The sequence below is a fragment of the Cupressus sempervirens genome, chromosome 5, assembly GCF_028749045.1.
Source record: "Cupressus sempervirens isolate cs-2001-9-10 chromosome 5, ASM2874904v1, whole genome shotgun sequence".
Taxonomy (NCBI): domain Eukaryota; kingdom Viridiplantae; phylum Streptophyta; class Pinopsida; order Cupressales; family Cupressaceae; genus Cupressus; species Cupressus sempervirens.
The window spans coordinates 796,327,950-796,400,038 of NC_143122.1; positions in this window are offsets into that span (position 1 = coordinate 796,327,950).

Here is a 72,089-nt window from a genome sequence, read left to right on the forward strand (position 1 = left end):
TCCTTAAGGTAGCCCCTTCTTTTCACTACCCTTGCTATTCTTATTAGTCTTGAAATTACTTTTAAAATACTTGATACCATTTCCTATTGGTTTTGGCTTATTAAATTTATAATCCTTGAACTATTTCTTGTGGGATCTTGTATCTATACCTTCGATATTCTAGTTTTTTTTGCTTTTGTTATGTTGGATGGAATCATCTCTCTTGATTTTATATTCCTGACAGAAAACCTTTTCTAAAGATTCTTCCATGTTTTAGGGAGTGAGAACATCAACTACCCCTCCAATCCCATCATTCAATCCCATGATAAATTTCCTCTTTTTTAGGTTCCTATCCTATTGGTATGGTGGTAAATATTTCAATAGTCGGCTGAATTTCTCCCAATACTTATGTATGGTCATATCTTCTTGTTTGAGATTTTTGAAATCCAATAGCTTTTGGTCATAGAATGTTTGAGGTAACCAACAATTCCTAAAGATGTTTACAAAATTTTCCCAGGTAATCTCAGTTGTTTCAATGTTTAACTTAACCTTGGTGTTTCCCCACCATATAGAAGCTTCCCCGATAAAGTGGTATATTCTCCAAACCACTTTTTAGGTCTCTAAGAAATTCATAATTTTGAAGTATTGTTCCATTTCCATTAACCAAGCCTCTACATCGTCTATGGATTCAAAACCAAAAAACTTGAGTGGTTTGATCTTCTTAATGTTTGTAGATAGGTTGCTTACTATTTCAAGTTTCTTCTTTTTTTTGGTTTGGGTAGGTGGAGCTTGAGGGATCTTCTCACTATGTTCAAAGATTTCTATTCTAGAAGGGGGTGAGGATTGTATTTCTTCTTGGTTCTGCCCCATCTGGGCTGCCATTTTTTTCATTCTTTTTTCCATATTATCTAACTTTAGTTGTGTTTCTTGTAAAATCTAAAGTAACAAATTAGTGGAAGATTGTTGGTTATTTTCATTGATCATGCCATGGTCTGCAAAATTCTCATCACTGCTCATATTTCTTATTGGTTTGATGTAAAAATTTATAAGATTCTTATGTTAATTTTGTTGTTATTTTTTTAAACCATTTTTTCAGCAATATAAAGAGATTGTGAGTAGATAAAACACATGAATGAACCAATATACTTAATCAATTTTTAATACTTCTATGATGCATTTACAATGGCCTTTATTTACAAAAAAATCCTCCTCAAAGGATGTTTACATTATGGATCTAGTTATTCTAAATTTTTCTTATGTTTAGTATTGAGTTCAGTTTTAGACTCGTACATGTCCCACGCCATCCAAGATCTATGGAAGTGCATGAGAGAATTGGCCTAGAGGACATTCCAAATTTGTTTCTATAGGCCACTTTACTGGCAAGAATCCACCCATCTCTTTCCTTCCTCATTCATTGCAAATCTTTTTTTTGGGTTTCATTGTCCTAAGGCATGGAACAAAAAGTATAATTTTAGTTTGGCATGTTTGTAATCAAGTATGAAAAAGATGGGATTTCTCTCTTTCTTGTGAGGTGTTTTATGTACTTGCATCTTGTACATTTATTCTAAGAAAAATCTCAAGTTTTTAATCCTTACTTAAGTAGTGTGCCCAAGGTTTAGTGTTGAACCTAGTGCTCTTATACCATATTTAACAAATGAATTTTCTTATCTAAAAGAAAAATAACTAATATCTGATTCCAAATAGATATGAAAGTAATTATACAACTAATTTCTAAAACATGAGATTAATTTCATGAGATATTAATTGAAATAATGAATAACTAAAATAATGATTAACAAACATTCTTTACATACAATTAAAGTAATTTACTATAATTATTTACTATATTGCAAGAGGGGACAAATGCATAACAAGAATATAGAAAGAACATACAAAAAAGTAACTGGAGAGTCTTTAACTAGTTATGCAAGCCTCGTCTTTCAAATAAGAGGAAATGCATTGACTTAGGCTTAATCTTCCCACCATGGACCATATCCATCACCACACAATATTTTGAAAAGAAAGGCCCTCCCTACCATGTGGCTATGGTCAGGATACTACTAGTCCATCCATTTGAGCAATCCCAATGTTTAGAATGTCTCCACAGTTATGGATGGACATATCTGAATAACTGGCACTACCAACATCATGTGATTTTTAGAAGGAAAGCTCAACTGTAATGACCTTGTCCAAGGTTTTGGATGGGTTTTAATACCTGATCACCACTACTAGAATTGACAACAGGAAATAATATAAATGGACATGCATGAGCTATTAAGTGTTTTCTTGAAATTAATATATTTATTGTATCACATCTGATCCTATTTCATGTTCGTGCAGATTGTTCTCTCATCTCTTCACCCTCTTCCTTAGCCTTAGAATCAGGTGAGTCCCAGGTAATTAAATCTTAGAGTAATCCAACTCCTATTGTTGAACCTCAACTGGTGTAAAGAATATTACAAATTTTAGTATGTCAGATCACAGTCTTATGACTTGAAAAATGTTCTTAATGAACTTGCAAGGAATGTAATTTGATTCTGAAAATTCTTCAATAAAACAAAGAAGTATGATTTTATCATATTAACTTGGTCTTGACCCAACATGGATAGTGTGGACTCATTCAATATCTATTTGATATTTCAATACAAAGGTAAAGTACAAGAATTCATTGACACATTCCCTTCTGTTATAAATTAGAAAGCAATTTTTTAAAAATATAGCAACCTAAAATCAAAAGGCTGACTACTTAACCTAGTCTAAAATAAAAATAGATATGAGCCTTGGTTGGATGTTATGCAACTAGTTCCTTTGATATGAACGATCTGAATGCAAAACTCAGAGCAGATATGAACCATGCCTTTTCTGAATCACTCACAACAAAAGGTAGAATAGGGGAATAACGTAGAAGAGAAAAGGTAAATTTTATGGTAGAATAAATAATATAGTAAATTTGGGTTCTCTCAGCTCACATAAATAAAGAAACATTTGAAAACATAAAGGATTCCAAGAAGTAGTAACTCTTCAGTAGTTAAAGAAAAGAGGAACAATTGTTTTTTTGAATCACCGATAACATATGCCAAGTGTACATTTCTGCTTCTTACAATGAAATAAATAAATATGGAAGAGAACTCAAAGGATATAAATCAAATGGATAATTTATAAACATATATATTTACTTTCACACACACACACATATAAAATTAAGATGGAAACATATTTAATGTTTATCCAAGGTTGTGCCTATTAAGTATGTACATCTAAATACATATGTCACTTGGAATATTATTTTATCTTCTTGTACATGCATTTAAATATACATATTAAATAGATAACATCTTGTATAAAAATAATACTATGGTGTCACCTTATATTTTATATTCATGTGTGTGTACATAAATATGTATTATGATGAACTGGTGAGAATGTCAACCATAATCCATTAAAGGTATGTACTTTGATATTAAATAGATAACATCTTGTATAAAAATAATACTATGGTGTCACCTTATATTTTATATTTATGTGTACGTACATAAATATGTATTATAATGAAGTGGTGAGAATGTCAACCATAATCCATTAAAGGTATGTACTTTGATTAAGTTAAGATGGTTAATGTTTTTAATGTTTATCTAATAGCTCATCTGTGTCCAGTGGTTATTTCCTATTATACAAGTCGCTAGGTCCTTACCAAGATAGTTAGAGGTTATACCTATCAATCAGATAAATGGACCAAGGTAGTACCCCATTCTGTAGATCCTATTAAGCAATGCTTCTCCCCTTTGTCTACTCCTACAATCACCCTTGCAACATTTTCCACAACAATAACAAGTTCCTTGATAAATCCATTTTAACATAGTTATTAGCAAGGAATTTAATTAATAACCATAATTCTGAAACCAAGCAACTACTAACTACTATCATCATCATATGATAAATAATGGATAAAGACCATTATCATTTGATAGTTAGACAAGATAATTAATGACAAAAAATTTCATAGGATACAATGGTTATATTTAACTACCCTTTTTCACATGAATAGGAAAGCAAATCCATTTAATTCAATGGCTATCATAATTTTTAAATTAGGTAAAAAATTGGGATGCAACAAAAATGAAATCCAAAACTAATGGGATGTAACAGAAATGAAAACCAAAACTAAGTGAGGAAATATGGATCACCATGCAATAATGCAAAATTATTCACAAGTCACTATACATGATACACCAATGAAAAGTAGAGCAAATTTGACATTATATTAGCCATAATTCTCCAACAGGTTCATTTCTTGCATATCAAAGGGGTGGGGATTATATAGGAGCCCTCTATTATATAATGAACAACCAAAATTGATTTGAAATTAAGGGACAAGATTAATCCACATTAGCCCTAATCAAGGCTTCATAAACATATCTACAAGTATTAAAAGTCAATTCAATTACAATGAAGCACCACCTTGTAGACCAATGAAAAAATTACATTGCTTTCATGGGTCAGTGAGAAAATTTCAATCCATAATAGTTGTATAAGGATGAATGACACATGGACCAATGGGAAGAGAGCCTATTGTAGACAATGACACCTCATCTCTTTGGGAAATGTGTTCCTTATCCAACAAGGCTAACAACTACTTGTAAATAATTGTAGAATTTTAATTGTTAATTGCAATAAGAATTGGAAAACCATCATAAAATTTCCATTTTAATTTTCAATAAAATAATTTAATTGAGTAATATGAATTTTATTGCAAAATATTAATTTATTACTATTTATGATTTATTTTCTATTAATTTAATTCCCCATTTGTTAAAATTAATGTCATTCAGATAATTTCAATGCAACAATTGATGAATAGATTAATTAATTTTTAAAATCAACCCATATTTTTCAAAATTGAGGTAACTTTAAATCTCATCTCAATTTAAAACCCACATTCATTTTATTTCTTTAATAATTTTCATCATTTTCTCTTTTTCTTTTATTAAATGCCAAATTGGTCTTAACTTAATTAGCTCCTGGGTAAAAGCATAGATCTGTGTCACCGTTTGTGATACAAAAACCTATTTTGGTCAAATCTCATTTCTCTATCAAAATTCAATTTTTTTCAAAAACTGAAAATACCCTTTTATAGATCTTAGATTCAATATCATCATTATATAAATTTTTGAGTGTTTTGATTAGTTTTAATATGTTATAATCTCACAATATTATACGTTGATATTTTAACATTTTAGAAGATGCTCCCTCAAAAAAGGAAAAAAAATAGTAAATCATAACAAATAAATTTAAAAATTATATTTATCTCTAGAGGAGGGAATCCACTTCATGAATATATAAATTTTTTTCAAGAAGGTATAGATTTGATAGAGAAGTTTTGATGGGAGGAAAAAACTGTTGGATTTTGATAAGGTCAAACTTGAGTACTTATAACAAAAATATATACATCAAAAATAATTATTTCTTTTTTTGTTCACTAGCTATACATGTTATCTATAAGATATTTTCAAACCAGACCAAAAAAAATGATTTGCACATACTTGTTTGACGGGAACTACACCCTATATTTTTTACAGTTAAAAAAGGGACTTCAAAATAAAATAAAATGAATAAATTCTTACTCAAAAAATTTATAAAAATAATTGGCATAAAATTCATCCAATTCTACACATTTCATCAGTTTACATCATCTTCATATTTTAAACATAAATACCATTTTGTTTGTCATTAATGTTGAACTGTCACATTCTGATATCACATTTCTATCTTGGTTAATGCGATTAGAAATATTTAATTGAAATCAGATTTCATGGTTTAATTACATTAAATCTATATCTTCTAATGGTAAATTCAAAATTTAAACCTGTTATGCTCATATATCATTTTCCAATATTGTTTTGCCTCAAATTTTGGTGCAATGCCATTAAAAAAAATGCCACAGATTTACCAAAAACTTCTAGGCTCAATTTAGCATTTCAAGGTTCAAAAATAATTTCTCTAAGATTGGATCATAACTCCCAAGCTTGAGATGATTCGATGCTTCCTATATTTGTCGTGAGATGAGACACAAATTTCATAGGTAACAAAAGAAAGCTCAACTTAATACGAGACACAAAATTAAAGGGAAGGCTAGGACGAGACAAAATTAACATAGGTCAAAACTCAAGTCCAACTCAAGATGAGACAACATTTACATGTGTAGCAAAATATGTCTTAGTCCAAGATGAGACAAAATTTACATGGGTAGCGAATGTGTCTCAACTCTAGAGAAGATTGAATATACATGGATAGCAAAATATGTCACAACTCAAGATGCCTTTTTATACTTAACTGAATTTAGCTCTTCTTTTAGCATCACTCCCAATTTTTTTCCATCTCCTAGACTTGTCAAATCCCAATTTCAAACTAAATGCAAACTCATCCCTTCACACTTATGCCCAATACTGAATCTCTAGAACCGAACTACAACAATAGTCCAAGTACTTCTTGCAAGCCAAAAAAGAGAGGAGGTTCCTATCTATAATGGGGCATTGGCGTGAAAACCTCACAAAAGGTACCAATACACAAAAGATCCTCTCAAACAAAAAAGGAGAAAACCTAGTGGGAAAAGACCCCCCCCAATTAGAGAATGAAACAAGAAGGGCTAAGACAACCCAAAAGAGATGTCCCATATCCCCAATAGAAATTGAAGATGAACACCCTCATAAGATATGCCACATACCATCAAGAGAGATTGAAAATGAACACCCACATAAGAGATTTCACATACCCTCAAGAGAGATTGAAGATGAGCATAAAATGCATGAAACTTATGTTGTTGTAGGAAAATAATATTAAATTGATAATCTGCTCCTAAATCAAACCGAGATGAAGCATATGGATCTCAATGTGTTTCGTTTGTTAATGATGAACTATGTTCTTTGAGATCCGGATGATGCTTTGGCTATCATTGTAGATGATTGATGGCTTTTGAAAAGTGATACTGAGTTGAGTAAGGATATTTTGAAGTGAAATAGCCTTAGTGGTAGCATTATTAGAATAATGATCTCTTCCAGTTAGTTTCTATTTTAATGGTCACCCCAGATTTTGTTGATATCTTGTAAAAATGCATTTTCTATTTCTCAGATATTTCTTTTTTGAAACATCTTGTTTGTACATTCTATAAGAGCATTTCCTTAATGCTAGCACTTGACCTACATACATTATATCAAATGTATATTTTTATTTTTGAAAAAAAATAAATTTCAAAACTATTTGACCAATGAATTTTTAAGAAAAAAATTTATTGTAAAATCTTCAAATTTCTGTTTGAGAAATACATTTGGCTATTTCTTTTTTTAGTTTTTTCATCTCCAAATTAGTATTTATGAATTCATTTAGGTTTTTTTTTTATCATGCAAATGTAGATAACTCTAGAGAAGTTTGATGCATATCTTTTATGATCCCCAACAATCCACAAATAAGGGAGAGTATTGAAAAAAATGGTAATCATTCATAGGTAGGATATTTTGTCTTCTTTGATAACCACTTATTTAATACATAGTTCACCAAAAGAAAGTTTGGTTTTCTTTTAATCAAATCTTCATGTCTTCTTTTTTGCCATGTATTGCAAGTCTGTTACATCCCAAATTTTGACCTATTTAAAATAAGCTTATAGTCATTGTTTGGATAGTTAAAACTATCAAATTTTATGATCTTTTGAAGTGGAAATCATGGTTAATCATTTATTTCATATAAAAAGGACTTGTTAGTTGATTTGTTTTAATCTTGTGAAATGGAAATTATGGTTTACTATTATCTCATGTGAAAAATATTTATCATATATACTTATTTATTGTTAATGATGGTTAGTCATATTTATAGTTATCAATTGCTATTTTCTTGATATTTTGATTTAAATCGAGGAACATGTTATTATTATTTTAAAATGTTGTAATTTTGGTTGCAGGAGTAGATGAAGGGGACAAAGCATTGATAAACATGATTTAAGGAATGGAGCACTATTTTAGTCCATCATTAGACCATCATGCATGGACTATAACTACCTTGATAAAGGATATAATAGCTAGGCAAAAAAGTACACCTTGGACGGTCATGAGCTACTTGGTCAATCTTTTAATAATCATGATAAGAAAAATTACCTCTCTCTTGCTTTGAGACCTCAAAAGTGATTAACATTTTGAATTTTCTCATATTGGCATCAACTTTTAAATATTTGAATTTCAAAGCCTGCTTGGGAACCAATACTCTTTGAAATTGAAGTCTTTCAAACTGATATTCCTTATAAACTCTCATGTCTGCAGGTAGCCAAAACACAAGCAAATCGTGTTATTATCATGTTACATCTTAGAATAGATTTAGACTCTTCATTTCTATCTTACTTCCTATCTTCTTTCCCCTTTCTATCGACATCTTGGTTTTATCTACTTTTTCATATAGAGGAAAAGCTTTGTAACTAGATTGATTTCCATCAACCGAACTAGTACATTACAGGTTATGGATACTCACAATCAACCTTTCTTTCCATTCTATGTTCTCATTAAGGCCATTATGAATATCTTCCATCAATATGAAGATAACCATATTAAAAGTTGCAGATAGCATGAAACACAACTATGAAATAAATTCAAATATGTCTCAAGCTTTGTTATTTTATTTACTTCTGAATCACAAATATTTATATGTTGATCACATAAACATAGGGACAACTTGTAGTTCCCTTGTCACATATTCTTAATTATATTTTGCAAGAATATTCTTATATGGAATCAGAAATCAAAGTTATGACATTATGTCTTGCACATTGGTATTTATTGTGGCATGAATCATAAAAGTGTTCAAAGAAAAATATATTATAAAGATCATAATATTAATAGTAGTCTCTTGGGATGCACCCAAGACTAGTGAAGTCAATGTGAATGGGTGAAGAGGAAAGGATTCCTGCAAGGGAAAAACTATTATGATCAGTAGTCTAATGCATTAAAACATCTTAAAGGAAGTTGTTAAACCCAGGTCAGCTCTTGATTGTCCAATTTGAACTTTGTTGTCAAGTCAAGCAGTGATGATTAGGTTATTCATTTGCCCATCTAGATCCTTGGCCAAGGTAGTTTGGAGGCATGCTTGCTTGATTGGATCACAAAGGATGTAGAGAGAAGGTTAGTGGAGGTATATCCTCAACCTTATCTACTATTCAGTGGACACTCTAACACCGATATGCTTGGAATGGCTAGACTATAGTGTCCCAAGCCTAACTCAAGGTAGGGAGAGCCTTTCTCATAAGAGATTGTGTCAAGATATGATAAGGTCTACGGTTGGGAGGTTAATCCTATGTTGATGCTTCTCCTCTTATTTGGATGTTGACACTTGCACAACACATTGATAGTTAGTTCAAAAACTTGTACAAATTCTAAAATTCTTATTTACTTTTATGTATACTTGTCAATTTTGATGAAGGGTGCTCCCCTTAATACCATAAACACATAACAGAAACAAAAAAAAATCTATGAGAACAAAACATGGGATTTCTATTATCACCAAAAATGTGGAATTATAGAATTTAGGATTACAATATACCAATCCACATGGACACCTTCATTACAGAAGTCTACAAGATAAAACTTCAAAATAACACCCAGAGCAATCTAGCATTGTCCTAAAAAAATCTATGGGCCTTTCTTAAATAGGCAATTTATGCTACATGAGAAGGTTCTAGAAATTAACCATTAAGGCCAAAAAACCCCCAAATTATATCAATTACATTTATTACATAAGATTTGGCTCAAAAAATTACATACTTAATTTTTATGACCATGAGTGAGGTAACCAAACTTCAAGAGACCATAACTCATAAACTGTAGCTCTAATTGATTTTTATAACCACTTTTTAGAAAGGGTAGATCTTGAACTACAATGCCTAAGATGCAAAGCACCACTCAACTGACATTTGACCCCATTCTGGAGCATCTAAAGTCTTCAAAACTAAGTTCAAATATATTTCTACAAATTTTTCCACCAAAAATCTACAATAACTTCTCTAATATGGAAGTTGGAGCCATGAGCTTTTTATGGTAGGCTTATAATTTTGAAACACACCTTCTTGAAAAAAAATAGAACATTCTGAGCTTGTATGAAAAACTTACTAAAAATAGAAAGTTCCAAGAAATAGTAACCCCCATTTCTACTAGACTAGATTAAAATAGAAATCCCTAAAACTAAAAAGGTACAAGCTAAAATTAAAATAATTTTGGGTGATGCAAGATTTCCCTCACAATAAGGATGCTCTTGTATTAGACAGCCGTGGTACTTTAAGAAGTGACTTTGTCACATCTCAGATGTTTAGAGGAAAGCCAAGGTAATCAACCTCCTCCCTTACTAGGCATGATGAATCTTTGACTAATGTACCTTTCAATTTGACTAGGTAATCATCATAGGTTTTTTTCCTTGTGCTTCTACCAGTATGACTATATAATATCTCCTCAATCTCCTTTATATCTTAAGTAGCTACTGGAATACTCCACTATTCTTTTACAGCTACATCTCTGTCACCTCCTTCATAAAACTTTGTCAAATCTAAAATGTTTAATACTAGTGAAATATTTAGTTCAGCAGGCAACTCTACTTCAAAGGCCTTTCCAAAATCATGCCTTTTCACTATCTTCCATGGTCCAAACTTCTTCATTTTTATCTTATTATATATACCCACTAGAAAATGATCCTTCCTCAAATGAACCATGACTTCATCCCTAATCTGAAACTTCTTATACATCCTTTTCACATTAGCCTTAGCTTTGTACTATGTATTCATCTTTATGATGTGTTTTCTCACTTCTATGTGGATGTTCTTCAAATGTTCAGCAAATTCTTCTACTTTAGCACTACTTATCTCTCCTTTATCCAACTACCTCAATTCAGAAGCATTTCTAGGACTACTCCCATATGCAATAAAATTTGGTGATTTTCCAATACTCCTATTGATAGAACTATTATATGAAAATTCTGCCTATGGTAAAATTAGATCCCAGCACTTTGGCTTATCTCCAACCAAAATCTCAGTAAGTTTCCCAAACTCTGACTCACAAATTTTTTTTATCCATCTGTCTATGGAAGACATGATAAACTAAACTTCAACTCTATCTTCAACTTCTTCCACAATGTATGCTCAAAATACACAACAAATTTCGTATCTCGATTGAAAACTATACTCATTGGTAGACCATCTAGTCACACCACTTCTCTAAAAATAGACTTTGCTACATGAACAACGTCACTAGTATTCTTGCAAGGAATGAAATGTGCAATCTTTGAAAACTTGTCAAGCAGCACAAAAATATAATCATGCCCATGTTGTGTCCTTGGTAATCTAAGAACAAAATCCATGCTAACATCCTCCCATGGCTTCTCTGGTAAAATTAATGGCTGATACAATCATGTATTCTGCTTTACTCCTTTTTCCATCTCCCATACTTAACAACTCTGTACAAACTTCTTTACATCTTTCTGCAACTATGGCTAGTAGTAATTCTCAGCAACCAAAGCAATGCTTCTATCTCAACCAAAATGACCAGCCAATCCTCCACCGTTCTTCTCTTTGATGAGATTCTCCCTCATAGAACTGTTGGGAATGCACAACTAACTCCCTTTGAACAACATACCATCCTAGATTATGAAATCCAACCACTTCATCCAATCAAGTATAATAGGTATTGTACAAGACTTCCAAGCTTCACTAAAATTAGGATCATCTGGATACAAATTCTTGAGTTCCTTGAACCCAACACCTCAATCTACATTTCTGTTAGAAAGAGGTGTCTCCTACCAAGAGCATACACAACTCTGTTAAACTTCCCACTCTTGTATTTCAGAACAAATGTATAACTCTTCAAAAACTCAACCCACTTCAAATAACTTTGGTTTAATTTTTACTAGTAAATTTAGCCCTAAATTTTGATGACAAATGGTCAAAATTGTGACCAGAGTTGGTCGAATAGATGACTAAACCTATCGTCGATCTTTTTTAGTCTTGTTTTCATCATAGTAATTATGAGTTGAAGTTTTAACTCAAAAAAGGTCAACTTATCGACACGACTTTCGTCGATTTCCTTAGTCTAGCCTAAATTCTTATTTCCTCATTTGTGTGCATCGCTCGTCAAAATTTTGACGTACACCACTGACTTTTTTGATATTAAAGCTGAATGTTCGACGACAAAAATGACCAGTCATTGTCAAAATTGCGACCAAGCTCCCTTTCAACTGTCATCAAAATTGTGACCAAGACCTCTTAATTTTCTATGGTAGTACCATACTTGCGATGGCAAAGAGAAGACATTTTGGTCAAAATTGAGACCAACGGTTTGTAGAAATTTAGACGAGCTATGCCAATTATTGGAAAGGCTTTCCTCTCATAGGAGCCTTCTAAACTACAAAAAATTGGATTATAAATCATAATTGCTTAGTGTGAGACTCAAGGTATCGTGCACATTTCTACCTCCACACCATTGTTTTGTTCATATCACATGATTTATTTCATACAAAACAATGGGAAGGAGGAAGAAATGTGCATGATATCTTGAGTCTCTACCGAACAATTGTTCTTTAGAATCAAATTTTATGCAGTTTAAAAGGCTCCTATGAGAGCAAAGCCTTTGCAATAATTGGCATAGCCTATCTAAATTTTGGTTCTTGAGACACCATTTCTTGTGAATACTACAGGGAAAAATGAAATTAGGAAAGAATTATTTATCAGGAATGAAAGCCAATAACAGTAACTAATCTCTATTTTTCAAATAGATAAACATGACAAAAAAACTTATAGTCCCAATCACATCATCATAAGAGCACATATATAACTATAAACCCTTATTTGGATACTTCTAGATTAATTCCTTGGAAAGAGCATCTAGGACATAATATTAAAACACAATCAATCACTGAGCCTATTTCTAGCAATTGAACTATACTATAGAAACAAAAATTGCCTTAAAATTGACACCTCACCAGTTGTAGTTCATTTGCATTTGTAATGGCTTCACAAAAGTTGAAAGCTTACCATTTGTCAAGAACACAAAAGGCACCCATAGTTCAGCTACATCAGTAAAAGTAAAGTTATTTGAATGTTCAAAAAATGTGAAACTTCCATTTAATAGCTAGAAAAGCCATAACTCCTCAGTATACATCATCTTTGATGGAGTGTTCATAAGTGAATGATTTTCTCTAAAAGCTCAAACTTATGCACAAAGAAGCACCATTCTCTTGAGGATATATATATATATATATATATATATATATGTGTGTGTGTGTGTGTGTGTGTATGTATATATATACATATATATGTATATATATACATATGTATATATATATATACATATATATATACACATATATGTATACATATATATATATATATACATATATATATATACATATATGTATACATATATATATATATATATGTATATATATACATATATATGTATATATATATATATATATGTATATATATACATATATATATATATGTATACATATATGTGTATATATATATGTATATATATATATATATGTATATATATATATATATATATGTATATATATATATATATATATATATATAGGTTACAAGACTAATATATCGAAAGGAGAATGGTGAGGGCAGGAGACTATCATCAATATCGATTGTGGAGTTACAGATAGGTAATTGATAAACATAAAAAGGTTGTACAAGGCACCATTTTCCGTGTTCTAATATGATGAACTACCTTGGAGCTGGTTCTAAATCTTGATTGCTTAATGTTGGATTTGATCCAATGCTACCATTATTTGGAGGAGGTCCCACACCCCACTTTCTTACTGATTCTGAAGGCTCAATGACATAAACTCCTCCGTCAATCATTCCAAGAGAAAATTGATTTGAGTCAAATGGATGTGATGCAATTACTAGAGGATAGACACTTCATGAATAATCAAAGGATACATTTTGAGTTAAATCATAAAATATGATAGGGTTGTCGCATGAATATACCGTACTTGAAATGGGAGTAGATAGAGAATCATGAGGTGTCCACTATAGTACAAACAAATGTGATATTAGTTTACACTCATATAGAGAAGGTAGCTTATATCATTATCACTTACTAAATTTGAATTCTAAATTACTAACAAAGACTTACATAATGCAAATGATCAAACTTAGAAGCATCATAAATAGCAAGCTAGCTCTCATGAACAACCAACAAGTGAACTTGATCATTATGGACCTGCACTCTTATATCCCCAACCGGTGGTGATGATCTTCTTGTCTGCACTTGTAAAAATTTTGACTTTCGCTTCTCCCATCTATCAATGCTCCAGAAACAGAGCTGGCAGAACATTGCCAAACATTTAGTAATTTGAATCTATAAACATGTGAATGTAAAAAATGAGATGGCAATGAATATACAAAATGAAGACAAACCTGGGCATTGGCCCCAAAAGATACCAATACATTCAAAGTGTGTGAAAATGCCAAGCCTGTAATTTTCTTTTGGTGGCCTTTAAGCTTCATTTTTACCTAGTTAGTTTAAACAAGTTTTGAAAAGACAAAGTTAGAATTTCATCATATTGAATGACCCCAAATACTCTTCCTATGAAATAAACACCAAAACAAAATGAATATAATGAGGACAGTTCACTTTGATTATGTATAACATTTTTGCGTCGACTTTGCAATTCATATTTTAGAATCTATAATCTAGATAGTGAATTAGTGAAAAAGTGAACTACCAAGATGTATCATTTAGTATAGTGACCTTGAAAAGAAACAAAAAGTCATGCTGGATCATAAATATAATTTCAGAGATACTTGCAATCAAGTCTACAAGCTTTCCAATTTAAGATACAAATTAAGACTTTTCATATGAGTGTGGTCAGGTTTATAATGGATCGGACAAGATAATGAGCTAGAAAAGAGAAAAGTTATGATGATAGATAAAGTTATGATTTCTAATTCTGAGTTTACAAAAATACACAATCAACTCAAAAAATGAAAATTCAAAGCGAATAAAGATTATGTTTATAAGTAGTTTACTTAGTGTACACTATTTTTCTTAGAATTTAATGAATTTCAAAGATTTTGATATGACTTCATAAATCTCTTTTGCATCAATATTTATGAGTTATTAACAAGACATTATGGCAATGGTGCATACTCCATTATCTATCATGATCAAGATAGGAAGTTAGAGAACATGAAAGTTGGGATGGTAGATCATAGAACATGATCTAAAATATTGATAGGAAAAAATGATAAAAATAATTGAATCTGAAAACAAATTAGGCAGTCTTACTTTCTTGGTCTATAATAAAGATTTTCAAAGAGCTCAAACACCCATCAATATAATGAATTTAAAAAGTAATAATAATCTTGATGATGGATTGTAAGAACATGGATCATACTCTATAATGCATTATTGAAACAATGATCTAGAAAAGACAAGGTGATAATGGATCATAGAAAACGTTGACACAGATAAAATATATGCAAACAATTTCAAGAGCATTCAAATTCAAAATAAATTTGGCAATCATACTATATAGATCTACATTGAAGACCTTAAATATTTTAATTATTATCTATATTGAAGATACTGAGCTAGATAAGAAAGGTTTGATACATAGATCACAGAATTTTGACAGCATACTATGTGATGCATCAAAATAATAAATCACAAAGGAAGAAAGCTATACTGATAGATTGCAAGAACAAAATATAGAAACTTCCCAAAAAGAAATCAATAATATACAACTTCATTCATCAAAAATTTGAATCAAATCACTATTCTGCAGAGGTGCAAATTGACTAGTTGTGAAATAGAGAAACTATTCTACTAGCTTTGCCAAACTAATTTTTTCAACTTTTTTCAAGTTCTCCCAAAAAACTCTCCAAACACATTAGGGTTTTAGATACCCTTAAAAAATTTATACAACATATATCAAATTTGACAACATTTATTTTGAACCAATACCTCAGACCAAACCCTACTACCCCTTTCAAGAGTTCCAATTAGGCTACTTTTACAAAGAAAATGTCCTTTCATCTTGCAACCAAGTTCTTAAATTTTGCACAATGTCTCAATTTATTTCCAAACCACATAGTCTTGCACTGGTTTACTTAGCCATATTCATTTTATGCATTAACTCCCAAACCCTCACTATTAAGCCTCAAACTAGGGCATCATCAAACTAAGCCTCCACTGACCTTCAAAGCCACCTAAAGGACCCCTCACCATGTCCTTAACATTAAAAATATATATCATAAAACAATACCTCTATGTGGACAACTTGACCAATCCAATAGTTGCTCACACATTCCATTTACCTTTCTTGAAGATTTCAAGGGAAAATATATTCATAATAGTACTAGAGATGACCACAAAGTTCTGAAAGGTGACTGGCTACCTCAGTGTTTGTAAATCCCAATCATATATGAATATGTTTAATTCACTCATCCATTCGATATACATTAAACACTATACATTCCACATGGACAAGATGGTTCACCATGCTCAATTTTAGATTTGATGTCCTATTTGTAACTTAAATGGGCAGATTAGAGGATGTTACTCTAATATTTCACCATAACTTAAAATCTAAATGCTCAATTATGAAAGAGGTCATTATCTCTTATCACTAATTTTTTAGCACCTAATTTCAATCATTCAACTCATAGCACCTCTTTATTGCCTGAGTGTCTTTAGATTCTCTCCCTTTCTACCATGTTACTAGGTCTTCTATTCTCTTTCTTGGTAGAATGTTTTCAACACCTATTTCCTTCTACTAGTTATGGTTCTGCATAAAAAAATCACTTCAATCTATAATATACACTAATCCGAGTCTCTAAGGTCCAACTCTAAACTGTCACTCAAACATTCTTGTTAAATAGCAAGAGTGATGGGAATTGAGATCACCATCTACTGCAACAAGGCAATTACTTGAATCTCCTATCTAGAAAAATGTTGTTATGACTTCAGACCAATTTATTCAAAGCCTTGTTGGCAAAAATTTCAAAATACAACTTGTAGAATACCATTCATTTACAACTTATAAGAAACAACAATTTCAATAGTTGGAAAAGATACATGTTCCATTTGATTAAGGTAACACCTCTAGAACTAATTAGAATGTTGTTGTGCTATATACAACACACTTGCAACATGTTGTGATTCATTCCAACAATGCTATCACTAATCTGCATTGCATGACTATTTTTTATGGCCAATTAAGCTGCTCGATGATCATTCACAAAGGACATGGTCATTTCCATTCTAGGTACATACATTATGAAATTAGAAGTGATTCTCAGAAGTGCCCTATTTGAAAAGACAATAGTTTACTTCAAATGCATCTTTGCAAATTCAGGTTAGAAAGAATTTGGCTGAATTTTTATTCTCCAACATTACACCACCTTATTCTAATCATTTACATCACCTTCCAACTACTGCTCTCAGAATTTATCATAGAATTCACTGCACTTCATCCACCAATAGAAGTGGTCCTTTATTGAAACATCCAACCCAAAATTAAACTTAGGTTGAAAATTAATCCAAGATATCAACACAAAGTCATACAGCATCTTTCACTTCAATCAATATTTCACCAATTCAATACAATCCACAGAAAAAGAAAACATAATAGAAAACTAACCTCAGCAAACTACATAAAAAGCAAACTCAATGCAATTTTCTAATGAGAACTTACCTCAAACATAATAACCCATGGAATCCTACCAACCCCTAATGAAAATGTTGCAATATAGGCCTGTACAACATAAATACAAGAAGACGTTATAAACAATAATTTTTATCAGAAATGGATACTAAATTATTGAGATCTGAATAAAATATTGCCTGGTTAATGATGTAATACTCACCAATAGACCAATCAAAGCTAGCCTCCTCCCAATCAACTATAAAAAAATTATGTAGAGTGTTATTGTAGAACAAGGTAGACCGAAATAATTCAAAATAAACATCATAATTTTGATGTTCTATCTAATTGTCATTTTCTATAATTTATGTACTTGCTAATTATCTTGAAAAATTGTCTGCCAACTTGTGGACTAAAGTAACATTAGAACTCAATTATCAAATAGAAAATATATGCTTGTCAATCATAGTTCCATTAATGCATCCAAGTATCAACTTAAGATTGCATCCATACATAAAACCACCATTGCAAAATCAAGTATCACAATATCAAATTAGAGGAAAAATCTCAAAAGTTCACCAAAAGCTAGATAACTCCCTAATCAAGAATTCTAGGGTTAGGGCACCTATATGGATCATGGCTCTATCTCCCTTTTAACAACAATTGGTTCAAGGATTTTCAGGCATGCTTAGACATGTGTATCCAAGTGGAGTCTATGCCTAGTACTTGCACACACCTACATCACTAGACAACAAAATACAACACACACACACACAAATATATATATATATATATATATATATATATATATATATAGAGAGAGAGAGAGAGAGAGAGAGAGAGAGAGAGAGAGAGAGAGAGAGAGAGAGAGAGAGAGAGAGAGAGAGAGAGAGAGATGCAAGGAAGGAGGAGTGTAATATCATGTATATCTCCTGAAGAAGTGACTATGACTGTCTCCCCTCATCCAAAAGTCACGCCAAATAAAATAAGCATACATATATGTACATAAGCATAATCTTTTAGTTGGGTTGGCTTAACACCAAATCATACTTATTCATAAGCAATGTCTTTGTGTGTGATATTGAATTAGAACTCTAACCAACATATAAAGCATGATCCAAGGTATTGAAAACATGATATTGAATAAATGTGAATCAAGGTACACTTTTAATAATGCATTTAAACAACATACTACAATCAATGTATGATGCAAAATAAGTTCTAAGAATCATAAGAAATCCCAACTAGTACATTAAGGACAGAGATACTTCTAAATATTAATAATTCAATTGATGCATTAATTAAATCAAGACCCTATAGAACCTTTTAGGAACTTGTCAAGTAGATAGATGTCATATAGATTGAAATTCTTAAAGCTAAACATATAATTAAATACACCCTTACAATTCCTTTATTGATTCAATCTCATGTGTTATTTGTTAAGATAAATCTTATATTCCAAAATGTCCCAAATTACTTATAGTAATAGATGGGTATTACAGGTCATTCTACATTTCCTCACATTCTAGTTGACATTGGCATCTCCAATCCTCTCCTTTGGGAGCAAGTTCTCATGGTAGGGGATAGGTCATGGGCTCAACTGCTAGATTATGAGGACCTCCCCTTTTGGATTCATCAATGCTTCTCCATAGGATATTTGGTTATAGATTATCTTTTTGCATGTCAAAGAGGCATTGTCACTTTTTGGAGGGACAAAAATGATAATTATTTGACTATTTGTGCATCTAACTCTTCCTCTAATGACTCTCCATAAGGTAATGATGACTCCTCCCAATGTTATGGTTCTATTAAACTAGCCTTTTGTGGCCTAATGGATCTGACCCCACCTCTTGTTGTTGATGTGGTCCACTCTAGCCACGTGCAACCTTCTCTAAATGTTGTTGCTCCTCAAGGCTTGACTATTTAGATAAAACATTGTCAATATCTAGAAATTATTGTTGTTGATTCTCTCTCAAAATGGGCTCTTCCACATTCCTCTTATAGTTGGGACCCTACTAAACTTAAGGCTTGAAATTGTCCAAAGGTGGAAAAAAATAGTATGTAGACTCTCACTCACCTCCCCAAATGGTGGGTGAGTTGTCTACCTATTATTGATATGGACTAGAAGTTGTGTACTAGTTTGTTTCTAACGATCTTTCTTGATTTTGTTGTACATGTTGGAATATTTAGGAAATGAAAGATGTTGAGGCAGGGAGTAAATTTGTATCCAATCAGAATGTAGAGAGCCAATCATATAGGTGGGGTTGTTCATGCATTCCCTAGCAGCAGCCCACTTAGCACAATCATCATTTTCATAAATGCATTCATCAGAAGTGCCCATTTTAATGAAGTCATATGCCTTCACATGTATCCATTTTGTAGCAAACCACTTCTCTCCTTTTATAACAAGACAACTTCCATGTAGGAGTCTATTTTCATCAGCTATCCCATTTGGCAGAAGACTAAAGAACATAATAGAATCACCTTTTATTAGCTTCACTGTATTAAAAAAACAACATGAATTGCATTTTTCACTTGTACTACAATCATCTCACAAATCATTTTAGTTTTGACTATGAATTAGAAAATAAATTATATTGATAAAAATAAAGAATATAAGCTTCACTTCATCTTTCACCCTTAAGATTATTAAATGTAAACATGAATTCTTAGTCAGTGTTAATTTGGAGAAAAAAAAATTTCCAAAGTATTTATACTTGAATATCCACCTTTGGCACATTCTGACCAAGAACTGTCTTTTAATTAGCCATCACTTTCCTGACTACCCAACAAAGATAATTGAATAATATTTGTAAGAGCTCACTTACATTTTATGATATGGATTAATCACATAAAGTGGGTGTTTGATGCAAAGAAACTAACCTCTGAATGGGGAAAAATAGTCTCACCCCCCTTGATCACATATGATAAATACATGAGCACTGTGGCAGTTCTATGACCACCCACCTCTTTGTTAAACTTATCATGGAAAAAATCAACATGAGGTTCATATTTCTGGCCATTTTCATTCCTAAGGAAATTCATGTACAGAAAAGTCCTGTCTCAACCACAAAAAAATTATAACACCCAAATATCATGCAAACAGAAAATTAATAATTAACCTAATTAAAAGATACATTTTCTAACAAATATGATGCACATTTAGAACCATTTTATGTATTCAATTCAGTCTCAAACCTAGGTCTCCAAGATAGGAAAGTTACATGAGTTGGATTGAAGGTATTAGATTCATCAATGGGATATTTGAATGCATCACTTTGAGCTCTTACTGACATTTTCTTCCTAACAAAGAATATCAAACTCAATAAATTATAAATAAGATTGTATACATTTGAAGCCAAATTGCTCATGTGTAGTAGATACATCATAAATCCAATTATCAAACAAAGAATAGAATTCAAGAAAAGCCTAAAAAGTGGATGCCAATCTAAACTTTGACAAATTAAAAAACTAATATAAATTTTTGAGTATATTTCTTACAATGATAGCAGGAGCATAATTTCTATGAAACAAATCAAGTATTTTGGTCTTGGGCAGATTTTCCAACTCCTCTATATATTCCTATATAATATATTCAATAGATTGATAACCTAATATTAGCAACAATCAACTATTTTTTTTTAACATCTTCATTGGAACTGATTAGCTCCAAAGTTTTACTCAAATTTCAACTGGAAGCTGACCTAGTTGATACCAGTGAATGAAAAAAAAAAAATCTAGAACAAACAAAGATATGCACCAGGATTTTAGTTGCTTCAAATGACACATCACATTGGCTTCCCCTAAGAGCTTGTAATGCTTCTTTAAAATCTTCATCATGACCAACCTTTTCCTGGAATGCATTGACAAAAAATGTATTAGAAAGAGCACCACATTTTGAACATGTAGGGTTTTTTAAATCAGATATTGTACAGTCCTTAGATGGTCATTTTAAAACATCTCACATTACTATGAAAATTGAGCATGGAAAATAAAACAATTTTGACTATTTAATACTTTTAGTTTAGAAAAAAAGTCATAAATTATGTTCTTATAGTAAAAGAATACTATGACTTAAGAAAAAAACTACACAATATTAAAACATGATATCGTGCTTTAAAAACTAAAAAGGTACCTGTAACGAAGAACTTCATTTGGACTTGCTAATTGGTTGTCACTATTAACTATAAGCTTATCTTTAAAGTTTGAGCTTCACTTGGTTTTGAGAATAGTTTAATATTCTCTACTAAACAAGGCCAACCACATGAAGGTGGAAGCTCATTCCCCCCCCCCAACATCACTGTAAATTCCCCATCAACATTTAATAACATTCATTCATTCATCAATTTTTGAAATATAACATTCAATCATTATAATCACATGATAACATTCATTAACACATAAAATTCATTAACACACAACATTCATGAATAATTCATTAACACAAAATTCATTAACACACAACATTCAAGAGTAAGTCATTCATGAATAATTCATTAACACAATATTCATTAACACCTAGCATTCATGAATAAGTCATTAAAATATAAAATTCATTAACACACAACAATCATTTCTTTTTGGCTTTCTTGCTATTTTTTTTTTCATCAAATTTCTAAGAGGACTATCAATGTCCTCGTCATCCCCCTCCTCCATTGGTTCTAATGCATGTCTCCTCCTCATTCATTGAGGAACATCATGAGGTCGTTGCACCAAAGGGGGGTCCACTACAATAACAAGTAATTCATGAGTTAAATTCACACCATTTTATATTAGTGAATTGTGAGTTTTTATTTAAGTAAAGAACTATAGATCAAAAAATTAATTTAAAAGAACAAAACATAGATTTTCTTTAACTGAATGTGTGACATGAGCTACCTGTTGATCAGTCTAAACATCCTTTGGCACTCATTCATTAGGACGACATGATTGATCTATATCCTCTAAATTATACACAAAAAAGGTTACACCAAGTTCAATTGAAGATGTTAAATTGTATTATTAATTACATAATTAGTTTTAAATAGCAAATGAGCACATCCATGGATAGTATGAGGCACATTAGGGGCTTCATGATGTGGTGTATGATCTGTGTCACGATTAACAGGCTGCATTGCAATGTCATGCACATTATTATCAAATAGATTGTTGCTCAAATATTCAATTTCTAATATATTTTTTGACATATTTACCTGTGCACATGATGCAGGAGACTGTTCGGTTGGGGAAATGGAAGCTTGTCGTAGACATTCGACCATGGCTACATAGCGTTGCTTGAAGGCAATTCTTTTGTATTCTTTCGTGGCCTGCAGATTAAAATCAATGCCCTACATTTTATTTGCATTTTTTATTAATTAACAAAATTATTTGCATTTTATAAATATTTTTTCTCTGCAATTCATTTATTGCTACTTACAACTCGTGATTTGATTTTAGAATATCCCCTAGAGCCAAGTTTGTGCTACCCAACCTTTTCCAGCCTAGCCTTTGTTGCCTTTGATGTGTCCTACAACCTATGAAAATTTTGAAATATGTTAGATGATATAGATATAAAAATCAATACTAATTAGTGCATTATTACATTAATGTACTAGTAGTTAATACTATTGCATACCTTCTCACGCTTGTTGGTGTAGTTTCTCTTTGATCATTCACCCTTTTCTCCTTTGCATCCAAAATGAACTCATTCCATTCCCTCACTATAATAAAGGGAGGATGCTTGTACTTCGAGTTTAGGAAAAGACTCTTCCTATATGAGTCCCTCACAACCTTAAGATTTTTACAAGATTTTTGTAACATTTTCTTATGATCAAAAATATTATTACCAAATTCATGCTGTAAATCTTTGTTCAATTGATCTTTTAATTTTTTATCTTGAAAGTTCCACCTTTTAAGAAAATACACAAAATTGTTAGATATAGCTAGTAAAAGAAAACACTTGAATGAAAGGAAAAATGTTGCACCAATTAATGATATGAAAAAAAAATAGTGGGATAAAATTAGTTCACTTATGATGTTCGACCTTGTATGTATGGTGGGCCCAAATATTTGCAGTGTGAGGTCATAAAGCTTCCTATAAAATGTATCATTTCCTACAAAAAATGTCATGGGATAATCAATCCAAAGCTTCTTATGAATAGGTAAATGCATATTACAATATAAAAAATATATATTTAAAGTACCTAGAATCTTAGGACATTTTAAAAGCATCGATTCATCATTGTCAATCAACAACGACATCTGCATAGCTCTCGTGCTAGAAACACGGGTAGCTCTAGGAAATGATGGTGAATTATCACCAATACTTGCACTACGATCTATCTCTCACATAGTAGATGGTGCATCTCCTACCACAAAAAAAAATCCACTATGTGATGCACCCAAGATAAAAGTACAAATTATCAACTCATAATTAACACAAAACCAAATATAGAAAAACAAGGATTTTACCAACTAGATGTCCCCTTATTGTCGACATTGCAGTAGACAATCTTGTATGGACATCCATCAACCTCCTAGGAGTCTCCTGCACTTGATGATCTGAACAATATATTGTTAGCAAAGACATTCTGAAATAATAAAAGTAAGAGTTAAGAAGTTTTTGAATGTTCAAAATAAAACATTCCTTGTAACTTGTCAACTAAAAGATTATTTTACCAGTGGCAGTCGAAGCTCCGCTACTACCGCCATCATCATGTTGTCCTTGACCAAGTTTTGGATCAGTTGCCAAAAAATCCTATAAGAAGAACACATATTACATATTTTGCTTCACAACATAAAAGATTATAAAATATAAATCTTTATTGAACTTTTGTTATAACTAAAGATTCATTATTGCTTATTTCATAATGACGAGCTTGCACTCTCAAATCCGATAGCCTCTTCATCATCTTCTCAGATGATATATTTGCTTCATCCAAAGTTCTCATTATTTCTAAATTTATTTTTTTATTTTTTTCTTCAACATTATTTTTACATTGGGAATTTCTGCAATATCATCATCAGAAGGGGTAGCTAGTGGCTCTATAGTTACTGTAGGTGTTTTTCCCTTATCCTAAACATTAGATTGTGAGAGGAATATTAGTAAAACTATCATAAAAACTTAAAAACCATAAATAAAATAACATAATAATATAACTTTTTTCAACTATCTAATTTGTACAATTGCAATAAGGTTTACCCTTGCTGAAGAATGGGTGGGAGTAGCATCCTCATGGCCTCTATCATCTGTCAAATCCATATCATCCTATCACAAAGATTAAACATAAAAACTTCAGCTAACTGAAAGCAATAGACATAAAAAAAAACTTATTAACAAAATGGTACATAGTACTTACAACACTCATGATAGTAACTTTGTTCATATCTATGTGATTTAAATGGTAATCTATTAGTAGTTCTTCCCCTGCACTTATTGATTTTATTGCACAAACAAAAACTTCATTCCCCTCATGCACCTCAAATATGCAATTGGGTTGCTTACTAGTTGAGGAAGGTCACGTACTATTTATAAAACCTACAATATTACCTATTTCTTTTGGTCTTCCATCAATGTACATAGAAAATCTTTTACTTTGCTCATTTTCTTTCCGTTGTATATAATTAGTTGATAGTGCATACCTAAGCATACTTTTTTTATATCAAACAATCCACATCCAAGCACTATAATTGTAACATGGACCGACATACTTGAACAATTCGACAACTTTGTTGTAACATACCTTTATCCCATCCATGGAAAATAGGCCCAAACCATGTAATGAAGATGGAGCAATGCGATATATCATCTCATTAACACAAAAATCTATGTTAATTGGAGATAGCTCATTGGGTACCATTCTTTCTCAATGTGTGTGTACCTAAAGGGCACCTTGACGTCACCTTTGGTCTCATCATCATAAGAACATGACCCCCCATTAGTAAGGAAAAATTAAATGCATTTATCAATTTTTTCCTAATCTTTTGACCTCTAGTTGATCTCCCTATTTTAGTCGTACTACATGTAGAGCTTTCATCTACCATTTCCTTATTTCCCTCATTCAATGTAGATAGATCTGACAAGTACCTATTTGGTGGCACTTGCAATCCATCAAATAAAAATTTGATAATATTTAAATAATATATATAGAATAATCAAGTCGTGACTTATACGTGCAGTTCTTCCTTGTCTATACATGAGAGATATAAAATGTAATAAGTTGAAAGTGATTATACAATTATATTTCTATACGAACCTTCTTTGTCTATATATACATTATATGATTATATAATATGTCTATTTATAACATACATGGTCAATGATAAACAAGAAGAATATAAGAAAATTATGTCTATTTATTGACTTATACATGCTGATCCATGTCACTATGCACAATCCAGGCCAAAGGGGTGACGATGTCTGTAGTCAATTGACTGTTTGCAAAAAGGGTGATAATAAAACACAATATAAACAATGGTAATTATAAATAACATATGTTGTAATCATTAGAATTGAACACAATAAATATGTAATCATATTTCCTACATATGCTAATCATTTATCTTAAGTTAGCTAAAAATTACATGATATGTGTATGCTACAAATAACTTAGAAGACAACATGAACAATATGCAACATCGTAAACATGAACAAATTTACCTTATATATGGAATGTAAGATCGTCAACAGAAGGGGTGATGATGTTTGTAGTCAATTGACTATTTGCAAAAAGGGTGATAATCAAACACAATATAGATAATATTAATTATAAATAACATATGTTGTAATCATTAGAATTGAACACAATAAATGTGTGATCATATTTCCTGCATATGTTAATCATTTATCTTAAGTTAGCTAAAAATTACATGATATGTGTATGCTACAAATAACTTATAAGACAACATGAAAAATATGCAACATCGTAAACATAAACAAATTTATCTTATATATGGAATGCAAGATCGTCAACAGAAGGGGTGACAATGTCTGTAATCAATTGACTGTTTATAAAAAGGATGATAATCAGACACAATATAAATAATGGTAATTATAAATAACATATGTTGTAATCATTAGAATTGAACACAATAAATATGTAATCATATTTCCTACATATGTTAATCATTTATCTTAAGTTAGCTAAAAATTACATGATACACATATGGTACAAATAAGTTAGAAGACAACATGAACAATATGCAACATCATAAACATGAACAAATTTACCTTACATATGGAATGCAAGATCATCAATAGAAGGGGTGACATTTTCTATAGTCATTGATTATCTTCATCATCATCATCATCATCATCATCATCATTTCCATCATCATCATCATCATTGACATCATCACCATCACCATCATCATCATCATCACCATCATCATCATCATCATCACCATTGTTGTCATCACCATCATCTGCTTCTTCATCATCTTCAATATCTTCTTCTTCCATAACATTATACTTTATCGGCTTTCCTCTTGGATCATGTCTAACAAAAAATGACCAACCCTATTTATGTGGAACCTCTAAGTAAAACACTTGCTCACATTGGCTTGGAAGAACATATGGCTCATCTCCAACTGGCTTAAATGACCTTGTATTAATCATTGTAAATCGATTATCATGTTGAATAACCATTGTATCTGAATCATTTTGATTTACTCATAACCTATACCATTTCATGATGAATAGAACTACTTTGAAAGAGTTAAAGTCGCACTCAATTATATCATCCGAGATGCCATAGTATTGATTTTGAGATTATTGAGGATGTATGTCATTTCTAGATGATATATTGGTGACCTCAAAAATTGCAGATATCCCAGAATTACAAGTTTTCTTTGTGTCATCCAACTTTTTTATGAAAATTTTGTGGCCATGACAGTACATAGCTTTGTGGTGCTTGACCTACAATTTTTCAAGTGTGTGTAAATTATTTGCATTCTAAGTTGATACAAAACATATGTTGAGTTATGATCATTAATAAATTTCTACATACCTCTCCACCTCTTAAACCCTTTATTAGATCAACTACCATCGGTGTAACATTGGAATATCCATTATGATGAGCTTCTATAACCAATGAAGCAACACCTTCCCATGTTAATGAGCAACCATTTTTTTGACATCGTTCAATCCATACTGTCATCCAATCAAGATTGTTCACAATATACAAATGTATTGCATCCAACTCTCAACCACATGTATCAAAAAACATACAGCAATTATAAATAACTTATATTGAAGATTTATAAGAATTAATTAACCACAATAAAATCTTATATTTACCTCTCACTTTCCTCGATCTACCTTTTCCCATCAATTACTCCCCTTCAAATTTGTTAATTGAGTTGGGATCCTAAATATGATCTACATGGATCTTTTTTGCAAACTTAGGAAGATATTCACTAATGTACACCATGGTCTAGTATAACATATATCCGTCCACCATAGAACCCTCAGGATGTGCTCTCTATTGAACCAAGCCTTTCAAAAATTTCAAGTGCCTCTCAAACATCCACATTGACCTGGTTGGTATAGGTCCACACAATTCAATCTCCTCAACTTGATGTATGAGGTAGTGTTCTTGTGCATTGAAAAAACTTGGAGGTAGACACGTTTGCATTTCACAAATAAGAAGAGGAATTTTTCTCTTCCAATATTTTATATCTTCTTTATTTATTTCTTTAGATGACAACCACCTCATGTATTTTCCAAGATCATATATAACCTATTCGACATTGTTGGCGAAGTGGTGTGGGAGAGATAGAGGTAGAATGTACTACAATATTTGTAAAATGATCTTGTCAATATTTTATAAAAGAAGGCAATTAAAATTACATGCAGTATACAAATATATAGTGAATATAAAATAACATGAATTACCTTAATAATTGTATGTCAATCGCATGTTTTCAACCCTAGCCCAAATTCACTTTTCTTTGATATGAGATTATTTATGTTCATAGAAAATCATGTGGGGAATCGTATCTCTTTTATGACTTCTTTTATAGAATTTCTCTACTGCTTTGACAATAACCAACTAAGGGAACTTATATCAATCTAGTCTCCATTTTTATTTGATTGAATCCCATTTTTCATTTCATGGTTGGATTCTTCAATGTCACTACAAGTTTAGACAATTTGGTCTTTGTCGTGCCTTCCATCCAAGATTTTCCATAATGTCTCTGTTACATTCTTTCTGATATGCATAGGATCAAAAAAATGCACAATTGGGAGTTGCTCATAGTACAGTAACCTAGTAAATTGCGTAGGATATATTTTTAGTCCTTTTGGAAGTTAGTCATTGATGCCTTGACAACCTTCACAAGAATCAATTACATCATCGGTAAACAAAACACAATATCGAAATATAAATTTGAAACAAAAACCATTAGATGGAATGACATTACCTCGACGATTTATTTTATTATATGCCAAATTCCATAGTCGAGGTGTCATTCTCTGTGGCTTTGATGGAGTCTCTTCTTTCCCATTGAAAATATTTTTTTTGGTAATTCAGTACTTATGATTTCTGTGTAGAAAGTGTCTATTCTCATCGACCACCTTCTTTCTTAAACTTTTTGAATGGTGAGATTTCATCTTTGGACCACAAACTAGACATGCAATTTTTCCCTTTTTCTGAAGACCTACAAGATCATGTATAATTGGATTAAATGTGTTAACTTTGTGTTGTCACTATAACATACCAAAAAAGAGGTGTTAAGAAGAGAACATACCACAAAAATGTGTTGGCCCAGGGGCATCATCTATTGTCCATACAAGCATTGCATGAAATTGAAATTGTCTTTGTCCTATTGGTCTACAGATGTCATACATAGTAACCTCATCAACTCGTCGATAAGGGGTTCAATATATACATTGATATCTTTAACTTGGTACTTACCTAGTTGAATGAACAAAAACATTACATAATTATTATGACCATTAAATCAAAAAATACATGGAACAATCAGTGTCAACATTATGTGCTCTCTCTTTATGGAAAACCAAGGAGGTATGTTATTGTTGATAATAAAAATAGGCCACACCAAGTAAGTAGATCCCATCTCTACAAAAGGATTGACACCGTCTACTGCCAATGAAAGCTGGAGATTACAAGGTTCTTCTTTAAAGTGTGGCCATTTTTTCTCTATTTCCTTAAATTCCAAACCATCTATAGGCATTCACATAATGTCATCTTGACTTCTATTGTGTGTATGGTAATTCATAAATTGTTCCAAGCTATTGCACCTGAATAATCGTTGCAAACGTGGAATAATGGTAATATGTCGAAGAACCTTGCGAGGCGCCTTTTTTGTCAATCGATCTGGTTGATATCTACTAGTATGAAAAATAGGGCATTGTGTTGCAAATACATGATGTTTATGATATATAATATGATCGTTTGGACATGCATGTATTGTTTGATACTCCATTCCAATATCTTTCATGATGGCAGATAATTCTCGATACAAGCGAGGTAGAATGTTTGATGGTGGTAACAAACTCTCACCTATCAACCTATGACCAAAAATATAATTTGTTAATTTCAAGAATATTAATTGCTACATGAACCCAATGTTAATTGTAAGGGAAGTACGAGTAAAATAATGAAACAAGATGACATACCATAACATACATGTCATTGCTACGTTGGATAAACCATTCATAACCTTCAAGTTCACCAACAACAATATAGTGGCAAGAAGAGTTGTTTCAGAGCCTTCATATAGGGACTCATGTGCCTTATCAAGTATAGGTACATCAAGCTTTGCGTCAACATCATCATCATCTTGATCATCTTGATCATTGTGATCTTCATCATTGTGGTCTTCTTCCATGGTATCATTACCTTCTACCTCAATATTCACACCTCCATGTTCCCTCATTTGGAAATCTGCACTCTCTAAATTGTCATGGTCCATAATATGAAACTCAGGGACATTGACCTATATGAAAATGATGACCTTATATTAGCCATGACCATGGTTTCATCATCAAATCATGTCTTATGTAATTTATAAATTATTAAAATACATACCAATGGATAATATTCATTTCCCCCTTCAATGTGACCATGTTGCCTAAAATGTTCCTCAACTATTTCGATTAGATATCTTCGAGTCTTTAAGCCCTTACAATTTTTGCAAGGACAATAAAATTTTCCATCACCTTTTTTTTTTAAGTTAGACCACAGTCTAGCAATTGTCTCCCTCTTTTTTTGTGCATTGATATCGTCAAACATGGTCTTTCTTGAATGGAATGACTCCTTGGTGGAAGAAGGATGATTTGTTTGCAACCTGCAAATGAAGTAGTAAGAGGAAGACACATGTAGAAATGAATACTAAAGCGAGATAGATAGAAAGAGGTATAGATAGAGAGATAGATTGATAAAGAGATAAAGAGCAATGTTTACATCATCTCAAAAAATGGGAATGAATACACCATGAGACCATTGCCAGAAGATAGGATGGAGATCCAACATGCATCTAGTGTGATGATGGTTGGAGAGAAGGAGTTTTTGAATACCCTCAAGGTGAAAAAAACCCCTTGCTTTGCCATAGTAGTAAAGCCAAAACTTGGAGAAAAAGGAAAGGAGTTAGGTCTAAGAACCAAGTAGGAGTTAGGACATATTTCATTGTCTTGCCAAACTAATAAACCTCTAGGGTGAACCAAAAGGGAGTTGAAGCCCTACAATTCTATGCCCTTGGAAATCTAGATAGTTTAGCTCGGGGTGCCCATTTCTTTATAGGCAGATGCAAAGGATGGTTCGGGAACAATGGATGGTCTGGCCAAGAAACTTGCCTACATGTTGGAGTGGGGTGAGCCCAAGATATTTTGGAATCTTCAAGAACCTATTAAAGGGTATCTGGAAAGGTGAAAATAAACAAGTATTTTTACAGCTACAAAGGAGGAATCAAGAGCATTATAAATAATGAAGAAACTTAAATCCATATGGCTTCACCTCTATTTATAATTTGACCTTTCTACATGTGAAATATGACAATATACAACATTTCCATTCACATTTTCACTTAAAAAAGAACTCCAAATATACCTTTGGTACAATATCTTCTTTAGCTTCTTCACTATCAGATTCTTCAGAACTGCAAGCTCCTGTGAAGAAAAAAGATGAGATTTACTAAGAAATTTTTGATGGGCAATATTTAAACAAATCAACTATTAAAAAAACAATTTATGAAATTCATTTTCTTTATTATGTACTGAAGACTTGGCTTAACCATGGAGTACCTCATCAAAAGACTCGTCCTCACTTGATTCTTCTTTACCATTTTTTAAAGCTACAATTGACCCATTCTTCACTACAACTGAGTTATTCTTTCCCAAAGAACTTGGTTTTTTATGTATTTCCTGTAATGCACTTTGAATAATATTAAACACAAATTTCTTATCTCTCTTTCAAAAAGTACAAAAAAAATTATAAAATGAAAAATTTCATGATAGTATAGCAATATTTAAAGATAAAAAACAAATATCTATTAATTTTATGCTAGAAAAGTACAATGAATGTCTTCATCATTTAGAAAGCACCAATTTTTTTGTTTGATTTTCAATTTGAAATAAGGCATTTCAATTAACCATTTGTTCACTATTGAACATAAAAATTCCATAAGCTTGTGATTTCACTAAAACATGATTCTATTCTACAGATAATTATTCACAACAAAATGACTAACCTCCTCAGAAGAAGAGTCCTCATGCTAGAATCTTTTGCTAGCAGCTTCTTTGCAATGGCAAGATTTTTTCTTATAGGATGCTTCACCTTTATCTATAGAGAATTAACACAAATATGAGTACCATAAAGTCAAAACATATGTTATATTATCAATATGATGTCCCTTATTAAATTGATTAATTGTCATGCAAAGATGTGGGGTACAGTTATGTATAATCCTATTGGTTTATGGTAACCATATACAATCCTTTGCTATGTTATAAAACTATTTAAAAAGGTTATTAGGAAGTGTCTTTAGATTGTCAACCATTTTGAGGAAAACCAAAGTTGTCCCCATTCCAAGCATGTAGCAGGACTGACATGTAGGGTATTGTGTGTTTGAGCCAAATTTATAGAAGTATGGTATTGTCTTAGAGTCTTAAAGATCCCCGTGCCAGTTAATTGGGTGTTTAAGAAATTGAGTCAGCATCTAGGAATATTGTGATAGACTTAAACAAGTTAATTCCTTGAAGAATTTGAATTTTTCAATAGGCACAAGTATCTAAGTCTCTTAAGTTTGCAACTATTATTGTGTATTTAATACCAACCACCCTTCCTCTGCATTAGTAGTTATCATAGAACTTGCTCTAATTTGATTTCTAATTGTTGGAACACAACAACCTTTAGGAATCTATTATGGAACTATAAATAACTTGGGGTCATAATGAAATGATCTTTTATTTTTGGAATTAATCCCTAGGTGGATTCAAGCATACCCTGACAAGGTGACTTGATGGTTATAGGGTTTGGATAGAGGAGTTATTTGATTGGTTTGTGCCAATCAAGGATTGGAGTATGTATAGAAATATCTAAAGATATAGTTTCCAACAACTAAGAAGGATTTGAATCTTTTTCTGTTCCTTTTGAATCTTTGTAAGGCCTGTGAACAAGTAAAGTCTTAAAACCCTTGTAAGTAGGCTATTTTATAGGAATGAAGTGTATAGAGGGGTTGAAGAACTAAAACCTTGAAAATTTTCAAGCTCTCTAAAACCATAACTTAATTGGTATCTTCTTGAGTTTTTTTTGAAATATTTTCAAAATGGAAAATTTGGAGGCCTGATTAGGGCAAAAGGCTACTAGCCCTAAAATAAGGGTTTGAGGAGATTGGTAAGAAACCATGGAATTTTGTGAGAAAGAACACTTTGAACCTAATCAAATAGACTTGTATGGGATCCCTCCACCGTACTACAACACTAGTGAAGTCCTTGCTGAGTTGAATGCATCTTGATGCTTTGAGTCTTGTATCTTGTTAAAGTGGAATATTGAAGTAGGAAATTGGTAGAGATATCCTTGGAAAGAACAGGAGGATTAAGTAAAGAATTATCCCAGTGTGGGGTCTTGGAGTAAACCCTAAGAAGGCTTATTAGTGAGCCTTTTGAGGTCCTATTAAAGGTTAATTAGTATCTACTTACCATTATGACAAGTTGACAACTATAAACTTCTAACAACATTCCATACATTTTTTTGGCCCTAATTCATAGTTGTCAAATTAATTTTGTAAAAAGAGAAGCAGTCAGTCTATTCAACAAGAGAAGAGAGTTAACTAATTTACTTCATTTCTTTACATTATTTATAAATATTGTAACTTCTAGATATATATGAGATTGTTAATTTCTTAAGCTTTAATTTTGTTGCTTTATGTGAACTCTACTTTGCAGATTCTCAAATATGATAATAAAAGCATTCAAATTCGATATGTGCTTCATTCTTTTAGTGAAGCTTTCAATACTTACCTCATAGCTGTTGGAGGCTTTGGAGGTCTTTGAGCTCCCATTTCTATCTTTTTCTATTTTAAACCTTATGAAGACAGTGCAAATGTATGCACTTCATAGAAGTTGATGGAGGTCATCTGAATTATCAAATTCCTATTAAATGGAGTTCAATTTATTACGATATAATGTATTTGACTTCATGTGAAAAATGCATCTATGATGACAATAAAATACTTAAGAAGAATTCATTATAGGAAGTAATATAAGAAAGACAATAAACTTATAAAGTATAAATCTCATTTTAATACAAAATATACTTACTAAATAGTGCAGAGACAATTCTTCTATAAATTGGGCAGAGCAAGCTTTTGAATAAATTATACTTTGAAACAAGGAATCACCATTTGGCCTACAATATACACCAGGCATCATGCACTCCTTGAATTTAACACAAAGTTTAGTAGAGGAGAAGCACTACAAAGGAAAAAAAAATTCCATATTAATTACATAATACTTACTACCTAGCACAGAGGAAGCTCTTCTGGAAAAGTTCCACAAACATCAATTAAAACTTTGTGAATGGCCCATTTCCTACTACATAGACTCCTTCAAGTTAAAAGGTAATCAGCCAAGTTGGTTTGATAAAATGCACCATCAATTATGTACAAATAAATATAAGCCTAAGATTTAATATAGAATATATACAAAAGCCAATATAACACCTATTAAATTAATAACTATACTTACCCATAAGTGATCTACTTGTAGAGGTAAATTCCATATAAATCCTAGATCAACCTTCTTTGCAGGGCATTTGTCAAGTTTTATGCTAGTACATTACTATGCACCAGTCTGTCAACTAGTTTCTCCTCTCTCGAATTCTTCATGTAATTGCACAAGGATCCATAGTTCATGCATGTTTTACCATATCTATGCAAATCTTTCTGATAGAATTGGGATCTTCTCTATGGAGACTAAAACATTCAATACAAGCTTAGGGGAGAGTACCAAAATCCCCGATGTGGCATTTAGCTGTGGGATTAAAATTTGAGGACCTAGTTTTATAGGTTAAGCATTTGTTGGAATATATTATGTAGTGGGGTTGGGGAAGGGGCCTATTTTATTCACCTCACAACTTGGTAAACTTGTTGGAATAAAACTTCTTACTACTTGGTGGACTACACTATTTCTCCCCCCACACAAGTTAATTTATATTGGGGCAAACACCATTCAGGTAGTCATTGAAGAAATCAATGAGCTACTCTCCTTTTCTAAGGAACATATTTATAGAGAACTTTTACTACATTGGGATAAAGAAAGTTTTTTTTGTTGGGGTTCTTCTTCCCATCCATCCCAAGGTTTGGAGTATTGATGTTCAGGGAAATGGGAGAACTATCATTGATTTTGGCACCACCTTGACCTATATTGTAGAGCCTACATACCAGATAATCCTTGTAGCATTTAGAATGACTATTGTATCTAAGAATAAGACTTGTACAGAGCTAATTTGATCTATGATTCAATGTCTCTGGTATTTCCAGACTCTAATTACCAAAGTTTACAATTATTTTCAAGGGTGGAACAATATTTAATTCTCCTCCTTTAAACTATTTCATCAATGTTGTTAATGACAAGTGCCTGACATTATAGGGTGTATCTTCTCTTACTGTTTTCTCTATTCTTGGTAAGATTTTGTAGCTAAAATTTTTTATCATGTATGATAGGGAATTTTCTAGACTTGATTTTGCTCATATTGATGTATGATAGGTGATTGTCGTATGATATATATGTGAAGAAATCATCTTTCCCTGTGATCTATTATGGTAATCATGAACTATTGTTAGTTCACTATTGACATTAGGAGAGAAAATCAATTCACTATTGTGAAATCATAGTGTCCTAAGACAATTCCTCTATCAAGTTTAATGCTAGATTAGAGGCATGAAAATAACCTTCATAACAATATAGTAGATTACTTAGACTCCCACACACACAACTCGAACCACATAGAAGAACTCATAATGTATACTTCAAACAAAATAGCAGAACCAACCCATCATTTAAACTAACTAAACAGAGAAAAAAATGAAAACAAAGTCTTTTTAGGTGACAGAAGATTGTTCAGCCACTATGATGGTCCTACATCACTAAGTCACAAGTGAGCTTTATGAATCTACTACAGGACCTTAACCACATCCTAAAATTGCAAGTAAAATTGGGAATTGAATCTGAATATACAAGTCACAAGGATGTCTTACATATTGATGTTGATGTTTATTGACATGGATGAAGCTCTTTAGGAGTAGATGCTTGTGAGATACAGTTCTTGCTTATAGATTATTGAGCCAAGGAGCAAGTTCACGGGCTTGTGAAAGGAATTGAAGCTAGTTTGAGCATATTCAGTCTGATAAGGGACTACGGTTGTCTAGAAGATTGATAAATCATGTTTATGATTGCACTAATTTGAAGTGTATGAACAAAGTGACAAAAGATTCATCAATATCTTCTTCACAACTCGAAGCCATTTTATAAGACAAAGTAGCTACAAATATTCTAGAATATATTTGAGATTAATACAATAGCAAACCTTGTGATGATGATATTGAGCCAAGGCCAAATGCCACCCAAGTACTCTCAATATTTTAAAATATTATATGAAAAGTGAAAGGTACTCCATATAAGAAGTGAAAGGTACTCCATATGAAGTTTAAGAAGGATATAATGAAATAAATTTTGGACACCCACTTTTTGAAAATAAGAGTCATTAAAATTGGTATTGAACATACTTCTAATTGTCTAATTTTGATCACTTTTTGATGGCTTCTCTATTTGGAAATCTTGTATATTTGTATTATGGATTGAAAATAGATTTATATTATTGTAGGGATTTTCTAGTTATGAAAAGAATTTTCTTTGTATCCTTGTTCTTATATTTTTGTAATTGTTTTTTTCTTCTCTCAAGTATTATGAGATGGATTTTAACATCTTCCATAAATGTCAATAAAAAGTTATGCTTATAGCATGTGGGGTGTTTTTTAGTCTTAGATTTCAAATTCTTTCTTTTTATGCTTACTGCAACTTGGGGTTTGTGCTATATTTTGTTTCTGCCATGTAGTTTGATTCTTAATTCATTCTCTCATATTCTATCTTATAAATTCATTTATCGAGTGATTGTTCAATTGTATTCATATAATAAACCCGTTATCAAAGTTCATTTCTTACAAAAAATAATGGAGGATGTTGATTATAAGGAATGGTGCCTTTGGCAACATTAAAACAAATAAATCTTAAAATATATGCCACCCAAAAACTCATTATTTAATCTTTGACATCATGATACTGCCATACTATTTTTAACATTATAATACTATGATGCAGCACATAGCTGAGGGAAAGAACTACTACACATTTGTGTTTGTTGCCAAGGCACCCAACTACACATGGCATGCCCTTGGAACTATGGCTATTGGGAATGGTATGTACTCATAATTTCCTTTGCAATGGTTTTTTTCCAAACATCATGCAAATAGTTGTTTAATTAATTTTATCCCTTGCATTTAAGACTATTATTTTTCCTTAGAATTCATTATATAAAGAATAATTAGGATTCATAAATTATTTTCCACCAAATTTGAGGGACAGGGACAATGAGGGATGCTGGACTTTTTTGAGTTTTCAGGATGTAGAAGATTGTAATCAAGAAAGAAGGGAAAATTATAAGAAATTTCAAATGTTCATAAGATAAGGTAATCATCATATATGTTATAGAACACTTTTGCATAAGGTTAGAACTGAATTGAAATTTTCACATGAAAGCAACTGAACGGGAGTAATAAAAATTTCAATAAACTCTTTTTTAATGTATATGTATTATGTATATATATGTATAGCAACCAAATGTTGAATGACTACAAGTATCATCTATAGAGTTTCAAACAACTAAAACTAACTTCCAAATTGAAATTAAAACCAAAAAATAGTAAATGAATATATTTGTGCACAAATTTTTTGTACCTACCTTTCTAAAGAATCTTTTATGCTATTTAAACCAGTGAATGGTTTGCCATTCCTCTGAGCACTGCATAGATACCCTCCTTTGTCTGTCAAGCCCACATTTAGATTTTAATGCAACCATGTTTGATCCTATGAGAACTAGTAATACATTAATTATACTCCCTTTATAACATTTATTTTTTTCTATAATATGGTGTACACGACAAGGGGATCAAGTTTTTGTATGCTCTACTGATTCACTTATATTTTCATCTACTTTACTAATTGAAATGGCTCTTGTCAATGCTTAATCATCTCGTGGACTAAACTATTGGTAGGCAATTTTTATACACTCACAACTGGGGCAAATGAATGATGTTGGAGCAAAATGGAAAATAAACTATGGATAGTGGCAGAGTCACTTACATTATTCAATGTGTAAAAAAAATGTTATTTCATCCCTCCGGTAGGTTATAGTTGATTAAGTCCACTACATAGATGCCAAGGGTTTGAAATGTTGGCATTCATGTTAATTTAGAGTTTTAAAACTTTTATTGGCACATAAGAGTTAAGACATGAATGTTGTTTGGTAGACCAGATTTGGACAAAAAACTCTCGGCACAACAAATTGAAATGAAGGACACAAATCCCAAATTTATATTAAGGGTGAAGGAAATGAATTTGAGAAATTTAATGCACCAGCATTCAACACTATATATAGAATCATCCACAAATGGGAGGGTTTCCCTAAGGCATAAGGTAACCATCATAACTAGGGCTTCTTCAAACTACACCTTCCCCCAATCAATCATTGTTTAAACAAGAAGGTATCAACGTAACTCACCTATTCACTAATTATGATGTGAAGCCAAGCAAGTTCATGTGTGTATGCTCGAATGATGGCTGGCAGTTCTAGTTTAGGGCTACAGTAGATGGGGTTCCAAATGCTCCAAAGATGAAGATTGCACTTGAAATCCTCAATTATCTATGGAATGATGCTCGATTGGTATGGCACAAAGTGAAACACTCAGCTGACTTGCCACACTCAACTGATCAAATACTCCAATGAAATTCCAATTTCCTTTTTTTTTTTTTATGTTTCCCACGTTGGTCACAAAATAAAAAAATGTTTTCTTTATAATGCCGACCAACCAAGCCATTTAAATTTGTTGGTCAAAATTTTAGGTTGAAATTTAGGGTTAAATCTACTAGTGTTTCCTTGACTATTCAAATATTACAAAGCTTGATGATGAGTATACAAACAACTCCCGAGGAAGAAAATAGTCTCTCCACTTCTTCAACACTTGAACTATAGAATAAAATTTTTGATCATAAACATAATATTTTCTTTTTACATAATTTAATTTCTCACTAAAATAAGCAATAGGTTTACCTTCTTGGCTCAAAACAGCTCCTATTGCAGTACCATTGGCATTGCAATCTACTTGAAACATCTTGTTAAAATCTAAAAGTGCTAAAACAAGCTACTTAATAACTTTCTATTTCAACATATTAAAACTTTTATCTGCAACTACATCCCAGTTAAATTCTTTCATATCCTCTCTCATTATTTCACTCAAGGGTCCATAAATACTGCTAAAACCTCTTATGAAATTTCTATAAAAACTAGCTAGTCCATGAAAAGATCTCATCTCTATCGCACTCCTTGGAGTAGGTCATTCAAGGACAACTTGCACTTTCTCTAGGTCCATTTTTAGACCTTCTGCTAACACTACAAATCCCAGGTACACCAACTACTTCTTTACAAAAATGCACTTCTTCAAGTTTATCAACAACTTTTCTTGTCTCAACATACCAAACACCCTTTGAATATGCATCAAATGCTCCTCCAATGTCTTACTAAATATCAAAATATCATCTAGGTAAATAATGACAGACTTACTAGAAACTCCTTCAGGACCTCTTCCATGAGCCTCATGAAAGTGCTTGGTGTATTGGTTAGCTCAAAATGCATGACTAACCAATCATACAGTCTTTCCTTTGTCTCGAAAGTAGTCTTCCATTCATCTCTTTCTCTAATGTGAGTTTAATGGTACCCACTCTTTAGATCTATCTTTGTGAAATACTCAGCCCCCTCAAATAGTCCATAGTATCATCTATCCTTGGCAATGGATATCTATACTTGATTATAATCTTGTTAATAGTGCAAGAATCTATACACATCTTCCATTCTCCATTTTTGTTTGGTGCTAATACACCATACAACACATGGACTTAGACTCTCTTGAATCAACCTAGGTTCTTCCACAACTCATGAACTTTTCGATTCAACTCTTCACTTTCTATTGGTGTCATTCTATGTGTTTCATTTTTTGGAAAATTGGCTTTTGGAATTAAATCCATCTAGTGGCTGATCTTCCTCACTAGGGGCAATCCATCAAGTACATTATCTGACACAATATCAGAAAACTCTCCCAACATATCTGCAACTTCTGCAGGTACCTCCTCTACTTCTTGTTTACTATCTTTTAGAATTATAGAAAAACACGTATGCTCACACTTCATACCTTTGAGAAACTCTTTTCCATCAACAAAACATATTCTAGCAACACTACATACATTTTCTTATTTCTCCTTCAAAGACTTCGACTTATGCTTCACTCCATCCTTGGTCAGAGTGTATGTATTTGCTTGCCCATCGTATAGAACATGCCTATCAAACTACCATGGCCTACCCAACAACATATGACAAATTTCCACAGGTATGATATCACATAGCACCTCATTCTAGTAGCTTCCAATCTTGAACTTCACTGACCACTATTCATTGACCATGACCTTTTGATCATCTTGCACCCGAGCAATACTCTATGGGTGCGGCTATTCTATCTCTTCAACTTCAACTTGGTGACCATTATTTATGAGACCAGATTGTTAGTACTTCCACCATAAATTATCACATCACAATACTTATCTTTACATTTGTACCTTGTGTGAAACAAGCTCCTTCTTTGATCATGTTCATTCTCACCACTCAGTAGGACTCTTATATTAACTAGGACTTCTCCTCTATCAGCATGTTTAGAATGTGATGATTTGATATCTTCATTGACATGTGCATGTGGCCTTCTATTCTTCAATCTATCCTTCCTTGGCTCTAGGAACATTCAAATTCTCTATTCCCTTCTTCTTCAAAGTGAAAAAATTTACCACTGAAGCCTCCTCTTCTAGATACTTGTCCTCTGCCTCTTCCTCTTTGATCCCTATTATTCTGATCATGGAAATGATTGGAATTGTTTCCCCTCTAGTTTTGACTACTACTTACAACCTCATCCTTGTTCTTTTAATCATCATTTTGGCCATCATAATATCATCTGCCAAATCTTCCACTATGACCTCTTCCACTATTCTTGTTGTCAAACGTCTTGCCCAGCTTCTCCTCAACTCTTAGGGAAAACTAGTATGTGTCCTCAATATTGGTCATTTGAACCAGACTCAGCTTATCCTAAATACTTGGACTTAATCCATTAAGATAATGGACCACCTTCTCCTTATCAACCTCTACATGGTTGGTTCTAATGAGAACTTGGTAGAATTCTTTGGGATACTCTTGAATAGATTTACCTGCTTGCTTCAACCCTTGCATCTTCTTTAGCAGATCAAGCTCATAATCGATAGGAATGAATTGTCACTTCATTTTAGCTATTGTCTGATCCCATCTAGTCATTTTTTCCTTTCCCTTTATATTTTTCTCCAACTGAACCTCCTACCACTAGATCTTTTATTTTCCCTTTAGTTTTTCCTTCGCAAATGTGACCCTATCAAGATCCTCAATATCTTCATACTCAATGTACTCCTCTAGTTCATTGATCCAATCAATCAGCTCCTCTAGGTTAAGATTTCCAAAAAATGTGGGAACCTCAAAATTAAGTCTTTTTCCAATCTTTGAAATGAACCTAAAAAGCCTCTCTTCCTCTGGGTTTAAAACTGTCTCTGCTTCGGCATTTTCTTCTACTTTCTCCTAATCCTCACTTTTATCTCTTACAAGAAGATTTATTCCTCTATGGATTTGTTCTTCCAATACTTTCATTTATCTTTAGAGGACTCCAAAACCCTCAAATGTAACACCTACAACTCTTCTATTGCGCTCTCTTGTAGAGGCATTTTTGTACTTCCGCGAAAACCCTAGTGCAAACTATCTCACAATCAGTGATCCATCTACATGCTCAGCCCAAACCATAGTCCTAGTGTGCACTATCTCATAATCAATGATCTATCCACACACTCAAGAATTCTAGCTCTGATACCACTTGATGGAGGGTGCTCCCCTTAATACCACAAACACATAACTAAAACAACAAAAATCTGCAAGAATAAAACATCAGCTTTCTATTATCACTAAAAATGTAGAATTATAGAATTCAAGATTACAATATGCTAACCCACATGGAAACCTTCATTGTATAGAAGTTTGCAAGATAAAACTATGAACTAACACCCAGAGCTAGAATCCAACATTTTTCCAAACAAACCTATGGGCTTTTCTTAAATAGGCAATTTATGCCACTCAAGAAGGTTCTAGAAATTAACCATTAAGAACAAAAAAACCAAAAATTACATAAATTAAATTTATTACATAAGAGTCAACTCAAAGAACTAAAAACTTAATTTTTATGACCATGAGTGAGGTAACCAAACTTGTGGAGAGCATAACTCAGTAAACTTAGCTTTGATTGACTAAGGGAAGATCCTAAACTACATCACTTGAGATGTGAATAGCCACTCAACATACTTTTGATTTCATTCCAGAGCCTCTAAAGCCTTCAAAACTGAGTTCAAAGATATTTCTGTAAAAAAAATTTTACCAAAAATCTACAATAACTTCTTTGATATGGAAGCTAGAGCCATGAGGTTTTTATGGTAGGCTTATAATTTTGAAATGCACCTTCTTGATGAAAATCAGAACATTCTGAGCTTGTATGATAAACTTACTAAAAATAGCAAGTTCCTAAAAATAGTAACCCCCTATCTACTAGATCAGGTTAAAATAGAAAACCCTGAAACTAAAAAGGTACAAGCTGAAATTAAAATATTTTTGCATGATGAAAGATTTCCCTCACACCCATGATGCTCCTACATCAAATGTAGATTTCATTTTTGGTTCTTTTTCTAAATGTATGATAGAAGTTAGTTTTTGATTAGATAAATAGGTTTTACAGTGAACCTAAAACTCAAAAGTTAGTACATAAGAAGGCTGATAATAAGCATGATAGCCCAGCCAAAAAAGTATAAGTTCAAAGGCTGATAATAAGCATTAAGCCCAGCCAAATGAAAGAGTTCTGAGAAAAGACCAGGAAAGGAAACAAGCAAAGCCACAACCTAAAGCCAAAACAAAAAGCTAAAATATAGCGATAAACAAAAGAACAGGTGAGAGTTATTCATCATTCTTTCACTCCAAATCATGCATCACCTAAGTAGCCTCAAAGGCCATTTGATTCTCCTCTATTTCCATCTATTGTGCCCTTTGATTCCCCTGGTCCTGAGTAGGAGTGGAGTTTTCTTTTGCAGGTTTGTCCTCCGTTCTGGCCTCATCCTTGTCATTACCATCCTCATCATTGTGCATTTCTCTATCTTTGATCTAGCCCATGGGAGAGATGATGTTGTTGTTGATGGAGCTTAACAAGGAAAACATTTGATTTGCAAGGTTGTGATTGTAGTTTTCCAGGTTGTGTATCCTCTGTTCTGCTAGAATGAGCCTGTCAGTCGAATCTATCCTCCTGTTGGCATCCATTCCTTTCCTTGTTGCCTCAATATGTTTCACTTGATCTTTAACCTCCTCAAGCTCATGGAAAATCCATTTGATTGATCCAAAATTATCAATCATGTTTTTGCTAGCATTATTTAAAAGGTTCATCCCTGTCTCCCTGGCTCTGTCTGAAATAGCCACAATCGCCAAATCAATTAATTCTTCCAGCCGCTACTCTTCTTGATTATCCATGAGGATTTGGGGATTCATGGCCTCCCTAAAGATTCCCATTTTGGTAGTCTTGACATTGAAGTTGATCCACGCTTTCCTCCTATCATTGGTCTGCACTTCCCCTTCCACATACCCAGCTTTCTCCTCTTTCTGCTCCTCAGGGTGGAGATGGACAGGAGAAAGGGGTAGCACAGATGCCTCCTCAAATTAAGAGCGCACATCCTCCAAACTCTCCCTCTTGCACTTCTTCCTTCCACTTTCCTCCTTTGTTTCCTCCTGCATGTCCTTAACCACCTCCTCAGACTCCGGATCCTCCTCATCATCGCTACCTCCCTCCTCAGCCTTCTCAGCCTGCTTCTGCCCAAGATCCCTAGGGCTTTTTTTCTTGGGGTTATGAAGGGGGGGGGGGGGGGGGGGGTTAGCATGGAAAGTCACTACTTTCCCTAAAGAAGAGATCCCGCCTTTCTCATAACTGAGGCTCTGAATATCATCCGAGTCAAAGGAGTAACTAGAACTTCTAGACTCCACAATCTCTATTTGAGGGGGGGCATTGCTAATAGTCTGAGCTTTGAATGCTCATGGATAACTAGCAGCAGCCCCTCATGCAAGGTCGGGTTAGCAATGGGCTTCTTTTTGAAGCTATCCATCGCCTTACTCATAGAGGTTAACAAATAAAAAGGGAAAGAAATTCTAGCTTTCTTCTGAAAATGATTTAAAATAACAAAGTGGTGGGTTCAAGCTCTATCAAACCTTGGGTCCAAAGTGATGTACTCAATAACAAATTTTAGAACATACCTCCACCGCTTCTTCATGGAGTTGGGGACATAGTAGGCGTCAATGCCTTCAATTCCTTCTCACTCTCCACAAAGTCCCTAACCGCATTCGCTGAGAGCTTCTTATCCCTGAAGAATTTGAAACCCTCTATAGGGATCTCAGTGACAGCTGCAATCACCTCCTCCATTATCCAGAAGTTGATGCCATTCACCTTAACCCTACCATCCTTGTAGAACCCCACCATACTGTTGGCCACCTCCTGATCAAAACCATGCAGCTTTATGAAATACTTGGTTACCCCACCCTCTTCAATCTTTTCCCATACTTTCGGCCTACTTCTCCATTTCTCAAAGTCCCCCACCGGCTCCTTTCTGCATCTCTCGCCCACCATCTCCGCACCCACTTTACTCATGTGCTCTTCACTCTAAGACTGGAATGGACCACCGAGAGTAAGCAAAGAGCAGAGAAAAATAACTCTGTTGTTGCCCTTGAAATGATTGCAATAAACAACTCACAAAGCATGGCAATTAATCAATCAAGGATATATGCATTTAAGAATTCCCAAGCTTCTATTGTGAAAAGTACCCTTATATCTTAACCCTTTCATATTCATAATTACAACTTGATATCCTTCGTACTTCCTTGGATTTTATCCAAGTCGATTAGACACTTGACGTCCACTAGCAAACAAGTTCTGGGAAGCCAAGTCATGTTTTGGTCTGTGTCGACCCTTATATTTGCCAACTTGTTGGCAACTGGGTTTGCTTCCCAGAAAGTATGGGTGACATGGAATTTATTGAATTTGGAAAGGGTCTCTCTAGTCTCATTAATGAGATTTGCAATCGTCCAAGATGGATACAAATTGCCATTGATGCACTTAATAATGTTATTCGAGTCCCCTTCAAGCCATAAATTGGTGACCCCAATTTCAAAAGCCAGTTTAACAACATTGTACGCTACATTGGCTTTCGCAAAATGATTTGTTTGGAAACCCAATGAGAGAGCGAAAGCTGCAATATTGTCTCCATTTTCATTTCTAACCACACCTCCACTACCCAAGGATCCAGGGTTGCCCTTGGAGGCTCCATCGAAGTTAGCTTTGTGCTAGCCTTCAGGGGGGAGGAGCCAGTTGGCTTCATGTCTTTTCCTCATTTTGTCTTTTACCTTCTCCTTTTTCCTGCCTCCTATCTCAAAAGCTCCCCCCTTCCTCATAGAAAAATTTTCCTTTATGTTACTGAAGGTCTTCCTTCCAACAATCGAAGCCAGCTCCTCCCTGTCTTTGAAAATTCGATTGTTTCTCTCCTTCCATATGCTCCAACAAAAATGGGGCAGGAGCTAGGAGCTGATTTCCTACAAGGCAGACCCATTGAACATACATTGCCATTGGCAGAAAAAGTCTAGAAGGTTGGAAGGAATGCACCAGCTGTGACCAAGGTCCTGGGTGACGAAGTCCCAAACTATCCTAGAGTAAGAGCAAAGAACGAACAAATGATTACCTGTCTCTGACTCTTCTTTGCATAAAACACATCTTCTGGGCATCATATGACCTCTTTTAATGAAATTTTCCTGTGTGAGATTTTTGTCCTGAAGAGCCAACCAAAAAAACATGTTGACTTTTAGCATTAGGCCCGAGAGCCAGGCCCTCGACCAAGGGGGGGACACTTTAGTACTCCATAAAGCAAAGTACCTAGAGGCAACAGAATAGAGCCCATTGGCATTATCCCTCCAAACTAGTTCATTATGAACATTAATAGAAGTTAGTTATGAACATTAATCTATTATCATTCATAGGAAATAGATATAGTCACTATTTTGAATTATAGTACTTTCAAATTTTAGCTACTTGATTTTTTCAAAAATGATGTTACTTTTGGTCATATCATTTTGATCATTCAGTTATAACCCTAGGGCATGATTATCCATTTTCAGCTATGTAAAATTTGTCTATTACAAAGTTCCTTCCTATAGCTATAAATATAGCTCAGTTCGTGTTATTTGTTTACTATTATTAAAGCATACTAGCAAGGGTCATGATCCTTACACCACTATACCCCAAGGGGGGTTTTCCAAAACATCTATTTACAAGTTCAAGAAAGATCTTTAACAACAAACTAGTAACCCAACTTCTAACTCACCTCAAGAAATGATACTCAACTCACTTGCAACTTACAATACAAGGAGGAGAGTGAGAGATTGCAGAGTGATTCTTCCTTTTTTGACAACCAACCATCAAGGAAATGCTATCATAATGGTCCCCACCACAAAGGGACAATAGTGGCACTGCCAAAGAAAGAGAATCCACAATAGTAATAGAAATAAAGTGTTGATAATTTTGAACTCTATAGCCATAGGTTGGGACAAAACAAGAGCAACCACAGTTAGGGAATACTCTACCTTGTCAAAGGGGACTATATTAATAGAAAGAGGTAGAGCAACAAGAACACCTTGTGGGGAGACATCATCATCCTATAAAGAGTCATCAAGGGAAGAGTGGAGGCCAAATCAATCAAATGACATCATTTTCATTCTTCACCAGGTGGTAACATCTTTCTAGTGACAAATAGAACAATCTACAGTAAGATGACCCATAGAGAAACATTACCTACATCGAAAGGGGAGATGCTCAAGGTCAAGCGATTGGGTTCAAGGCCTATCCCTAACCATAAGAGCTACATCCCCAAAAGTTAAGTGGAGATGTCAATGTCAACCAAAAGTAAGAAATGGAAGAGGGACTTACCATAATCTAGCCACATCCACCTTTAAGAAATGGCTTTAGTTGGTTTAACTTTAGAAATGGATTCTTTTGTGAAGTTTGTTCAGTTTTATTGGGTTGGGTTCTAGTTCATCTGTACAAGAATATAGGTTTAAAAATAATAATATATGTATGTATATGTATGTATACATGCATCCAAATTCAAACTTTCACATCAAATATTTTGGATACACACACACACATTTCTAAAAGAATATATTTTACTAATTTAAAGTCATGTGAAGACCTCTAATAGTTAATACCTTTCGTAGTTACCAATTGTAAAGAAAATGTTGTTCATCAATAGCAGTATATTAACACTTGCAAAAGTTGATATAATGCATGTAATCAATAACTAGACTCTTTTAGTGTGTTTGTGATTCCTTTTTAGCTTTTCTATAGGTAATCTATGCCCTATTACATAAGTTATTTTAGACTCTTACAAAAGGCCCTAACTAGAAAGTCATCAGATTCATACTTCCACATTAGACCTAGTAGCATATACTAAATCATTTTTTAGCTTCTTTGCTTAGTGATTGATCCATCTGTGCACCACTATTGGGACATTTCGTAAAGACTACTAGGACATTTTACCATAAGTACTAACTTTTTTTGGTGAGCGGCTATTTGGGGATGAATATAGTGGGTATTTGGTGAGCATTTTAAAATAGTACTTTTCAACCACTTTGCACTCCATGACCTCTATAGAGAGATCTATAAATGGCCAAATACTGAAACATTATGTTTAAGCTCTCGAAACGATCACCTACAAAAGTACACAAAAAGGATTGACATAATTTGACTTACAATTTTTGACTAGAGTAGTGGCAGCAAATTCCCAACCTAAACAGTAAACCCCCACCACCACTCAAGCTAGGAAGAGTCTCAGAGCCTCTCATAAAACTAGGAACACCCAACCCAAGGAGGGGTGTGTTTGCAGCTCCAAACTGCATAGAAGAGGCCCTAGCTTGAGCCCTTATTGCAACAAAAATGTAGGGGAAGCGGCAATGGACATGGGAAATTTTGAAAAGGTCATTGAGAGACAACAGCCATCATAGGAGTTTCCTTCTATATATATGTGGAAATGTTATCTTTTAATAATAGGCCATTGTTATTTATTTTTAAGTATTAATTAGTAAGTATTTTCCTTTATGTTGTAACAATGTGTTCTTTTTAGCCCTATTATGTGAATGCAAATTAAATCACCTATTCTGGTAGCATTGAGTTAATCTTTATTTCCTCTATTCCCTTACAACATGTATCAGATTTGAGTCTAATGAGAGGAAGTTTTGACCCAACGTTGTATGTCATTGAGCTAACAAACTTAATAGAAACCCACTCCAATTAACTATAAAAATGTATATACCAAGAAGTATGATGCAACCCAGTATATGAATGAAATGATAAGGGTTGAGAATAGAAGTAATTCACTTTAGATGCACAATCAATGATTTCTATATTAGTTCCATGTGCCTATCATCTTAAGTTAATTTGACCTAAACTATCTAAAATAAGTAACATTTAATAAAAAATTGTAAGGTCTACTACAATATAAATATAAGAGTTAAGGAACATTGTGGCTTACCTTACAAAAATCTTGTCCATCACACACATTCAACCAACCCTCTTATATAAATCATCAAGACAAGTAGATTAATTAATAGTTAATATCAAAATAAATAGTATTCCTCATACTCTTTAATGATTAGTTAATGTTCGCTTTGCTAGTCCATAGGCTGAGCCAAAATGACCTAAAAGCCGAGTATCTCCATCCATTGGTGCTTTCTAATTTCTCATCAATCGATCGCTTAATATGTATTTCCACTGTGTAGGTGTTTGCTTCCGTACCATTCTAGATCTGTTGATAAATTACACATACATGTCTTGAGAAATAAAGATTTTGTCCGCCTTTTTCTAGACCTGTAAACCCCAAGTTGTAATGAGGTAGTCCAAGGATTTACATGTGAATTTTTAAGGACATCCTCCAAGTCTTCGAGCATTCCATAAGCACCCAATGTAATGATAGAATCACCATTGTACAGAATAAGAATGACCACAACTTTGCCATTGAAAACCTATTGTATAGGATCAAATCTATTGATGACGACTGAAACCTAATTTTTAAGCAATATTCATCAATATCGGTCTACCGACGGTTAGGAGCTACTTCAACCTATATAACACCATTTCGAGGCAACACACCAAATGTCCATTGTTCTTTTATCGCCAGTTTTCCATTTTGGAGAATATATTTATCATTTTATGAATACACCTCCAACTAAAACTTGACGGCTAAATCAAGGATGGTTTGATATAATTATTTTGGCCATTAGTACAGAGAATCCTTCATAATCTATGCATTAACATTTCTTAGATCCTTTCATTATAGTATGGTTTTGTACCTATCAATTGTCCCATATTGTTATTCTTATAAATTCCCACCTAATAGATTCATATCCCAGTTCAATTATGTCACAGTCTGAGTGAGATTTATTCAACTGACGTTTAATTTCTTCACATGTAGGAGTTCTGCAGAATTACTCCTTATATCAAGATTGGAAGTTCCCACTTATGTCATTTGTACATAATTAACTTTAAAAAATCATTTTTATTGCCTCTGCTTCCTTTCTTGCCTAGGAATTTTGCCTTCAATTTTTTCACGTAATATTGGCATCTCATTTGGTCCTACCTTAATAACCTCGAAGTCATTAGATGATGTATTGATTTTTTAACTAATGTGGCATGGTGCTCATTAAGGTCGCTTCTTGATTTTTCCATTTATTATGGATAGAAGTTCATTGTGATGACACCAACATCCTTTATCCCTCCATATAATAAAAAATACGTGCACATGCACCTACTTATCTTTGGTGAAGCCTTACCGGTTTCCAAACACCCAAAGAAAATATACTTACCAAATTTATCATCACACTTCTACCTTTTTCCTTTGGGCCATGCATATAGACGATGAATACAAATATCCTTACCTTACTAACGACGACTGTGTAGCAGCCTAAGGCTTCGTATGCTTTATGTGATATATTTTCATTTCCTGTCTGTCAAGAAAGCACCTTAATACTCAACATTCACATGGGAACATCGTCAATTAAAAGAAAGAATGCAAGTAGTAGTGTTTCTTGTCAAGGAAGCAAAAATTGAAGGGAAGGTTTATCTTCCATCTTGAACGTGCATAATGTGTCATGTGCCTAACAAATTTGTTAGCGTTGATATAAAGATTATTCTTTAGTACATACACCTATCTCAACAAAGTGGTAACATTGACTCCATATTGTCCCATAAATAATTAAATATTATCATTTTTGACATTCCATGTTTCTATTATTTTTGACAAAGTTTTCCATATACCATATTTACACTTTTGAAAGTGTGTGGCAGTGTCTTTTGACACCTTTCTTAGGGGTTTCCAGCCTTCCCATTTTAGTAATTAATGAAGGAAACTAATGCACAAGTTGGAGTCACCTTCATTTGGTTCGTGAAGGATGACAAGAATTGGCTTTTTCAAAATTTGGATTTGAAATTTTTTGTGTTCGTTTCAAAATCGGCAAAATGAAATTAGAAAACCAAACTTCTAATTTTGTCTCAAAACTAGGTTTTCTGACTTCCTACTAGCAAGTAGAAAATGAAAATCAAAACCTGGTTATGTTTTTTGAAGGAGTGTAAAATCAATAGATTGGACTACTTTTTGGAGTCTGCCTACAACTTCAAGCTTATGTATAAAAATGTGTCTTCACACTCATCTTCTGAGTAAAACAAATGGTTCAAGTAAAATCCCAAAAATAGGAATGAAGATTTGCAAAACCTAGATTTGGCAAGATTAAGATTTGTAGAAATCTTGATTTCTACAATTCCAGGAACCAAACGAACCCTTAAATATCTAAATTATTCAGTTAAAAGGAAATTAACATTGTAATTAAACATAGGAAACATATAATGCAACATAAATGGTCTCTTTAACTACATGTTTTGAAAGTAAAAGAATCTTTTTCAAAATAACTAGCATCAAATAGACATGATGATAAAATCCTATATTTGTCTCCATGTTTTAATTGAGATTTTAAAATTTGGCAATTATTTTTCACAGAAATAGCGATTATAGGATACTTATGTTTTTCATTGAGGTTGGTCATAGTGAGTAATAGTTCTTTTTCTAGTTAATCTATGCATTGTTTTTAATTCAATGTTTAATTGTGTCTAATGATTTGAAATTGTGCTTCTATATCTTTTGTAACATAAGGCAAGATTTTTCTTTATAGAGGATGTAGCATTTAAATAAGACTTTGCAAGTTTCAAAACAATAATACAGATGTGCTCAATGTTTTTCTTCATTAATAAATTATTACAAGAAACTTGATATACAAATAATGCACAGATAATTGTCTAAATAAAATTTCATATGTGATGTTAAGAATTATAGCATTATATCTAGTATCTTTAGGTTTGGAAATTGTGGGCCATTAATATACTTTATTTTGTTAGTTTGTATTTGACACAGTGCAAGGCAGGAGAATCCCCAAAGGAGATCTCCTAGCCCTTAACAAATAACCATACAATGGAAACAACAAAATAAAGAAAGCTCTGATACCAATTCACAGCACTTGATTCACAAAATAACTATTTACATGCAATGTGCCTAATTCTAAGGCCTTTTGGGATATGGCCAAATACAATATAACAATTACAAAAATAGTTCTGCAAGATCCCTCAAGATCCAACACAAACCCTAGCTAGTCCAGATTCACACTATGGTAGAAACCTCCAAGGAAGATCTAAACTTGTGCTCGCAAGCCCACCAAGCAACCTCCTTGTTTCCCAAGCCTCAACTGCTAGATCTTCTAAAACTTTACCCAAGATCTAGGTGTAAATTGCCTTACATTCGACACTCTATCCACACACTTAGGAAAACTTTGCTCAATCAGTTACTTCATCTTATCCATGTTGGATCCCACACTTAATAATGACTCACTCCACCAAATGAATGCCTTAAGACTCCACCAGTTAGCCTAGTATGTTACAAAATTAAATAAACCCTTATATTAAATACATATTTAAGCCACAAGTTGGCTCACAACATAAATTAAATAACAGATAACCAAATTAAATGCCTAGTTGGCTCATAATTTAGCAACTAACTCCTAGACAACTCAAGCAAAGCCATAACCAAGACTTGACCGAGTATCAGAAAACCACTTCTAAATATTAGCAAATCCACCAAGCATAACCAAACCCCTTCATTGACCAAGATACTTGGGCAATACTGCAATCTAAACCCTGCAAGACAAGCTGAGCACAACCATCATTACTGAGCTCCTTTTGACGATAGAGTTCCACCAGGATTGTCGAGTCCATTCATCCAATGAGTCTATTGGTGAGGCCACATTCCTTCTAATTGAGAACTATCCAAAGATGATTGGGATCCTTCAGTCACCAAGCATGAACCAAAGCTTAACCAAGCACACTCAATAAACACATATATTACCTCCAAAGTAACTACCAAGCATTCCTCCAAAGTAGTCGCCAAGAAAACCCATGAAGCTCCTACATCAGTATTATATTATAATCAACTATGAGATTATGTAAATCTTAACAATTCCTAATGGGAGACATTTTGGTAGATGGAATTGTTGATCAATAGAAATGGAGAAAGAGACCTTGAACAAGGATTGGTTGAACAAATGATTGAAATCTTGGAGATTGACAAGACAAAGAGAGAACTGATTATAGTAGATCATAATCATGCCATTATATCATTACAAAATTTTCCTTCAATATGGTAATAGTAACAATCATCTATGTATTTATGGTAATAAGGAGCTTGATGGATAATGAAAAAGAAAGGGCACCCATTTCTTTTACAATATATTGAGTGGCTAGCATTTCTTTGATACTAGTTGGAATTGTCATTAGGTTTGGACAAGCCTTTTATTCACAAAGAATGGAACCAACCCTTCCCATGAAAAGAATTGTGTTCATCAGGAATGTGCTTTTGTGTATCTATGAAGGATTCTTCATGGTGAGTGTCTTTGCAACAATTAATTTTTTGGCACCATCTCAATTAAGATGGGTTGCAATTGCTCTAGGTTTTGGAATTTTGGTTCTAAAAGTAGTATTTTTATCTATTTTATATGCAGTGCTTTAATTGCCTATTAGTTTTGTCAGAATGATAGTAGGGACTTGTTTTGCATTAGCTTTTTGTTTGAGTGGGCTATTTGCGGTCTTTCTCTTTTCAAATACATCCAAAAAATTTAGGAGGATAAGTCAATCAATAATTTTTGAATTCTAAACAAATTCACATAAATAAACAAGAAGTTTGGGCAAAAATTCAATTTATATTTATCTTTAAATTTTATATTATAAGAAATTTCATTATCAATTTATATTTCATTTTGATTTATTTTATGTGTAAAAATATCAATGATTAAAAAAACTAATATTTTTTAGAAGTGCAAAAAGAATATTTTAATTGCTATCAAACATGAAAAATGAAATTTTATATAGATTTTTTACTTGAGAACTATCTTTCATCAAAGTATTATTGATTAGAAATGCTTATAAATTCTAAAAGGCCAATAATTCATATTGTTGTAGTAATCTAACACCACATAAAATCTAAATCTAAATCAACATCTATCCTTGTTAATTTTATTTTTATCCACCAACAATTAGAATAAATGTATCATAATAAACATTCAATAAAAAATAGGATTTAAAAAATAATAACTAAACATCAATTAGTTATGTCACAATAGTGTATCCCACTTTGCGCTTAGAGGAAAATTGTTTTGGAAAAATATTCTATTTTCAATAGCTTTTCTGAAATACGGTATTTGAAGGTTCTAAGGATAGTCTTATTTTGAAGACCCTTTGGCCAAATTTCTAATAAAATTTGATAGGCAATACTTATTTTCTAGAGTTTATTTTACTTTGCTTGTATTCCCCAAGTGTTAGATGAAACCCTCTAACAACTCAAAGTAAAATTAGCATCTAGTAACATCAACATCATGTGATTATTTTTGACCTCTTCTTATTGTTCTGATACTAGGCACACATAGTTTTTCCTTTTTTTGAAAATCACATGCTTTCAATTATCTTGTTTTTTTGCTTTTAGTAACCTTAAATTAAAAAAAGAAAATTAAGTTTTTATTAGATAGAATTAGAAACCATTCGTTAGAAAATGTCAAAAAATCCTAAGAAAAAACTATAATTAGAAAATTTTAAAAAACCATTTTTTTTTCTTAGAATGCTTTCTTTTAAAATATTTAAGTCAATAGGCTTTATGTGGAAGCTTTGCTCCTAGTAATTACCTTTTTTGTGGTCAAATTGTTAGTTCATGTTGGATTTTAGATTTTCTAGTAATAAATCTTCCCTTTTATTACCCACTTTCTAATTATTTATATTTTTCTTCTATATTTATAATTCAAACTATTCTATTCTCTATATCTCTAATTCAAAGTATAATTTGTAAAGTATTTTTTTTTATGAATAGTCCTTTTCTATTAATAAATAATATACTAAGATTACAATTCACAAAAAAGGGTTGGGGGATACAAGATCACCCCACGAGAGTTCACAAGGCTGAAGCCAGAATCAATAGTTATTCATCAAAAGAAATAGATAAGAAGCAACCCTCAGGTAGCTAAAGTAGTGCCAGCTGAGGGGGGTGGTTCATCTTGATCATGAAATATTTAGTCATCCCTTGGATTGGGAGGTGAGTTGGGAATAGTCCAGCTATCAACAGCATCAACAGGGGCTTGGTCAGCATCCTTGGTATTAGGCCATAGAGGTGAGATGGCCAATTCCAGGCGAAAGGGCCACTTTCCAGAAACCACACACTAAGGACCAAAAGGAGGAGCCACCAGGCCTAGGGACTAGCCTGTGCCACCACGGAGCAAGGAAATAGAGTGGCGATGCCAACCACCATTACAACCACTAGGACAAAGATGGCATGAACCCTATGAACGTGGTGTATGCAAGCAATCTGAAGAACTGCACCCTCGGTGGTGGCCTCTGGGCAACGTGGTATCAACTAAGGCATCTGGAGGTACTCTGGCAACTGTACAAGGGGTATTACCCCAATGATTGAGAAGCTATTGAAGATGGGCCACCTCTAGATCCACCTTGTTGACTTGCACTTGGATCTGCATCATTACATTATTATAAATGCATAATTTAGTGTACATAGCAATATTTATATCAAGAAAATTGTGAGTGAAAAGAACAACATTTCTATCTTTCCACAGAGTGAACAAAATCTCCATCCTGGAAGTATGCCAGATCTGGGTAAATTTTCTAGGGAACCTAGGGGAATCAACCAAAATAACCATATGCCAAGAAAAGGGTCCAGGCCAAAATGGCTTAAAGAAATCATGAATCTAGTGCCAATGATTTTGAGCATGTCTATAGAACCAAAATATATGCAGGAAAGACTCTGGTTGGCCACAAAATTGATATCGATGATCAAGAACCCCAATATTCTTAAGCTAAGGCCCAAGGGGAAGACCTTGAAAATCCAAACACCAAGAAAAATGATAAATCTTGGGTTCTATAATGGTACTTCAAATAGTGTCAAAGAACTTTCTCCACTGAGAAAGGGAAAATTGCAGATGCCATCTTTGATTGAGGGTATCCACCATTGGCAGATGGGGAGAAAGCCATTGATATCCCAAACTTGGCTTTTAGCTAGTGAAGGGAGTGGTAGGATACCACTTGTAGTCAGTCAACCAAGGTCAAACAAACTGGATACCCACTTTATGAATTAAATGACTTGGAATTGCAAAAAGCAACAAGTCAAAAGTCTATCAATCTTAATGGGAAGATGAAATTGGACTTGCATATCTTCCTAAGATCTGAGACTCATGGAGACCCTAGAGAAAAGATCTCTAAAAGTCTTGATGCCATGTTTGAAAAAATACAAAGCACTAGCACCATGAGTCTTGGCTAGGAGAATACATTGGATGGAAAATAGAGGAGACCACCAAATGTTCTACTAGTTCAAAGAAAACCCATCATAGAACTCATCACCAAACCATCAAATCCAAGGCTTAATAGCTTCCCAATCTTTTCATATGCTCTTGATAACAAAAGAGTCATGTATGTGCATGGGTTCTTGCATGATGAGAAGGGTTTGCAAGCTAATCCCATGCAAGTTTGTTAAAAGGAAACCTATAGGAGATGTAATGCCAAACTAGAATCTTCCAACCTTCATCTCCAGTGATGGCACAAATAATCCATTTTGCACAAAGAGAAAGGCCTTGCTTCTATGGGGAGAGAAGGTCAAGGCCTCCAAACTCCTTGGGGAGACAACAAAAATCCCAAGAAACTCTATGAAAGCCATCATGGTCAAAAAAAAAGGACCAAATAAAATCACAAAGCACATGCTCTAATTTTTGATAGGAGGCTTTAGAAGGAGCCCAATAGGAATAATAATAGACATGCATAGCTACAAGAACTTTAGAGAAAATTTGAAATTTTTCTGTAAAAGAAAGCAGTTCGTAAGCCAATAGTCTAGCATCTTCATAATCTTAGCAAGCATGGCATTGCATAAATCCATTGGCAAAGCTTGAAAGGCAAAATGAATGCCTAGAATTTGGAAAATCTCCCCATGTGTGACCCATTTCCATTCAAACTAGTTCAACCAAGGTGGAGTAGCAAAAAAGACTAGTGATAACAGAGCATTTTATGTCATTGAATAGTAGAGGCAAACGCTTGACAAAAAGTGTTAAGGAAATTCAAGGCATAATTGATGTTTTCTTCATCCTCCAAAAGAGTGAGAAAATAATCATCAGCAAAATGACTATTGCCCAACTGGGAAGAGGACTCTAGTAAGGAAATGCCACAAACCAAACTTGAAGAGATGGAGTGGGATAACAAGTAACCAAACCCTTTGACAGCAAGAATATATAACATCAAAGCTAGAGGACAACTCTACCTGATGAGCAAAAAATCCCAAAGGCATTAGATTTGGAGTTATTGATAGTAATGCAAGTATTAGCATCTCCAAAGAGCATCTCCATAGACCGTAGAAGATTGGGATCAAAACCAAGAGCCTGGAGCATGGCAAAAATGAAAGGCCATTCAATTTGGTCATAGGCTTTAGAAAAATCAATTTTTGAAAAAGTAGACAGCTGATTAGACTTGCAAACCCACTCCATACCTTCCCAGACAACAATGATGTTGTCAAGAATCTACCTGGATTTGATAAAACTAGTTTACTCTGGCCGCACAATTAAAGGAAGGAGATGGAAAATTTTAAGAGAAATTTCCTTAGAAATAATCTTATATGACACATTAAGAAGGTTAATGGGATGCTAGTTACAAAATATCCTCAGGGTCGCTAGCTTTAGGTATGAATTTGATGTTTCTTTTGTTGATAATAGCTCCTAGGCTTTTAGAATGGTAGGCTTCAAGATAAACTTTGTGCAAGTCAAGACCAATATACTCCCAAAGGTGTTTGTAAAATTTATAATGAAACCCATCATGCCCATGGGACTTGTCATCAGCCATGGAGAAAACTTGCCTCTTTAAGGTCTCAAATGGTGAGAAGTTTCTCATAGAAAGTGCATTGCTCAACTGCTAGGCAGTTTGGAGTAACGAAAATACACTTTCTTTGGGCTTCCTCCTGAGTAACTAAATTTCCCTGTGAACCAAATTTAGTTTATTTAACTAAATTTCCCTGTGAACCAAACACATTTTCATTATGGTGAACAAAAGCTTGCAGGATGTTAGGGAGACTAGAGAGAATAGAAGTGCCTTGTTTTATTTAATCCCAAAATTGGTATGATGGGCTTGAAGAGCTTGAAAAAGCTCTTTCAAATCTTTATCACCAACCTCCAAGCTATGGAGGCAAGCTTTATTTTGGCTCCTTGAGCAACATAATTATTTGCAACCTATTTTTCATGGCATAGTTTTGCAATTTGAATTTGCAAATCAACATCAAAAGGGTTAAGGATGAGAGCCTTAGAAGCTTTCTTGAGAGTAGTGGTAGTGGATTCATAAGACTGCCTTCTGAAAACCACCAACTACCACTCTTAGATGTGCAAAAATCAAGCGATTCTAGTAATAGCATCATTCCACCACTAAATTGACCCTATCCAAAAATGTGAATGTGGCTCCAAATTCTAGACACGTAGGATATGATAAATAGTTGAAGCATGCATCAACACTGACATATTGAAGATAAATTGAGTCCTGAAAACTCACTGGATAACTGTGTGCCATGAAATAGAAAAATAATTGGGATAGTGGACTAATAACATCACATCTAGAAAGGGAATGACAAGTAAATATCAATCCTAAGAAAAGGAGAAAAAAGATTGTGTAGTAATCATGGCATGATCAAGATGTTTTAAAATGCGGTCAGAGCTAGCTAAAAAATTGGACCAACTGTGCCAAACCCCACTATGTTGGTGATGATTAGTATTGGATTAGAAAGGCCCAATTTAATATGTATGTAGTACTAGTCTTCCCTTTCCATAGCTATCCAGCAAAAAGGAAAAATGTTATCTTTGTCAGAGGCCAGCTTAGCTATATTAAAGTCACCACACATAACCCAAGTAGCTGGAGGAAATTTGTCAGCCATCCAGCCCCACAATTGAAATCTTTCCACAACATCATTGGAAGCATAAACATTAAGAAATCCAAAAGAATGATTGTTAATAGAAAGAAAAAGCCAAATGATTCTATGCATGGTGTTAGAACTGTGTGAAATAATGGAAAAATGAAGACAAGGTGACAGAAGAGTAACTACACCACCTCTGCCAGAATCATTTTGAGAGTAAAACATAATGCCATCTGGGAAAATGATGTGACATGTAGAGGAAAGCATGAAACTATTGTATATAAAGAAAATTTAAATTACGATGGGTATCCCTGACATAGTACTTTCTAGAGAGGTCTATAAGACCTCACACATTCCATGATAAAAAAAAAATCATGAAAATTCATCCATATCTTCCTCGTCATCGAGAGAGGAGTAGTTATTCTACAAGAAAATTGAAACTTGGTTAAAGCCAGAAGAAAAATCCTTTTGACTGATGGCCTGATGTTTCTCCTCTAGTTTCTCAGCACATCTGGGGGGACTGCGACAATGTTGCACATTCCAAGTTGCAATGGAGGAAGCTACAAGAGGGGTGTGAATCACAATAGAGGTGTTAGCCTTGATAGACATATTGATCCACTATGAACCAGGGTTTGAAACCTATGAAACATAAGGATTTGGTTTCAAAAAAATTTCTTGTGTTCCTACAACAGTTGGGGTTTGCGCTCCTATTGAAATAGGAGGAACTGAGACAACAACCTCATATGACTATTTAGAAGCCAAGGGAGCCTTTCCCTTGCACCCAATAGTAGTCCATTCTTCTTTTTTATTCCCTTCTACTAGTTTAATAGGTACCTCCTTAAGTGGGGATTCAATCTTGGGCACAGCTAAAGGCCGATTCTTAATCTTGTGTTCTTCTGACTAGCACCTATAATAGGTGTTAGGTAGGTTCAAATAAAGAAAATTCTAAGAGAAGGTTTGGGAACCAATTTTTATCTCCAAATAATCCTTAAGATCCTTGGAGAGATCAACCTCAACACAAATACTTTTCTAAGGACAAGCATTGAAAAAAAATTCATGTTCCTTTGTAACAATTTTGCCAAGAGTATTAGCAATGGACTCAACAAAAGGCCAACATAGCAAGGGTAAACCCAGGAACCCTACCCACATAGGAACTCTAAGCTTTTTTTTGTCAAAGATAGTGAAATATCTCGACCATCTTTGAAGAAAAAGCAAGGAGGAACGCATAGACCAAGGACAATTACTAAATATCGTGTCTGCCTACAATGTGTTGGAAAAATGAAATAAAAAATAACCTTTGATAAGGTTTTTCATAGCGTCAAGGTGGAATCCATGAGGAGTCTAGCTCTTGTTAACCCATTTTTGGAGCATAGCTTTAAGAGTCGTCCTACCCACAAAATACCCTATTAAGGTATATTGCTCTAACCAATCACAAGTAGCATAAAGTTCTTGCAAAGGAAGGATAATATCAGGATTACCTTGTGAAAGATCTTTAGGAAAAATTCGTAAGGGCGTTTGTTCAATAGAGGTGCCATGAGTTTTTGAATTAGTAGCATGGACACTAGTATTAAAAATTGGGTCACCATTGGCTGGGACCATTATAAACTAGCCTAAAAATTCCTACAGTAAATGTGGTTTTCTTTTTGAATGGTTACTACTACTATGCAATTCTTACTCATAAGAAAGAAAGAAATTGTGTCTTTCTATCTCATTTGTTTGGTAGAAAGAGATTTTATGAGTAGATAAATATAATAGAAAAAATTGTCCAAACTAGAAACACCATCTCTTTTATAAATTATTTTTCATCTTCAACAATTAAGTAGTATGATGTATAAAATGGTAGAAGCCCTCTTAGATGTTGGACTAATCAGTAGCCTTCCCCTTTGGGATTCATGACATGGCTTACCTACCTCCTGTGTTCTATAAGTCTAGTGATTGTATTGGGCATTAATAGGTTGATCATTTGGTGCAATGACAACTCTAGCTTGTAACAAGTGGTATTAGGGGTTGGTCACAGGTTTGAATCTCCTCAGGTAATGCTGATGGGTGAATTGTTAGACTAATCACTAGCTTTCCCTTTTAGGATTCATGACATGGTTTAGCTGCCTCTTGTGTTCTATAAGTTTAGTGATTGTATCATGTATTAGCAGGTCGATCTTTTGGTGCAACGAAAACTCTAGCTTCTAACAAGATAATATTTGTATGTACTCTTTTAATCAATGTTTTTTAGGATGCCCAATATCTTTTGGTTTCAAATTTTAGTACTTTTTTCCTCTACTGGTCATATTAAAACATTATGCCTCAATTTGATTCCATCTTGGATATTGTATGTGCATATGTTTTAATCACTCTTTTTGCTCCACTTAATGTATTTGATAACTTTTTAAAGTAGAAACTTATATTTTTAACAAAAAGAACTCAACACTTTTGTTAATTAATTAATATTTTAATTATCTAAACATGATTTCTTTTGGCAATAAAAGTTGATAGATTTTTTCATTTTTTTTGCCGGAATGGTGTTCTCTTCTTTTCTTGCCACAAATTGTCATCATGTAGTTATATGTTTGGAAAGAAGGTTTAAATTATAAATTTTCAAATAAATTTGTAAAGTTTTGTATTCTTATATAAACCTTCCAACTAGTGTTGGAGAGCACCAAATCTATATAAACTTTCCTTAAAGCTTAATTTAGCTAATTTAATAAATTTAAATAAATTTAAATTAGAAATTTTTAAAAAATTTTTTGATCAATAATAAGAGTTTATTGAGAGATGAAAAAACCGGGTTAACCTTGTCCCTAACTAGTAACAAAGAAGAGATAAAATCAACCAGAAAAAGATAATAGATTAGGAAGATTCACTAACTAAAACAAGGGCCTCAATCTATGTCTTTCCTTTGCCCCAAGACTAAGATCTGAGAATCATTTCAAATGATTCTTTAACCCCCCACTTCTCCTTTTTGCCCTTCACAACCTGCCAACCATCCTCCACCTTTGTAGCTTTCATCTGCCAAACCAACTCCTTCTGAGAAAGAAAAGCTCCATCATTATCCTTCCTTAGTAATATCTTTTGTGTAGTAGAATTATTATAGTTCTTTCGCTTCTCCCATCCATCTGGAGTATCCAAGCCTACATGAGACTATTGCATGCCTTTTCCTCCCTCTGTTGGCTAGTTCCCATTCAATTTTGGAGGCTCCTTCATGGCTACAAGAGGTAACCTTTGCAGGGATTTTGTAACAACTTGTGAAAAACTCTTCTAATTCTCACCCCCTTCTGCATTCTTCACAACCATGTAGTGTTGTTCCTCACTATCTTTCCACCAAGAAGCTTCCCACTGGATTCTCACTTTTGAGCATTTTGATGCCATATGTCCAACTTGGTGGCATCTCCTACTTCTAAATGGAATGCCTTCATAATCCAAGGGTTGAGTCCAACATCCTTTTGAGGTTTTGATCTCAATTTCTGCTGATAGCCCATTTGAAATATTCATTTCAACTAAAACTCAGGCATAGGTGGAATGTAAAAGGTTTGAAGTGCTTTCATCCACCATTAGAAATTCACCTAATGTATTCCCAATTACTTTGAAACAAGAATTAAACCATAAGTGTAAAGGGAAATATGGAAGTCTTACCCAGATTGGGATTTTATCAAAACCTTCAGAATCCGGATGGAAATTAGGGTGCCATGGTTTTAGCATAAGGGCATATTGATCCTCCCAACACCAAAAATGCTCACACAGGACCATCTTTCTATCCTAGGTGTTCTCAAACACTACAATAAAAAACCCTTTAGTTGTTGGGTAAATCTAGACTGTTCCTATTAACAAGGGTCTCCAATTCTATGAGATCCATTTATGCAACTCACTCAAGCTTGGCCACAACCCATTGAACCTTCCTATTAGTCCATATTTAAAGAAAACTAAAACATTATGCATAACCTCCTCATCTGCACTTGTGTCTAAAAATACAGACAAACCCCCTTCTTTTTGTTGCATAGGGGGTCTTCCATGGCAGTCATTATATGCAACTCCATCCAACCCATCTCCCTCATCACTTCCTCCTACATGTTTCTCACTAACATTGAGAAATCCATCCCCATTTGATAAAATTCCATTCTCAATTCTACCTTTGCCTCCTTTGCATATATAAACTTTGTCAATTTTACTGTTGCCTCCACTAAAAAACCCTACCCGTCCAAGACCTTTGTTTCCTCCATTACTTTTTCCATTATCATTTTGATCATGAACTGTCTTTGTATTTTGTCCATTCCTTTTTTTGCTAACTCCAAATTGTGCATTGTTTAAGCTTCCACCATTTTGAAAGCACTACACAAGATCACTAGATTCCCTGCTCTTTGCAATATATCTAGTCCTTGACTTTGCCTGCACACATCTTACCACTCTTGCTTTGTTAATCATCATGCCTCATTGATTCAGAGAGTAGGAAGACTATCAGAAATGCCCCTCACCATTCCACACACAGGGAAAGGAAACCCTAGCCACAGCAATAGTAGCAGAGCTCGGGAGTGCCATAACAATTCAGATGTATTTTAATATATATGAAAATAATTTTTTTATTATTATATAAAATCTATTTAAATAAAAATTTGTGTTAACCAATGATCATAAAATTTGTGAAGTCTTTTTCAATCAAAATTGCATTATTAATTATGTCCACTTTTCTTCTCATCAAACATATCACTCCTATTGACTTATCATTGCACATATAAAATGTGAAACTAGTAGTTTATAGTTATTTTAGAAAATGTCAAAAGTGTTAGTTTATAAAATTGTAGAAAATATTTCTTAAATTTATCATTCTATGTTTAAATTCCTTTGAAATGTTATTTATGTTATAGATGGATTCTATGTTATGTATAAATGTTATACATGTATAGTTAGATACTAAAATGTTATCCTAGGACCTTTTAAGACACCTAAGGCCCCTTAAGACACATAGGAATCCTTGGTAGGATCTTTTATGACATAAGATTCCTTAACAACCCATATTATGAAATAAAATCCCTTAAGGATGCTTAGCATAATCTATTATGAGATAATACCACTTAAGATTTCTTACTACAACATAATACCCCTTGGAGTTCCTATTGTTGGAAATATTTAAGATATGGCAGGTTACTAAGAGGGGAGGAGTGAATCAGTAACTTCAAAAACTTTAAAACAATTCAGCACTTTAATCATATATGCTATTCACCATTCATTCATCTAATCTACTACATGTATGAGAGATCAAACATTCATAACATATGTACATAGTGATTTGGTGACCCAGAAACCTTCCAAATAGAAAGTAAAACTGGGGTGGGGATAATAGCCACAAAACTTCAATACTGTAGTATAAAGTTGGCTTGTTAAGGCTTACATGGACCACTTTTGGTGATCTGCCCTGTTAGGAGCACAAAGGATTGCTAGGTCCACCTTGTTAGAGGATTTACAAACATACACTGAAGTATGCCCTCGATTAAGATATTTACAAAAGACTGTTAAGTCTACCTTGTTAAAGGATTTAGAGATTGGTTCACCTGTTAGGATGAAATAGTAGATTTGACTTACAACTTGATTGTTGATTAGATCCTAGAAGTACAGATCACCTCTTGTGATTGATGAATCTTTACTATTCCTTGTTGACCTTGCTGGGTATTTTTCTATGCTGCTAATTCACATTCACTCTTCTCAAAACATTACATGTCTTTCCCTTAATACTCTTGTCCATACATTGTAAATTATATAATACATTACATATATATATCATTCCAATAATTATAATTGCAAGGTCGGCTAAAACATAAGTGAACAAAACATTACTGAGTCAGCCCAATAGTAAATAACTCGAGTTCACTGAACTAACTCAGTGACCTTTTGATACTCGGTGTCCACTACATTACTCAGCATTTTCATGCACTTGGTAGAAGTGAATTTCGGTCCATACTAATCACTCGATGTAGTTCTAAACTCAGTGACCACTGGTGACTCGGTAGATGTAGTGTTACTCGGTAGATACTGCATGTTGAGTTTACCTTTCTTTACTCAGTAAACATTATAACTTCCATGCTTGATTTACACTAAATTCCCATGACATGGACTGACTACTTGGTAGACATTGAGATGCTCGATAGATACAGAGATGCTCGGTAGATACTGTGAAGCTTGGTGTAAACTGCTAAACACATCTAAGCTCGATGAGTGTAGGAAACTGAGTACTGAGCTTGGTAGCTATAATAATATAGATAAGTGTTATTAATAATGGCAATAATAACTTAATGCCAACAATCTCCCCCTTTAGCATTAGTGACAAAACACTTATAATGATGCAGGAGCATCCAGAGGTATAAGGGCAATCCTATGTCACCCAAAAAAAAAAATGTTCTTAGACTTAGTTTTTGTTTTATGTGTTTTCATTTTTGGATACCCATTTGGGTCAACTAAAGGTTCCAACTCTCACAGTTCCACTATCAGTGTGTTTGAAAATCTTGAAAAAATAGGAGCATGCAATTTGGCCATCATTTTGGTGACCCAAAAGGTGTGAATTGGCCAGATAAATGTAATTGTGATTTAGAGCATTCCAGGAAAAGAATCAGGTCAAAAGGCCCCACGGTTTGAAAGTTATTGCAGTTTTTCGGGTTTTGGAGACCTCCTAAGAATGCTTCAAAGTCAGGTTAGGGGCATTAAATGACCTCGAAAAGGGCCAAAAAATGGGGGACAAGAAAAGCTATCCATAGGGCTACAAAGCGCTTCGAGAGCTTTCTGAAAATGTAAATAGTTCGTCAATCGGAGCTACGGTTCAAAAGTTATGCCTCCCAAAATTTCAGTTACCATTTTTGGATTCTTTTAGATTTGCACCGACTTCTAACGTAGCTTCCGAAACCTTCTATTTGGTTGGTGGATGCCTACTAGCACTTTCTAGAATATACTCCTAGTCCTTAACCCTCCGGGGTCTATTTAAGGAGATTTATGGCATTGTAAAAGTCAGTTCGAAGTGGAGTTTGAGAGGAGGTACTGAAAGGAGAAATTATCTCCAGATTTATGCTATTGTAAGCCCTTAGGGCATGTTCTAAAGTTTATTTTCTCTGTACTATTTGTACTAGCTTATTTTCTTAGTTAATATAATTCCCCTTTTCTATTATGTCCATTCTGTTCTTGGGTTGTGTCCCCATCATATAAGCCAAAACATATGTACATAACCGGACTAACTGAGTTTTGGTTTTTCAAAATTTATCTTTGTAGAACTCTTTGTAGGACTATTGCATATACATTTCTACATATATCTTCTTGATTGCTTATAATTTATATACAAAAATACTTATGTACACATTCTAACTCTATTGAGTGCTAACTCCCCCTTTCACTTATACTAATAACTCTCCCCATTTATTATGTTGAATCCCTCCCCCTTTTTGAAAATAATGCCAAAGGACTACATATATAGTTTATATGGTTACACCAAAGTGAGATAGAAAATGTTGATGTACCTTAAGGATGGTGGCAAAAGTATTATCCCAAGTCTATTGCAAAATTTGATAGGTGAAGAGAGAAATTTGAACTTCTGCTGATAATTGGATCATGTGATCAGCCACTGAGAAATTTTGATCTTGGACCAATGTTTTGTAGTGAGCAATATATTTCTGCATTGTATCCATGATAGGAAGGATCATGTTCTGGATGTCTATTAATGTAGACTGGATCCTTCCTTCCTCTCTCAATAGTTCTTCCTGCACATCTTCTAGATATCTAATTTTTGTGTGATGGGAGATTGTGGAGGAGGAGTCCACCTTTAGCTTGGATGCACTTGATTGCATATCAATGTCAATCTTATTTAGCTTATCTTTTATTTCTTTAGTAAAACTGGAAACATCACAAAGTTTTTCAAAAAGTGATGTTGCAATATTAAAGAATTTTCAAAATTACCTAAAAGTGTGGACAATTCAACTTGCTTGATTGCTATATGTTGAGCAATATGCTCTAGCACCTTGTCATCAAATTTCCTTTCAGCCTTTTCAATTAGTTTCTCTTGTCCAGAAGGATCTTCATTAAATTTATGTACTGCCTCTTCTAACTGAATCAAAATGTGTTGAGTGGAATCTACTTCAAGACCTATAGCTTCTTTAAATATATCCTTGGCATTCTCAATTATTCTGTACTCGTTATCCCTTTGAGACTTTAACTACTTCTGTGTAGCTTTCATTTCTATGAGTTGACTAGCTAACCTCATCTCTTCAATGGTAGCAGTGTCAAAGTCAATCTTTGGTATTACTATCTCTATGTCTAAGTCAATGTCTTCTTCAATTTCCTTTCTAGTGATTAGAATTTTTAATGGATGCTTTTGTTTGACTTCTGTGAATACTGGTTTAACCTTTGGAATGGACACAATAGTGGAGATAGAATTTCTAGTAGTGAAAAATGGGATAGGACTCAAGGATTGAATGCCAATAGAAGTACTAACCAGATCCAAGACTAAAACACTTCCCAAAAATGGTGTCACACTTGGTAGAGGACCCATACTAGTATCTAAATTGATTGAAGTTGAAGTGGATACAGATAATGCTGACGAAAACAAAACTGTAGAACTTACCAAAATTGATGAAGACAAAATTGTAGAACTTACTATTGCAATAATTGATGGTGAATGAGCTAAGAAAGCTAACTTGCTAGCTGAAGAAGTGATAGGCAGCTCGATAGATAAAGTGCTTTGCACTTCTATTTTAGATACCTAGAGCTCAGAGGTGGTTGGTGAAGATTAAGCAATTGAAGTGGCTATTGTGCTCACAATTTCACTTGTAGAAGCTATCTCCATAGTAGATTTAATAGTCTTTGGTGGAGAGCGAGGAAGAGATGCAATAACTGCTACTACAATTCTTTTCGGGTCATCTTCATCTTTTTCTTCCTCAAGTGCTTCTTCCTCCTTGTCTTCTTCCTCTTTTTCTTTCATTAGTGCATGCAGCTCTTCTAGAGTAACTGTGATAGATGGAATTTTATCAAAATCATCATTGTCACTGCTATCATCATCCTTAATTTCAACAGGATCATTTGATGGCTTTTTGAGATGATATGCATCATTCCAAACATCTATAGCATTTTTGACAACTGATTCAATGTCTTTTAATAATATAAGACAAGTATTGAATCTCTTATTCATTCTTCCTTCATGATCTTTCAATGCCTTTTTATCTTCTGCATCTATCAGATTGGGTACTAATTCCTTCAGTTTTTGTTCAAATATATCTTTGATAGTTTGTACTGTGTTCTCCCATCTAACTTTTATTTTGTCAAGAAGTACTGCTGGATTTTGAGATGCAAATTGATCAAGAGAGAATTTCCAAGTTCCTAACTTTTCCATTACCAAGTCTTCAATCTCCTTTTGTTCTGCAAGAGTCCGAGTTTCATATTTGAGAGCTTTAAAATTGTTGATACCTACTCCAATCCTTAACTATTTTAGCATTTCTTGAAATGTGAGTGGAGGCCTAACAAGTACAGTTTCTTGCTTGCCTTTCTTGGTTCTCCAAGTGAATATTGCAGTTGGCTACTTCTAAGGTTTGGTGATAGACACCTTTCCTTTCTTCTTTGGTGGTTCCTCTTCTTTTTTAGATTCATTTTTTTTGCCTTCTTCTTCTTCTTCTTCTTCTTCATCCTCTCGTTTACCTTCAGTAAGCATTAGAGGGCCAGTTGCAATTTTCAATTTTTCTATCTTCCTCTTGCCTTTGCTTATAGCCTAGGGTAGCTTGATTTCAAGGTCAATTCTAGCCTTTGCTTCATCATAAGTCCCAAAGGTAGGAAGCTTAGGATCTACATGATCATTCACCAGTACTTCAATAATATCCCTAGTTTCGTCAATATTGACCTCATAAGGAAGAGGTTTCACCCATGCAACTAGAGGTCTAACTACCTGAATATATACTCTATAACAGTCAACCATGAAGCATACATCATCTTTGTAGTCTACAACCAATTTTGGTGGAATTAAAAACCTATTATTCATTCTTTCCTTGAAATCTTCAAAATAATTATCCATAACCTTCTCAAAATTTTCACCCATCTCAGCAATAAACTCATTAATCTAATATAGAATTGGGGTGTCTTTCCTCCATACAACTGAGCCCTTACATGGCAAGAATTTTTGAACATAGAAAAATAAACAAGTTAATAGGGAGCCAAATTTATAGGGATTATTCTTTGAGGTCCTTATGCTATCCATGTTTTTGTTCAATTGTTTCAATAATAATTCTAATAGATAAAATTCTAAATTTTTCTTCACAATCTTGAATGCCAAATCCATAACCTCATAGGACACACTATTCAAATGACTAGAGCTATAAATCTTGTGAGCAATGGCATGAATGCCAAACCTTTATTCAACATTAGAAACAATGCTAACCTTCAAACCTCTACTGTCCCATTTAGGTAGGGTTTTCTTCTAAAGTTTGTCCTAACCTAGGGTTTTGGTAGTTTTGGCTTTGCTGAGTATGGGGAAACCGGTAATCTTATGAATCATCTTCTTGGTGATTAATATTGGCTTCTCTAACCATAGTTGACCATTGTGAACACGACTGAGTATGTACCTGAACCACTTAATTTGGAAACTTTTTGGCATATGCAAGATATGGGTTAATCCTTTGGTCTATAGATGCTTGTGCTCAGGTTTCAAAGATCCATCAACACTCATTTCTCCTAGGGCATTGTCCATTTCTAGGTTTCCAATCTCTTGAACTGAATATTTAAAATGTGTACGAATATTTTTTATGAGGAGTACCTTTGGTGGAATTTGGGATTGAGGTCCATTAGGGTCAAGTGACTCTATAATAGCCAGAACAATTTTGAAGTTAGGTGCTTTCCATTCTACACCCTTTACTAGCATCTCCAAACCCTTCTTTGCCTTGCTGTTGCTGCTACTCCCAAATGCCATCACTGCTTAGTAGGTGTAAGAAATTTTTTGAACAAATTATTCACTAGAAAATTGCTTGAAATAGCTTGGAGTTTGCTTGAGTGCACTTAGAAATCTCTTAGCTCTGAAATTACGGTGAAGAATGAAATCAAATTCTACCCTTTTGATGAAAATTTTTCCATAAATGCTCGGTACGAAAGTAGCTTAGATGACATAGTGCTTGACAGGCTGTCATTCATTCACTTGCTCAATAGAAGCTTACAACTTGATGATCGAACAAAACTTTTGTTACTCCTGACCTAGCTCGACAAGGTCTTCAACTAATTTTCCTCGGTAGATGCAACTCAGTGAAGTATATGCTTTCTTTGATCCTTGTGTATCCGGAATACTAATTTGATCATTTTGCTTTCTTTTATTTGGAACTGCTTGAGATATCACTTGAGGATGTAGTTCTATATCCTTGTTTATGAATCTAACTAGAAATGGTGGATTCACCCACTTCTTGAGTGGCATGGCCATCATTTGAACTGCTCTACTTGGTAGATTTAGGAATCCTCTATTGTCTCATCTGCTTCTGAATGTTATCAGCTTTAGCTTTCTTTTCATCTTCAATTCTTCCTATATTCATGCAATTTTTAGCTATATGATGGAGTTTTGTGCATGTATAGAACCTTACAGTAGTGTCCTTCTTCCTTAGGTGATGTCTTGCATAGTTTATACCAATGTGTCCATATTCTCCACAATAATGACATCTGCACTAGGTATTGTAGTCCCATCCAAATATTTCTTTAACAAGTTGCTCAATTAGATTGAATGATTTGGATCTGCATTGGAATGCCTTGTGACCATGCTTCTTGCATTTGTGACAATTGCCTTCAAATTTTGGTTTCTCCTTGCATTCATTAGCTTTATGACCATGCTGACTACAATTGTAGCATTTACCATTGAATTTACCTTTTCCATTGCTCCAACATTTTTTTGATGTATGACCTGACTTACCACAGTGATTGCAAGTAGGTCTTTGATTCCTTTGGGCACCATGTTTGGAAGATTCACCTTCTTCATTATATCCAAGTCCTGCTTTACCCTTTTGTCTATGAAGATTATGCTCATTTTGTTTATTTAATTAATTCATATCTTCTTGAGACTTCATCATTCTCTCATTGATTTTCTTTTCAACATTTAGGTCATTTTCCAAACTTTCACTAATTTGTCTTTCAGTGATTAAATCAATCCTTAGGCTTTCATTTTTAGATCTCAGATTCATGATTTCTTCATTTGCATTGGATAGTTGATTGATAAGACTTTAATTTGCATTGGTCCTTTCATTTATGTCATTTTCCAATTTGTTTCTTTGTTCCAAGATTTCACATAACCTTGCTGACTAAATTTCTTGTTCTCTTCTTAGCATTCTTACATCTTCCTGCAGAGAGCCATTATTGGCTAGGAGTTCCTTGATTGCCTCATCAGCTTCATTTGAGCTACTTGATGGTAAAAGGTCTTCAATCTTTTTTTCAACATACTAATGATCATTCATTTATCTTGCAAGTTCCTTCCTTCTTTTCAAGGATTGGGAAAGATGCTCCTTTGCTTCTTTGAGCTGAGCCATGGCCATTTCTAGATCTAGCTTTTCATTTTCAATTGCTTTATCAAGTTTGAATATCTCCATTTGTCCTTTAGATCTTTGCTCAAGCTGTCAAACTTTATCCTTAGAACCACAAAAGATCTAATACCAAATGTTGGAAATATTCAAGATATGACAGGTTACTAAGAGGGGAGGGGTGAATTAGTAACTTCAAAAACTTTAAAAAAATTCAGCACTTTAATCATATATGATATTCACCATTCATTCATCTAATCTACTACATGTATGACAGATCAAACATTCATAACATATGTACACAATGATTTGGTGACCCAGAAACCTTCCAAATAGAAGGTAAAACTGGGTTGGGGATGATACCCACAAAACTTCAATAATGCAGTATAAAGTTGGCTTGTTAAGGCTTACATTGACCACTTCTGGTGATCTGCCCTGTTAGCAACACAAAGGACTACTAGGTCCACCTT